This window comes from Coregonus lavaretus (genome assembly GCF_964263955.1).
Source record: "Coregonus lavaretus genome assembly, chromosome: 1".
Classification (NCBI taxonomy): Eukaryota; Metazoa; Chordata; class Actinopteri; order Salmoniformes; family Salmonidae; genus Coregonus; species Coregonus lavaretus.
Genome location: NC_139988.1, coordinates 68,346,527 through 68,399,227, shown reverse-complemented (window position 1 = coordinate 68,399,227; position 52,701 = coordinate 68,346,527). Strand labels below are relative to the sequence as shown.

At 45.0% G+C, this 52,701-nt stretch overlaps 1 protein-coding gene across 1 annotated transcript; it reads left to right on the top strand.

Moving 5' to 3' along the window:
- The first annotated feature begins 519 nt into the window (after positions 1–519).
- LOC311125472 (large ribosomal subunit protein eL19) lies at positions 520–12,848 on the top strand. Its single transcript, XM_084158407.1, has 6 exons — positions 520–581; positions 9,000–9,106; positions 10,911–11,033; positions 11,469–11,589; positions 12,301–12,411; positions 12,663–12,848. Exons 1-6 carry the CDS (start codon positions 577–579, stop codon positions 12,787–12,789), a joined length of 594 nt encoding a protein of 197 aa, XP_084014533.1. The 5' UTR covers positions 520–576; the 3' UTR covers positions 12,790–12,848.
- The last annotated feature ends 39,853 nt before the right edge of the window (positions 12,849–52,701 follow it).

Sequence of the window (52,701 nt, the reverse complement as noted above, 5' to 3'; positions counted from 1 at the left end):
AAAGAAATGTGAGATAACGTCTAGATGCTTTTTATAGTGGAGATCAAGTTTTATTGCTCATTTTAGACCATTCCATTGGTCTGTAAGTGAAATTTCAACCCGCCATGTAAAACGAACTCGACCATCATTAACATCCAAAATAACAACTTTTTGTGCTTGTGTCATATTCTGTAAAATCTTAGGGTTTATTTAATTAGTTGAGTTTACTGGAAAACGTAGTTTGTGACTGAGAAAGCACATAGAGAACGGCACAGAGATGTTGAAATGTTGACGCTGAACCAAAAGTGATAAACAGTGCCATCTGGTGGTGTGTTCCCTCTAGTACGCTTATCCCATAATGCAATTTGTATTATTTGGAAAGTACCACTGTGACTAAGGATAGGGATACTGTACTTAATCATATTATTGTATAATCGTAAAACAGGATTCAATATGTTTAACCATGTAGAAACGCTCCTTTAAATTCTACTAGACGCGTATTGTTTGCTTAACATGAATTAAGTTAAGCCCCGTGCACATCTCCGTTATAATGGTAGGGCCCCATACCCCATTACTTTCTCTCTAATATTCGCAGTTATGAGGTAAGAGTCTTGATGTTTGTCATGACTTTACTCGTTAAAAATTATAAGTGTAGTTCTGTTTTTGGGTAACATGAAGCCAATGACTGTGGCACAAATGCATTGAACTCATCACATGATAGCTAGCTAAAACAGTTGATGTTGCTGTACGCTGACTTGTAGACGGTCGGAAATGTACAAGTCATCTAACATGTCGAGACATGTCTCGTTCTCGAGCCTAGCCATGCAAAGTTGATAGCTAATGCAATGGTCAGCTAGATTCGTGGATATCTAGCCAACCAGCGTAGTTTAATAGTTATGTAGACTTATTCGTGTAGTGCGCAAGAAAAATGTACCACTGTCTTTTTAACAGTTTTTAGTAGTGTTAACTCATTTGCTAGCCAGCAGGTTACTAGCGTTACGGGGGGCAGTATGAAAATGTATGCACTCACTATAAAACTGCAAGTCGCTCTGGATAAGAGCGTCTGCTAAATGACTAAAATGTAAATGTTATCTCTAGATAGCTATCCTCATGCTTCATTTGTGGCAACTCATACTTGTGGTTGGCTAGCTAGCTACTCACTGACATTAGCAATTTGCCCACGAGCACACTGCACTTGCCAATATGTCTGTAATGTCACATTAAAAGAGAAAGAGAGTGTAATCTTATGGTTGATCAAAGCCCAACCTGGTCTCAAAGCATTTTAGTGATTTTAGTGAGTGCATACATTTTTCATACATTTATTATATGTAATGTTTAATGTGGTATGCATTAACAATGTCCATCCATTTAGTATGATATGTTACGAATTACAATACAATTAGTACGATATTTTACGAATTACAGTTAATACAATATGTTGTGAATGCAATTCGTACGATATTGTACAAATTACAATTTGTGGTTGCTAATGTTAGCTAGGTGGCTAACGTTAGCTAGGCTAGGGTTTAGGGGAAGGGTTAGCTAACATGGTAAGTAGTTGCAAAGTAGCTAAAATTAGTAAGTAGTTGCTATGATGAGATTCGAACACGCAACCTTTGGGTTGCTAGACGTTTGCGTTATATGTCCACCCATCATCCACCGTGACCAACCAGCCCCGTTTAGTTTTTGCCTTAAATTAAGTAATCGTCTGTCTTATGTAACCATACCAAACGTAACATATATTAATTTGAGTGTAGCGGATTTACATTTACTATGTTACAAACATGTCTATGAGACCAGGCTACAAAGCCAGCTAGCTGGTTAAGGAAAGGGGAGACCTAGTCAGTTTCAACCAACCAACCAAAATGGGTCTAACCTATTTAACCCAACCCCTCTGAATCAGTTAGTTGTTATTGTACTGTAAAACGATTAGTTACCGGAGTGTAACTCCAGTTCTATGAGTGGAGCGGAGCCCCATAGGGGAGCTCTGCTCCTAGTGGTTTACCCTCTGCCCTAAGGCAGCAACAGCCTGAAGCAAAATTATGCACACACCTGCAGCCAATGGGAGCACAGGTGTCCCTATAAGAGGGGACGTTTCCCCTCAATCAGCCTCCCGAGATATTATCTTCAGCGAGACTAGAGAGGGTCGGCAGGGCCTTAAGTCCTATGGGGCTCCGCTCCACTCATAGAACTGGAGTTACACTCCGGTAACTAATCGTTCTATATCGTGGAGCTCCGCCCCATAGGGGAGCTCTGCTCCTAGTGGTTTAAGGCGGAGCGTAGCGCTCCAAAATGTACTCCCTACCGAGCCTAACACTTCCCATTAAAAAATGAAAAGGTCAAGCCTAGCAATGGCCGCAACCAATTCCTGCAGTACTGCAACTAAAAACCCCTCCGGGCGTCACAATATACCGCGTCATCGGTTAAAGACCCGCCCCACCTAGTTCAATGCCAATGACTAGTGGGCAGATCACCAGAATAGAAGCTACACTAATCTGTACTAGCAGATAGATGTGCCTCAATATCCTGTGAAAACACTACCGCCCACTAATGGAATGACACCAAGTGTCACTCTACATTATGTACACAGTAGACCACCTCACTCACTCAATGGAATCCCAGAGATTAGTAGGCAGGAACAAAATATAAGTCATACTAAACTGAACACTCAGATAGATGACCTCACATTCTGTCAATTCAATACATGTCTCTACTATACTGACCCTGTCAATCAAGAGACATGCCACAAGATATGCTTTCCATCCAAAGCGGACCTGATAGAAACCTGTGTCCATCGTCCTGCTCTTCTCTCTTCTAGCTCAAGATTCCCCTTCAGCTATGCTGAGTACAATCGAGCCATAGAGATAGAAAGCCGATCTATCAAAAAACATGTTTTCCTAACCAAAGCGGACCTGATGGGAACCTGCCCATAGTCCTGCTTTATCCTCTCTTCCTGGCTCAAAATCCCCTTTCAGCTTTGCTGAGTACAGACCGAGCCAAAGAGTTAGAAAACATATCTATCCAGAATATGTCTTCCTAACCAAAGCGGACCTGATGAACACCCATGTCCACAGTCCTGCTTCTTTCCTCTCTTTCTTGCTCAAGATCTCCTTTCAGCCACGCTGAGTACAGATCGAGCCAAAGAGTTAGAAGGCATATCTCATAAATAGAAACAGAATATGTCTTCCTGACCAAAGCGGACTTGATGGACACCCATGTCCACAGTCCTGCTTTTTTTCCCTCTTTCTTGCTCAAGATCTCCCTTCAGCCACGCTGAGTACAGATCGAGCCAAAGAGTTAGAAGACATATCTAATAGATAGAAACGGATAAATGGAGACGGTGTCGACCATGACACTGCTCTACAAATATCCTCTACCCCTGTTCCTCTGAAGAGGGCAGTAGAAGCTGCTACTCCACGAGTGGAGTGAGCTCTGATACCCTGAGGCAGTTGTCGCCCCGCTGCCTCGTAAGCTGTCTCAATACCTTCACAAAGCCAATGAGACAATCGCTGTTTTGAAAGTGGTCTACCTAATGCAGCCGCACCGTGACACACAAACAGCTGAGGCGATGACCTAATCGCTGCTGTGCGCTCAACGTAACACGCCAAAGCGCGCACTGGGCACAGACAATGAAGCTTTTCCTCACTCCTCTCCCCATGAGGAGGGGGAGAAAAAGCCCACAACTCCACGGTCTGTGATCTATATGCACTGTTAATAGCCTTCGGCACAAACTCCGGGTTAGGACGTAACACCGCTCTGCTCAGATCGCCATTAATGGCAAGGCAGTCGGGTCTCGTCGACAGGGCACACAAATCACTGACACGCTTAGCGGTAGTCAAGGCGAGCAACAGCGCCGTCTTGATAGACAGCATCTTGAGGGGTATTTGATTCAATGGCTCGAACGGCGACTTACATAGCGCTTCGAGTACCAAGGCCAAATCCCACTGGGGCAGCGTGGCTCTAGGCATTGGCCTAAGCCGCCGCGTTCCCAATAAGAAACGTTTCACTAAAGGATGGCTGAACACGTTCGTTCCGCCAAACCCCTCATGACCAGCTGAAATTGCCGCTGCAAACACTTTAATGGTGGAGGGCGATTTCTGCTTATCAAACATAAACTGCAGAAAAGAGAGCACACTCTCAACCTGACAGTTCATGGGGTCCACACCTTGTGTGTCACACCATCGTGAAAAAACGTTCCATCTGCTGGTATACATCCTAGAAGTGGAACCGGCTCGTGCACCTTGTATGGTTCTGATCACTGCATCAGATAACCCACGGCGCCTCAACCTGTCCCATTCAGGAACCAAGCCTTCAGTGGTTGGCCGATTATGGGCCACTGCCCTATCGAGCCTCCCGCCTGGGTCAACGCGTCCCGTCGATGTGGAATTGGCCAAGGTGGCGCAATCAACATCTGACTCATCTCCGCAAACCACGGAGCCCCCGGGCGATCGGGCGCTATCACTATCACTGACAGCCCCTCTGACCTCACCCTGGCTAGCAGTGGGAGAATGCAAGACAGCGGAGGGAATGCATACAGGAGAACTTTTGGCCATGGGTAGTGCGCGAATGCGTCTCTTCCCAGTGGTGGCTCGTCCTGTTCCCTCAGAGAAAACCATAGGGGACATTGCGCGTTCACGCGTGACGCGAACAGATCCACCTCGGCTCTCCCGAACTGTTCCCAAATTTGGAGAACAATGTCCGGATGCAGACACCACTCGTCGTCTCGAGGACCCCCTCTTGACATGAGGTCTGCTCCTACGTTCAAGTAGCCCGGAATGTGTGCTGCTCTCAACGAGCGAAGGTGCTCGTGAGCCCACAGCCACAATTCCTCTGCCGCCCTGTGGAGGGCAGGTGACCTGACCCCCCCCTGGCGATTTATGTGAGCTACTGTGGTCCGGTTGTCTGACCAGACCAGCACATCGCGACCCCGAAGGGTAGGCGCGAAGTGGGTCAGAACCAGTCGAACCGTTTCCAACTCCAAGAGGTTTATGTGACGACCTGATTGAGGCCATGCACCTCCTATCGCTTGAGTCTGACATGTCCCTCCCCATCCAGTCAGAGAAGCATCTGTAAATACTGGAATGTAGGATGACACTTTGCCCATCGGGACTCCGTGCGTGAGAACGCTCGGATTCCTCCAATAGTCCAGGTCTGCTCTTAGCGAGAGAGGAACCACCACCAACCGATGACGTTGACGCACTGGGTCTAGTCTTAGTTGGGCGAACCATCGCTGTATTCTGCGCATGTGCAGAAGTCCCAGCGGGACCACAGAGTGGGCTGACGACATGAGACCCAAAAGTGACATGATCGACAGCGCCGTCACTGTGTGATTCGGACGACACTTCCTCAGGGCTAGCAACAATGCTACCCTTTGAGGGTCCGAAATTCGAGCCCTCATCATTACAGTGTCTATCTGTAGCCCCAGGTAGCCAATATGATGACTGGGCCAGGGTGCGCTCTTTTTCCAATTCACAGCGAACCCCAGACGCGTGAGATGAATCACTGTCTGTTGTGTGAGTGAACGCCAGCTCTGCTGACGGGGCGAGAACCAGCAGGTCGTCTAGGTAGGCTAATAGCCTTATCCCTTGACGACGCAGCGGCTCCAATGCCACCTCCACACATTTGGAAAACGTTCGAGGTGCCAGGGCGTACCCGAATGGCATCCTCGTGAACTCGTACGCCACCCCTTGAAAGGCGAACCGCAGAAACTTCCTGTGACGCGATTGTATCGGCACATGGAAGTACGCGTCCTTTAGGTCTATGCTTGTACAAAAGTCTCCTTTCTGGACACATTCCAGTAGACGTTTTGTCGTCAGCATTCGGAAGGGTCGTTTGGTTATGCTCTCGTTGAGAGTGCGTAAATCCAAAATCGGCCTCACTCCCCCCGTCTTTTTGGGCACTAGGAAATAAGGCGAATATAGCCCTTTGTTCCTTTGCTCCCGGGGAACTACTGTGACCGCCTCCTTCACCAAAAGTTCCGTAATCTCTGACATCAGAGCGGCCACTTTGTCCGGCGTTTTCATCACCGTCTCCACCACTCCCCTGAACGGGGGTGGGGTTCGATGGAATTGGAGGGCATAACCCTTCTGCAACGTCTGTTCTAGCCAGCGTGAGAGGGTACAGCTTCGTTGCCACTGCCAGCAATGCAGAGAAAGCGGGCGCGCACGAAGCTGTGGTGCATCCAGTAGGAAGGACCTGTATTCCTCTATGGCCCTCGCCGCCGCTATTCCCCAGCACTGGGTTGGTGGAATAGCCCAAGGCGGGCCCCCCTCGAAAGGGAGAGGAAACATAAGCTCGTTCTGAGAGAATCGGAGGCCTTGATACGTCAGTTACGTCTGTAACTCTAGTATTCCGGCCCTCCGTGAACGCAGCACGGTTTTGAGCTGCACTGACTGAGGTATTAACCTGAGACAGAGCGCCCTCCCCGGATAGCGATTGCGTCATCATGTCATTGTCTGACTGAGACTGCTGCTTGCCATGAGATCCGTCCACTGCAGTACTCAACAGAGTCTGGAAAGTGTGGTCTCTAACTGGTACCACAAGGTGGCGCCACAATACCTCTTTTTTACTGGTCTCATGAGGCTGCTCAACAGCACACTCTGGGTGTGGTGAGCTGCACTCAGAGTAGTGGGCATTGTTACGTTCTGAATTAACCGGGGGCGCCCATACATTGGTTACACCTGTAACTCTAGTATTCCGGCCCTCCGTGAACGTCGCACGGGTCTGAACTGCGCTGGCTGAGGCGTTAGCCTGAAGCAAGGCGTCATTCCCAGTTAGCGGCTGCGTCTTCATGTCATATTTAGACTGAGACAGCTGCCTGCTATGTGAGACCTTTACTACAGAGCTCATAGGAGTCTGTAGTAAAATATCTTTATTAGGTGAGCTAAGGCTACGCCTTGCTACCTTTTTCTCTTTCCTCTCCTGAGTGTATTCAACTACGCACCCTTGGTGGGTTGAGCTACACTCAGGATGGTGAGAGAAATTCATAGGACGTGAAGTACTCTGCAATGTGTCATGGAAGACAGGCCCTTTTGTGACAATGTCAGTGAGAGCCAGCTCTTTATTCACACAACAACAATAAACATTTCCCTCCATGCCCTGAACAGTAGGGTGGGGGGGAACAGTGGGCTCTGTCGCGTCTTGCGCCGAGCCGTCATCCGTCCTCTCCCCCTCGTCCCGTCATTGACGCCGTCGTTTCTGGCTGACCTTCTGGTGTTGCCAGGACGGTTTTGTGACGACCTCTCTCGCCGGCGGAATCGTCGCCACCACCGTCGTCGCTGGAGGGGCCGAGCCCGCTCGCCTGCTGTCGGTGGTAGGCGCCTGTCGCCTGGCCCGTCGCCTCCCTGTAGTTCTACTGGGGGCGTTGGAGGTTGACGGGTTATTTGAGGCCCTGCTAAACTTGTGTTTAGCCAGGTGCTTTCTCTCCTCGTCCAGCTTACCAAAGCGTTCCGTCGCCTCCTTAACGGCGACCCCAAAGAGGCCCTCGCTAGAGACGGGAGCGTTTAGTAGCGAGGCTCTGTCCGTCTCCTTCATGGCGAGGTGACGTTCCATAACCACCGAGGTGGCCATGGACCGGCCTGCGCATATCGCTGACGCCTGTGTCAAATGAAGAATAGCGCCAGAAATCCTGGACGCCTCTTCAATCTCCTCGCTGGTCAACTCAGACCTACCCGTTGTTAGACGGGATAGGGAGGCCGCGAGGAGGGCAATGTTGTTAGCCGCTGACATAGCCTGGGCTCCCAGCGTAAAAGACTTCTCAGCCAGCTGTGCTGTGAGTCTGTCTTTTTGTGCTGGCAAGGTGGCTTTCTTGGAGGCCGCCCAGGGACTCGAACCCGGCACGATACGCCGCCATGGCGCTCTCGAGCCTAGGGATTCCCTTAGCAGCCCACTCACGTCCAGCCACTCTCGTGAATGGGGTGTACACCTTGGCCGGCGAACGCGCCGCCAGGGGTGTATCCCACGAGCCCTCGACATATTTCCCGAGGGAAGGCATAGCAGGAGCCATCGGCTCAGCTGCCTTCCTCGGTCTAGAGTAGGGGCCGCCCTCCATCATGTCGACCTCCACAGGGGGGGGAGCAGGGGGCAGCGCTATCTCTAGTCGGTTGGCGGCTCTCTCAATGAGTTCGGGGAAGTCCGAACGCAGAGAGGCCGCTGCGAAGGACAGGGCTGCTGACGTAACAGAGCCCGTGTCGTCATCGCACAAGGAGCCTTCAGATCTCACACTCCCCATAGGGAAGGGGGTCTTGAAGGTTGTCGCCAGAGGGTCGGATTGTTCCATTGGAACATCCATCTCTGCGTCTCTCTCCTTGTCCTCCCCTGAGTCAGCACTGTCCGTCGACGCCTCTGAAGCAGAGGCGAGAAGAGACAGTACATCCTCTAGGGGGATATCCTCCCTAAAAAACGCCCAACGCTGCTTCCTCTCCTTCATAGGAAGGAGGGCGCAGGAGGCGCAATTAGGGGGATTGCCGGTCCCTTCCTTGGCATGCTGCGGCCCCAAACACACGAAACAAAGGTCGTGGGGGTCCGCAGATGCCATGGAGGAGCATCGGCACTGAGCCCTGAAAAGGGCTTTTGGGGGTGGAAAATTTCCTGGCGTGCTCATTTAGAAGACGTCGATGGCTGGCTCATCGACGGCGATTTCTTCCTGAGTCTTCTTACTTCTTGGCTTCTTCAGTCTAGTCGTCCAGTCGCTGAAGATAATGGGAGGCTGATTGAGGGGAATCGTCCCCTCTTATAGGGACACCTGTGCTCCCATTGGCTGCAGGTGTGTGCATAATTTTGCTTCAGGCTGTTGCTGCCTTAGGGCAGAGGGTAAACCACTAGGAGCAGAGCTCCCCTATGGGGCGGAGCTCCACGATATAGAACTAGCAAATACATCAGGGTATGAAGCCTGGCTGTGTTGCAAACTATACATTGCAAACTACCAATTGCTATTAGTTAGTAGTGCAATGCTTATTTATGTCTGGAATTGAAGGCTATTAATTTGGATGGTAATCTTTTTTTTTTTTTGCTTTACCCAGCATGCTCAGGCTTCAGAAGCGATTGGCGTCCAGCGTCTTGCGCTGTGGCAAGAAGAAGGTATGGCTGGACCCCAATGAAACCAATGAGATTGCCAACGCCAACTCCCGTAAGACACTCCTCTTTACACCTCCATGCTAGGGAGACTAGCCCAATAATGGACTAAAGGTACAAATAGTTCCAAGGTACCAATAGTTGTGTTCTTGTAAGATACAGTTGAAGTCAGAAGTTTACATACACTTAGGTTGGAGTCATTAAAACTTGTTTTTCAACCACTCCACAAATTTCTTGTTAACAAAATATAGTTTTGGCAAATCGGTTAGGACATCTGCTTTGTGCATGACACAAGTCATTTTTCCAAAGATTGTTTACAGACAGATTATTTCACTTATAATTCACTGTATCACAATTCCAGTGGGTCAGAAGTTTACATACACTAAGTTGACTGTGCCTTTAAACAGCTTGGAAAATTCCAGTTAATGATATCATGGCTTTAGAAGCTTCTGATAGGCTAATTGACATCATTTGAGTCAATTGGAGGTGTACCTGTGGATGTATTTCAAGGCCTACCTTCAAACTCAGTGCCTCTTTGCTTGACATCATGGGAAAATAAATCAGCCAAGACCTCAGAAAAAAATGGTAGACCTCCACAAGTCTGGTTCATCCTTGAGAGCAATTTCCAAATGCCTGAATGTACCACGTTCATCTGTACAAACAATAGTACGCAAGTATAAACACTATGGGACCACGCAGCCATCATACCGCTCAGGAAGGAGATGCGTTCTGTCTCCTAGAGATGAACGTACTTTGGTGCGAAAAGTGCAAATCAATCCCAGAACAACAGCAAAGGACCTTGTGAAGATGCTGGAGGAAACAGGTACAAAAGTATCTATATCCACAGTAAAACGAGTCCTATATCAACATAACCTGAAAGGCCGCTCAGCAAGGAAGAAGCCACTGCTCCAAAACCGCCATAAGAAAGCCAGACTATGGTTTGCAATTGCACATGGGGACAAAGATCGTACTTTTTGGAGAAATGTCCTCTGGTCTGATGAAACAAAAATAGAACTGTTTGGCCATAATGACCATCGTTATGTTTGGAGGAAAAAGGGGTTTGCTTGCAAGCCGAAGAACATCATCCCAACAGTGAAGCACGGGGGTGGCAGCATCATGCTGTGGGGGTGCTTTGCTGCAGGAGGGACTGGTGCACTTCACAAAATAGATGGCATCATGAGGAAGGACAATTATGTGGATATATTGAAGCAACATCTCAAGACATCAATCAGGAAGTTAAAGCAAATGGGTCTTCCAAATGGACAATGACCCCAAGCATACTTCCAAAGTTGTGGCAAAATGGCTTAAGGACAACAAAGTCAAGGTATTGGAGTGGCCTTCACAAAGCTCTGACCTCAATCCTATAGAACATTTGTGGGCAGAACTGAAAAAGCATGTGCGAGCAAGGAGGCCTACAAACCTGACTCAGTTACACCAGCTCTGTCAGGAGGAATGGGACAAAATTCACCCAAGCTTGTGGAAGGCTACCCGAAACGTTTGACACAAGTTAAACATTTAAAGGCAATGCTACCAAATACTAATTGAGTGTATGTAAACTTCTGACCCACTGGAAATGTGATGAAAGAAAAAAAGCTGAAATAAATCATTCTCTCTACTATTATTCTGACATATCACATTCTTAAAATAAAGTGGTGATCCTAACTGACCTAAGACAGGGAATTTTTACTAGGATGAAATGTCAGGAATTGTGAAAAACTGAGTTGAAATGTATTTGGCTAAGGTGTATGTAAACTTCAGACTTCAACTGTACATACACTGTGAAATAGACCATGGGACAAGGATGGCCACATACAAGTTAATCAACCTGTCTACCAATCGCTCTCCCCGCCCCCCCGCAGGCCAGCAGATTCGCAAACTGGTGAAGGATGGTCTGATCATCAGGAAGCCTGTGACGGTGCATTCCCGTGCCCGCTGCCGCAAGAACACGCTGGCACGCCGCAAGGGACGCCACACGGGCATAGGTGGGTACAGAGAGGTTCACAACACTGTCATCCCATCATACAGCCAACATCATGGCCATGATAACATTGTTCAAAGTGGCTCCCTGTCCACTCTCCCTCATTTGCACTGAGAAGGTGCGTTTGTTTTAGCTCGCCAGGTGGGTGTTTGCACATTCAAGATCATTCCATTGGTCGTAAAGTTCAATCTACACCCAACTGGTGCGCCGGGCTAGCTAAAACAAACACACTTATTGAAAAATCTGGACAGTTGAAAGAAAATGTCTGGGTCCTGTAGACCTCTTGTATATTATTTTCATATATCACCAGTGCTAAAAAGGAGAGAGAATCAGAAATCTATAAATCCAATGATGACTAGGAGTTAACAAATGATCTGTTCAGGGTGTTGACCTATTACTGGGCTGTGTTAATATTTGATGATGATTCCCCCCTGCCCAGGTAAGAGGAAGGGTACAGCCAACGCCCGTATGCCAGAGAAGCTCTCATGGATGCGACGCATGAGGATCCTGCGGCGCCTACTGCGGCGTTACAGGGAGTCCAAGAAAATCGACAGGCACATGTGAGTCTACACTTAGATGTCTGAATCATCTGGTTGCAATTGTGGAAGAATGTTATCCTGGAAAAGACTGGGAAATTTGATAGTTTTGAACAAATGTATCGCTTTGTAATGAAATGCGGTGCAAAATACCACAATGACCCTGAAATTAGTATTCAAACCACAAGAGTATCTTGAAAAGTCAAGATTGTAGTGAAGTCCATTATCTGTTTATTAAAGTGATACTTGTAATCGGTGAACCAAAGTTTTGTCCTTGTAAACATTCTGTGTAACCCTGGTGAAGTGTTGAACGTCTAAGGAACCATCTCAATAGGACATACTGATTTTGTAAAACGCACAGAATTTGTGTGTCTGGAATGTGTGTGATTTGAGTGGGAACCTTTCCTTGTCCTCAACTCATTTACATTTTACATGTACATCATTTAGCAGACGCTCTTATCCAGAGCGACTTACAGTTAGTGAGTGCATACATTATTATTATTATTATATTCTTTTATTTTTTATTTATTTCATACTGGCCCCCCGTGGGAATCGAACCCACAACCCTGGCGTTGCAAACGCCATGCTCTACCAACTGAGCTACATCCCTGCCGGCCATTCCCTCCCCTACCCTGGACGACGCTGGGCCAATTGTGCGCCGCCCCATTGGTCTCCCGGTCGCGGCCGGCTACGACAGAGCCTGGATATAACTCCCAGTACACTCTCTCTCTCCAGGTACCACAGCCTCTACTTGAAAGTGAAGGGTAATGTCTTCAAGAACAAGCGCATCCTAATGGAACACATTCACAAGCTGAAGGCAGACAAGGCTCGCAAGAAGCTCCTGTCGTAAGTCGACACTACAACTCCCATCACCTAGCCAAAACGAATGATCATTTGGCTGTCATAATTCCTGGACTATGGTTAAATTTCACTTCAGATGTGTAAACCAAGGTTTATCAATGAAATCAAATGTTTAGTTCTTGACAAACTAACCCAGATTTAAACCTAGCCCTGGATTAATTGAATCGGAGTCCTTTAGAACCTGGGCTGTAATTTGTTTGCGTTCTGTAACCTCTCATCTGTCTCTCGCTCACCAGTGACCAGGCCGAGGCTCGTCGCTCGAAGACCAAGGAGGCCCGCAAGCGCAGAGAGGAGCGCATAGCGGCCAAGAAGGAAGAGCTCATCAAGACCTTGTCAAAGGAGGAGGAGACAACCAAGAAATGAGTCGCCCCTCCACCCCCGTTCCTCCTTTTCAATGTTAATAAAAATAATTGACCCAAAACAGACAAGGCTCAGTCTCCGTCTGTGATATTATACTATATGCTGGAGTTTTTTGCTATTGCCACCAATACCAAGGGCTGCATTTATAAATATTCCATTGAAAAAATACCACAACTTGTTCAGTGCCTTCAGAAAGTATTCTTACATCCCTTGACTTTTTCCACCTTTTGTTGTCATACAGCAGGGTTCTTCAATTCCGGTCCTGGAGAGCAGAAACACTTCTGTTTTTTATTTCTACCTGGTAGATAATTGCACTCACCTGGTGTCCCAGGTCTGAATTAGCCCCTGATTAGAAGGAGAGGATGAAAAACAGAGGTGTTTCGGCCCTCCAGGACCGGAATTGAAGAACCCTGTCATACAGGTTGAATTAAATATTTATTAAATAGAGATTGTTACTGGCCTACAAAAAATACCCCATAATGTCAAAGTAGAACTGTTTTTAGACATTTGTACAAATTAATAAACAAAAAGCTGAAGGGTTTTGAGTCAATGAGTGCTCAATCCCTTTGTTATGGCAAGCCTAAATAAGTTTTGGAGTAACAGTTTAGTCATATAAGTTGCATGGACTCACTGTGTGCAATGATAGTTTTTAACATGAGTTTTGAATGACTACCTCATCTCTGTACCCCACACATACAATTATCATTAAGGGCCCTCAGTTGAACTGTGAATTTCAAACACAGATTCAACCACAAAGACCAGGGAGGTTTTTCAATGCCTCGCGAAGAAGGGCACCTATTGGTAGATGGGTAAAAAACAAACAGACATTGAATATCCCTTTTGAAATTAGTGAAGTTATTAATTACACTTTGGATGGTGTATTAATACACCCAGTCACTACAAAGATACAGGCATCCTGCCTAACTCAGTTGCTGGATAGGAAGGAAACCGGTCAGGGATTTCACCAGGAGGCCAATGGTGACATTAAACAGTTACAAAGAAGGAAGCCTGTACAGAATACAAATATTCCAAAACATGCATCCTGTTTGCGACAAGGTACAAAAGTAATACTGCAAAAAATGTGGCAAAGCAATTAACCTTTTGCCCTGAATACAAAGTGTTATGATTGGGGCAAATCCAATACAGCATATTACTGAGTACCACTCCATATTTTCAAGCATGGTGGTGGCTGCATCATGTTATGGGCATGCTTGTAATCGTTAAGGACTGGGGAGTTTTTCAGGATAAAAAAATTAACTGAATGGCGCTAAGAACAGGCAAAATCCTAAGGGAAACCTGGTTCAGTCTGCTTTCCACCAGACACTGGGAGATTAATTCACCTTTCAGCAGGACAATAACCTAAAACACAAGGCCAAATATACACTGGAGTTGCTTACCAAGACGACATTGAATGTTCCTGAGTGGCTTAGTTACAGCTTTGACTTAAATCGGCTTGAAAATCCATGGCAAGACTTGAAAATGGCTGTCTAGCAATGATCAACAATTAACTTGACAGAGCTTGAAGAATCTAAAAAAGAATAATGTGCAAATATTGTACAATCCAGGTGTGCAAAGCTCTTTGACACTTATCCAGAAAGACTCAGCTGTAATTGCTGCCAAAGCTGATTCTAACATGTATTGACTCAGGGGTGTGAATACTTATATATACTGAACAAAAATATAAACGGAAAATGCAACAATTTCAACGATTTTACAGTTCATATCAGGAAATCAGTCAATTGAAATAATTTAATTAGGCCCTAATCTATGGATTTCACATGACTGGGCAGGGGCGCAGCCATGGGTGGACCTGGGAGGGCATAGGCCCACCCACTTGGGAGCCAGGACCTGCCAATAAGAATGAGTTTTTCCCCACAAAAGGGCTTTATTGCAGGCCGAAATACTCCTCAGTTTCATCAGCTGTCCGGGTGGCTGATCTCAGACGATCCCGTGGGTGAAGAAGCAGGATGTGGAGGTCCTGGGCTGGCGTGGTTACACTTGGTCTGTGGTTGTGAGGCCGGTTGGACGTACTGCCAAATTCTCTAAAATGACGTTGGAGGCGGCTTATGGTAGAGACATGAATATTCAATTATCTGGCAACAGTTCTGGTGGACATTCCTGCAGTCAGCATGCCAACTGCACGCTCCCTCAAAACTTGAGACAAATGTGGCATTGTGTTGTGTGACAAAATTGCACATTTTAGAGTGGACTTTTATTGTCCCCAGCACAAGGTGCACCTGTGTAATGATCATGCTGTTTAATCAGCTTCTTGATATGCCACACCTTTCAGGTGGATGGATTATCTTGTCAAAGGAGAAATGCTCACTAACAGGGATGTAAACAAATTTGTGCACAACATTTGAGAAAAATAAGCTTTTTGTGCATATGGAACATTTCTGGGATATTTTATTTGTTCAGTGTAAATTAGATATTTCTGTATTTCATTTTCAATACATTTGGAGAAAGAAATCTAAAAACATGTTTTCACTTTGTCATTATGGGGTATTGTGTGTAGATGGGTGAGTAAAAATATATTTTAACCATTTTGAATTCAGGCTGTAACACAACAAAATGTGGAATAAGTCAAGGGGTATGTATACTTACTGAAGGCACTGTATATGCAGCTTTTCACACAAGAATGGAAGGTTGTGTTTATTACACTAGTTAATTCCTTAAATCCATGAGGGGGAGTGAACAAATACACAGTTTGGGGAGAAGGGTATAGTGTTGGACTGCAGTCTTGAACGACCTGAGAAGTTATTCTTCAATGCTCGCTTCGAGGCAAGCAACACTGAACCATACATGAGAGCACCAGCTGTTCCGGATGACAGTGTGATCTCTCCCTAGCCGATGTGAGTAAGACCTTTAAACAGGTTAACATTCACAAGGACGCAGGGCCAGACGGATTACCAGGTAGCGTACTCCAATCATGCGCTGACCAGCTGGCAAGTGTCTTCACTGACATTTTCATTCTCTCCCTGACCCAGTCTGTAATACCTACATGTTTCAAGCAGATCACCATAGTACCTGTGCCCAAGAATGCCAAGGTAACCTGTCTAAATGACTATTGCACCGTAGCACTTACATCTGTAGCCATAAAATGCTTTGAAAGGCTGGTCATGGCTCACATCAACACCATCATCCCAGACACCCTGGACCCACTCCAATTTGCATACTGCTCCAACAGATCCACAGATGATGCAATCTCTATTGCACTCCACACTGCCCTCTCCCACCTGCACAAGAGGAACACCTATGTGACAATGCTGTTCATCGTCTACAGCTCAGCGTTCAACACCATAATGCCCTCCAAGCTGTTCATCATCTACAGCTCAGCGTTCAACACCATAATGCCCTCCAAGCTCATCACTAAGCTCAGGACCCTGGGACTGAACACCTCCCTCTGCAACTGGATCCTGGACTTCCTGATGGGCCACCCACAGGTGGTGAGGGTAGGCAACAACGCATCCGCCAAGCTGACCCTCAACATGGGGGCCCTTCAGGGACAGCCTATAGGGAGGAGGAAGTCAGTGACCTGGAGATGTGGTGCCAGGACAACAACCACTCCCTCAATGTCAGCAAGACGAAGGAACTGATCGTGGACTACAGGAAACGTGGCTGTAGTGAAGGGGGTCGAAAGCTTCAAGTTCCTCGGTGTCCACATCACTAAGGAATTAACACGGTCCACACACACCAACAAACACAGTTGTGAAGGCACGATAACGCCTCTTCCCCCTCAGGAGGCTGAAAAGATTTGTCATGGGCCATCAGAGGCTCAAAAAGTTATACAGCTGCACCATTGAGAGCATCTTGACTGGCCGCATCACCGCTTAGTATGGCAACTGCTTGGCATCCAACCACAAGGCACTACAGAGGGTAGTGCGTAAGGCCCAGTACATCACTAGGGCCAAGCTCCCTGCCATCTAGGACCTCTATACCACGCGGTGTCAGAGGAAGGCCCTAAAAATTGTTAAAGACTTCAGCCACCCAAGTCATAGACTGTTCTCTCTGCGACCGCACGTCAAGCGATACTGTAGTGTGGCAATATTTGATACATATGATGTTAGAAATACCTCACAAATGCGACCAGTAATAAGACTAAGCAATTAGCCCATTAAAGGAATTATCTGACTCCATAAGATAAATAGCAATATGCAAGAACACTATAGTTGAGTTACAGTAATAGGCAATCAAGAAATGTCTGAGAATGGAATTCTAAATACAAGTGTATTTAATGACTTTGTAAAATGAATGGATTCACATACAAGGCATACAGCTTAAGTTACAAGGCAATACTGACATTAACAAAGCATTATTCTAAGCATGATCAGAGAGAAAAGGAAACAAAGAAGCCATGGCTTGTACCATGGCCCATAGCTCATGGGAGAGGGAAAGAGAAAGATATCTCACCAGCGCAGGTAAGGAACATAAGAGAAAGAGACAATTCATCTAACCCTTTTTAACATCTGAGTTGTTTGGATTCAAAATCTGAGTTGTTGACCAATAGTATTATTGTAAAGTTAACCTCCAATCAGATATCAGACCTACAGACCTGTAAAGACAACAGAGCCTCTGCTTCTCAGAGGTGAGACAATAGGGGTTGGTAAGATAAAGGTGGCATTCCTAAGACAACACAGAGGAAATTCTTGCGTACAGTTGATAAGAAAAGGTCACTTCGGGGCTGGGTCGCCCTACAGTACCGATGCAGCAAGTCTGGAACCAACAGGACCCTGAATAGCTACCCCCAAGCTATAAGACTGCTAAATAGTTAACCAAATAGCTACCCGGACTATCTGCATTGGCCTCTTTTGACTCGTCACATACGCTGCTGCTGTTTATTATCTATTCTGTTGCCTAGTCACTTTACCCCTACCGATATGTACATATCTACCTCAATTACCTCTTACCCCTGCACATCGACTAAGTATGGTACCCCATGTATATAGCCAAGTTATCGTTACTCATTGTCTATTCCTCGTTATTTTTGTATATTTTTTTTCTATTTTTTTCTCTGCATTGTTGGGAAGGGCCCGTAAGTAAGCGTTTCACTGTTAGTCTACACATGTTTACGAAGCATATGACAAATAACATTTGATTGATTTGATTTATTAAACTTCACCGGACTACACAGTACACTACTTCTAACTACAATAAACCTAATTTGACTCTTCTGGGCTCTTATGTATGTATGGTTGTCTGATTGCTGAATAATTTGACTGTGTCGAAAACAGTCAAAGGTCATTTCCATGTATTTGATAGTAAAGTGTTGAACATTGTGATAGGGAGCATAGTGACATGTCATGTTGTATAAATATACCCAGGCAAGACAGCAAAACCATCAACTGCTTTTTAGTTTATAAGCTGTCAGGCCTGTAAGCTGTCAGGCATATGTTTCATTTTTAAGCATCAGTAAAAAAGTATAATGTTGCTCAATGATACTGATTTGTAAGACATTTATGCCAGGTATTTCCTAGGTAGAAACCATGGATTGTTGGAATCATATTTTGATACACTAAAGCATAGTAGCTAAGCATACATGAGTATTTTTGTGGGTATGAGTTCCTTCATAAACTTTTCTTTGGCGTCAGCTGTACAAAATAAAGTTGGTTTCTTGATTGACAGGCTGACCAATCAACAAATCCAAGGGCTCCATTTCATAGCAACTGTTGCTAACTACCTGTCCCTCCCACAGGCTAGGTTGAAGATGACCTAGCCCACAGGCAGCTAGCTGTCTGTCAGTCTGACTGAGTCAAGGCAAGAGCACGTTTAAAATTAAAATAGCTAGCATGGCTTTGCTTAATGTTTTTTTTTGTGACATGAAATGAAAATAAATGCCTCTAAATATGTTTTCCAATGAGATTAACTTGTCATGTTAACGCTGACGAGACACACTGGAGGCAGTGAATGTGAAAAGGTTACCGTAGCTAGCTGTTCCCCAATGCTGGAAAAAAAATTTTTTTGCGAACCCCTGGCCTAACTCATAAACTTCAGCTGTACTGTCTGTCACTAGCCTACTCACAGCTAGCTCTTGTTCCATTACATTACACATAAGTCATTGGACGAAGGCGTCTTCTGTAGGGGGGAGTTTTGTTAAGATTCCCGACCCTCAGTCTGAACATTAACATGCATCGCTTGCGGTACAGTTTTGGAAGCATAAGGATCTTATCTTTCAAATCAGCAATAAATAATTTTAGGTTAAATTGATACAGACCATGATTGGGTAAGGGTTAGTGTTCCCACACGGCCATATCTCCATGTTACAGCGCTTGTTTACGGAAAACAGATGTAAGACAAGAGGTGACCACCTATGCTAATTAGCTATTAAATTGCTACAGTAGGTGTATATTTTTTATTTTAGGATTCTTTCTCGCTGATGAAAGATAAGGGCCATATGTTTCGAAAGCCGTATCGCAAGCAATGATTATTGACGTTTCTAAACGTTAAAACACAGTGTCGGGATTGTAGTTCACATGAGGCAGTCGTGGGTGAAGCTAATAGCTGAGAACTGTAGGGAGAAGCCAGAATGCCGGCTAGAGTTTGAGAGCTAACTCACAGCCTCCTACAGCCTTGTATTTTTATTTTATCTCCTGCATTCATTGCCATGCCATACGTGTCCACCTACTCTGTTATGCATCTTATTTGACATTAGGGGCATGACTCAGAGAGTCCATCCAAGACTAGCCCAACTCTACTGATTTTGATAGAAAGAATATGTATTCAACTGACGGACGGTTCAGCTCCTTGCCCTCAGGGTCCAGTCGTTTACCGGTCAACCGGGTTTCTATATCTCTACACACTTCTTTTGCAAGGTAGTTGTTGTAAATAAGATGTTTTTCTGTAATTGACGTACCTGGTTAAATAGCCTAAATAAAACAATTACAATAATAAAGTCTATCTGTAAGCTGTTAGTGATTGACTGTATTGAATGCAAGGATAGACGTATATTTATACCCAGAAGTGAAAGGATTAGGGTACTATCAGTGCATTATGTCTAACTTCACAGGTCTCAGCTGGCCAAGACGTGTGAAGGGCCCTCCAGGATTGTTGTGACCCAGGCCAACATTCCGTTGTGGTCAAACGTCACTTATGACGGCGACAAGAAAAAGCTCCTGGTCACCTCAAAGCTGTTCAACATGTTTGTCCAGGTAACCAACAGACTGTGGTATGAATCATAATGAGTTTGGTGTCATATGTACCCATGATTTATGTGTGTAATTAATGAATGAATGTAGGGCCTATCATGGCTTATGAATTGTCAGCACATGCTTACTTATCATTTGCAGAGTGTTTTGTGTCCAAGATATGAAAGTGGTTTGTATCCGCAGGTGGCTACCTCACCGGGGAATATAGAATAGAAATTCAATTAGTATTCATTATTTGTTTCTAAACCGGTATTTGTTTGTTCTCAATTATTTTATAACATTCATTACTGAGAAACATTTCGCAATGCGTAGGTTCAAAGATGTTCGTTTCTTTTGAGCTCATCTGTTTGATGGCGCTGTTCACGTCAGTGAATGGGAGAATACTGTGTGCAGGTGCAGCCCTTTCCAAATCTGACCGCAATGGAGGGTTTCTGACCAGCAGCAGTTGTGGACCGGAGATAGACTCCACCCATTTTGTCATTAGGTACATCACTTCTGTTTGGTATTGGGGAGACCCAACAACTGGTCTCTCTGGACAGACGAGTTACTTCCCACAATGTACTGTTGGATTCTAGCTTTAAATATACTTATTTATGTTACCAGACTAGAACTTATTACTGTACATGTATAAGGAATGTACAGTGGGGAAAAAAAGTATTTAGTCAGCCACCAATTGTGCAAGTTCTCCCACTTAAAAAGATGAGAGAGGCCTGTAATTTTCATCATAGGTACACGTCAACTATGACAGACAAATTGAGAAAAAAAATCCTGAAAATCACATTGTAGGATTTTTAATGAATTTATTTGCAAATTATGGTGGAAAATAAGTATTTGGTCACCTACAAACAAGCAAGATTTCTGGCTCTCACAGACCTGTAACTTCTTCTTTAAGAGGCTCCTCTGTCCTCCACTCGTTACCCGTATTAATGGAAGCCATGTTTGAACTTGTTATCAGTATAAAAGACACCTCTCCACAACCTCAAACAGTCACACTCCAAACTCCACTATGGCCAAGACCAAAGAGCGTCAAAGGACACCAGAAACAACATTGTAGACCTGCACCAGGCTGGGAAGACTGAATCTGCAATAGGTAAGCAGCTTGGTTTGAAGAAATCAACTGTGGGAGCAATTATTAGGAAATGGAAGACATACAAGACCACTGATAATCTCCCTCGATCTGGGGCTCCACGCAAGATCTCACCCCGTGGGGTAAAAATGATCACAAGAACGGTGAGCAAAAATCCCAGAACCACACGGGGGGACCTAGTGAATGACCAGCAGAGAGCTGGGACCAAAGTAACAAAGCCTACCATTAGTAACACACTACGCCGCCAGGGACTCAAATCCTGCAGTGCAAGACGTGTCCCCCTGCTTAAGCCAGTACATGTCCAGGCCCGTCTGAAGTTTGCTAGAGTGCATTTGGATGATCCAGAAGAGGATTGGGAGAATGTCATATGGTCAGCTGAAACCAAAATAGAACTTTTTGGTAAAAACTCAACTCGTCGTGTTTGGAGGACAAAGAATGCTGAGTTGCATCCAAAGAACACCATACCTACTGTGAAGCATGGGGGTGGAAACATCATGCTTTGGGGCTGTTTTTCTGCAAAGGGAACAGGACGACTGATCCGTGTAAAGGAAATAATGAATGGGGCCATGTATCGTGAGATTTTGAGTGAAAACCTCCTTCCATCAGCAAGGGCATTGAAGATGAAACGTGGCTGGGTCTTTCAGCATGACAATGATCCCAAACACACCGCCCGGGCAACGAAGGAGTGGCTTCGTAAGAAGCATTTCAAGGTCCTGGAGTGGCCTAGCCAGTCTCCAGATCTCATCCCCATAGAAAATCTTTGGAGGGAGTTGAAAGTCCGTGTTGCCCAGCGACACCCCCAAAACATCACTGCTCTAGAGGAGATCTGCATGGAGGAATGGGCCAAAATACCAGCAACAGTGTGTGAAAACCTTGTGAAGACTTACAGAAAACGTTTGACCTGTGTCATTGCCAACAAAGGGTATATAACAAAGTATTGAGAAACTTTAGTTATTGACCAAATACTTATTTTCCACCATAATTTGCAAATAAATTCATTAAAAATCCTACAATGTGATTTTCTGGATTTTTTTTCCTCATTTTGTCTGTCATAGTTGACGTGTACCTATGATGAAAATTACAGGCCTCTCTTATCTTTTTAAGTGGGAGAACTTGCACAATTGGTGGCTGACTAAATACTTTTTTTCCCCACTGTATATGTTGGGGTTAATGGAGGGTGGATAAGAACTAGGTGTATGGAAAGTTATTGACTGAGACAAGAGGGTGTGCAGAAAGTTTACATTCTGTCAAACATGTTATTGTTAAATACCATGGATCTTAAGGAGGGAGGCAAAAGGCAACAGTCTGGTTTCAGTCAGTGATAAGGTAGGACAGTCGTGGATTAGGGAGGAGCGAGGAATTCGGCCCGAGCTCAGGTCAGATGAAGTGAGAAGGAACAGTCCCAATACACACATATACAGTGGGGAAAAAAGTATTTAGTCAGCCACCAATTGTGCAAGTTCTCCCACTTAAAAAGATGAGAGAGGCCTGTAATTTTCATCATAGGTACACGTCAACTATGACAGACAAAATGAGAAAAAAAAAATCCAGAAAATCACATTGTAGGATTTTTAATGAATTTATTTGCAAATTATGGTCGAAAATAAGTATTTGGTCAATAACAAAAGTTTCTCAATACTTTGTTATATACCCTTTGTTGGCAATGACACAGGTCAAACGTTTTCTGTAAGTCTTCACAAGGTTTTCACACACTGTTGCTGGTATTTTGGCCCATTCCTCCATGCAGATCTCCTCTAGAGCAGTGATGTTTTGGGGCTGTCGCTGGGCAACACAGACTTTCAACTCCCTCCAAAGATTTTCTATGGGGTTGAGATCTGGAGACTGGCTAGTCCACTCCAGGACCTTGAAATACTTCTTACGAAGCCACTCCTTCGTTGCCCGGGCGGTGTGTTTGGGATCATTGTCATGCTGAAAGACCCAGCCACGTTTCATCTTCAATGCCCTTGCTGATGGAAGGAGGTTTTCACTCAAAATCTCATGATACATGGCCCCATTCATTCTTACCTTTACAATGATCAGTCGTCCTGGTCCCTTTGCAGAAAAACAGCCCCAAAGTATGATGTTTCCACCCCCATGCTTCACAGTAGGTATGGTGTTCTTTGGATGCAACTCAGCATTCTTTGTCCTCCAAACACGACGAGTTGCGTTTTTACCAAAAAGTTATATTTTGGTTTCATCTGACCATATGACATTCTCCCAATCCTCTTCTGGATCATCAAAATGCACTCTAGCAAACTTCAGACGGTCCTGGACATGTACTGGCTTAAGCAGGGGGACACGTCTGGCACTGCAGGATTTGAGTCCCTGGCGGCGTAGTGTGTTACTAATGGTAGGCTTTGTTACTTTGGTCCCAGCTCTCTGCAGGTCATTCACTAGGTCCCCCCGTGTGGTTCTGGGATTTTTGCTCACCGTTCTTGTGATCATTTTGACCCCACGGGGTGAGATCTTGCGTGGAGCCCCAGATCGAGGGAGATTATCAGTGGTCTTGTATGTCTTCCATTTCCTAATAATTGCTCCCACAGTTGATTTCTTCAAACCAAGCTGCTTACCTATTGCAGATTCAGTCTTCCCAGCCTGGTGCAGGTCTACAATTTTGTTTCTGGTGTCCTTTGACAGCTTTTTGGTCTTGGCCATAGCGGAGTTTGGAGTGTGACTGTTTGAGGTTGTGGACAGGTGTCTTTTATACTGATAACAAGTTCAAACAGGTGCCATTAATACAGGTAACGAGTGGAGGACAGAGGAGCCTCTTAAAGAAGAAGTTACAGGTCTGTGAGAGCCAGAAATCTTGCTTGTTTGAAGGTGACCAAATACTTATTTTCCACCATAATTTGCAAATAAATTCATTACAAATCCTACAATGTGAATTTCTGGAGAAAAAAAATCTCAATTTGTCTGTCATAGTTGACGTGTACCTATGATGAAAATTACAGGCCTCTCTCATCTTTTTAAGTGGGAGAACTTGCACAATTGGTGGCTGACTAAATACTTTTTTTCCCCACTGTACATCCACGCCCACGAAGGTTCTAGCATCAGGCAGGGCCATGACTACACCAGTGAGAGGAACCAATTAAGTTCCTGACTAGCAACAGAGATGTGTTGGCTGTCTAGATGTGCAAGGAATTGACTCCTCCTAGTAGGAGGGTATACATATAGGTGCTTGTGTAAACATGTCTTTGTCTTTGCAGCTGTATGACCCAGTGGGTGAATAAACTTGGTTTGAGCTTTTTCTAGTTGTCCGTGAGTTTTTACTCTGTTTGTTCAGAACCTAACAGTACCATTGTTCCAGCTTACACGTCTGTACGTATACAGTGGCTTGCGAAAGTATTCACCCCCCTTGGCATTTTTCCTATTTTGTTGCCTTACAACCTGTAATTAAAATTGATTTTTTTGGGGTTTGTAACATTTGATTTACACAACATGCCTACCACTTTGAAGATGCAAAATATTTTTTGGGGTGAAACAAACAAGAAATAAGACACAAAAACAGAAAACTTGAGCTTGCATAACTATTCAAAGTCAATACTTTGTAGAGCCACCTTTTGCAGCAATTACAGCTGCAAGTCTTTTGGGGTATGTCTCTATAAGCTTGGCACATCTAGCTACTGGGATTTTTGCCCATTCTTCAAGGCAAAACTGCTCCAGCTCCTTCAAGTTGGATGGGTTCCGCTGCCATACAGCAATCTTTAAGTCATACCACAGATTCTCAATTGGATTGAGGTCTGGGCTTTGACTAGGCCATTCCAAGACATTTAAATGTTTCCCATTAAACCACTCGAGTGTTGCTTTAGTAGTATGCTTAGGGTCATTGTCCTGCTGGAAGGTGAACCTCTGTCCCAGTCTCAAATCTCTGGAAGACTGAAACAGGTTTCCCTCAAGAATTTCCCTATATTTAGCGCCATCCATAATTCCTTCAATTCTGACCAGTTTCCCAGTCCCTGCCGATGAAAAACATCCCTACATTATGATGCTGCCACCACCATGCTTCACTGTGGGGATGGTGTTCTCGGGGTGATGAGAGGTGTTGGGTTTGCGCCAGACATAGCATTTTCCTTGATGGCCAAAAAGCTCAATTTTAGACTCATCTGACCAGAGTACCTTCTTCCATATGTTTGAGGAGTCTCCCACATGGCTTTTGGCGAACACCAAATGTGTTTGCTTATTTTATTCTTTAAGCAATGGCTTTTTTCTGGACACTCGTCCGTGAAGCCCAGCTTGTGGAGTGTACGGCTTAAAGTGGTCCTATGGACAGATACTCCAATCTCCGCTTTGCAGCTCCTTCAGGGTTATCTTTTGTCTCTTTGTTGCCTCTCTGATTAATGCCCTCCTTGCCTGGTCCGTGAGTTTTGGTGGGCAGCCCTCTCTTCGCAGGTTTGTTGTGGTGCCATATTCTTTCCATTTTTTAAATAATGGATTTAATGGTGCTCTGTGGGATGTTCAAAGTTTCAGATATTTTTTTATAACCCAACCCTGATCTGTACTTCTCCACAACTTTGTCCCTGACCTGTTTGGAGAGCTCCTTGGTCTTCATGGTGCCGCTTGCTTGGTGGTGCCGCTTGCTTAGTGGTGTTGCAGACTCTGAGGCCTTTCAGAACAGGTGAATATATACTGAGATCATGTGACACTTAGATTGCACATAGGTGGACTTTATTTAACTAATTATGTGACTTCTGAAGGTAATTGGTTGCACCAGATCTTATTTAGGGGCTTCATAGCAAAGGGGGTGAATACATATGAACACACCACTTTTCCGTTATTTATTTATTTGAATTTTTTGAAACAACTTATTTTTTTCATTTCACTTCACCAATTTCGAATATGTTGTGTGTGTCCATTACATGAAATCCAAATAAAAATCAATTTAAATTACAGGTTGTAATGCAACAAAATAGGAAAAATGCCAAGGGAGATGAATACTTTCGCAAGCCACTGTATACGTACAGACGTGTAAGCTGGAACATTGGTACTGTTAGGTTCTGAACAAACAGAGTAAGGCACTGTACAACATCAGTTTGGCATAGAGGAAAGGATGGAGTTAGGACAGGCGGCTTTCTTATGTCACGGCCTTATCCACTTGTTGCCCTAGCGTAAATATCCCGCCCGCATTTTAAGCCCCGCCTACCGAAAGTCATGATTTGTTGGTAGAGTTTTCTATCTGAAGAGGATCCTCCCCGGAACAATTTGTTTTCCCTTTTCGAAGTTACCAAGATAATCTGTCATTAATCCCAGACCTAGTGCTGTTGCTGCCCTAGATCTGGGATATCCGATACAACCGCAGCTGTGCATTGACATGCACACATGCTAACATAATAGTGAACTAACAGCAAAGTCCAAAGAGGAATCTTGAACCTGCTTTCACTACCCACTGGGCACAAACTGGTTGAATCAATGTTGTTTCAATGTTTTTTTGTCAACGTACTGTGACGTGGACACTGTGTAAAATACATTGGCTTTTCAAAAAGTAATCTACATAAAATTTTGTTTTGAGGGTGAAGTTTCAATGACAGGATTGTTTCATCATGTTAACCAATTCTCAACATAGACAAACCAAGTATAAAATATGTTGAATTTGTACCTTTGAAACAATGTCCGATCTTCAACGTTATATCCACTATCAGAAAAAAACTATAGGCTGGGCAGCACCTCTTGCTGGTAAGTTGATCTATTTACAGCTTTCCAGTTGGTCTCCCATCCAGGGTTTTAACGAAGCCCAGGTTAGCTTTGATATTTGTCACTGACTATTACCTATGTGCTTGTCACGATCGTCGTATTGAACAGACCAAGGCGCAGCGTGATGAACGAACATGTTTAACTTTATTATCTTTAGTGATAATAGAACACAATCAACAAAACAAGAAACGACTCGTGAAGTCCACGGTAACAATGACCGAACACGGAACAAGAACCCACAACCACAAAGGGAAAATAGACAGTATAAATATGGCTCCCAATCAGAGACAACCAACGACAGCTGACACTCGTTGCCTCTGATTGGGAGTCACTCTAGCCAACATAGAAATAAACACACCAGAATTACCAACATAGAAATAAACACATAGAATGAACACACCCTGGCTCAACATCTAGAGTCCCAGAGCCAGGGTGTGACAGTACCCCCCCCTAAAGGCGCGGACTGCGACCGCGCCTCAACTTGAACAAAACAGGGGAGGGCTGGGCGGGCATACCTCCTCGGCGGCGGTTCTGGCTCCGGCCTTGACCACCACCCTCCAATACACCCCCCATAGCGCCCCTGGTCCAGTCTGGCCCCGCCGGCTGGAGCTGAACTGGACTTAGCAGGAGCGGTTAGCTTCAGCTCCATAGTGGAGCAGTTGACCGGTACCTTACCAGGCACTGGTGACCCAGGCACGGGTTGTGCTGGACTGACGACGCGCACCCCTGGCTTGGTGCGTGGAGGAGGAACGGGCCTTACCAGGCTGACGACGCGCACCCCTGTCTTGGTGCGTGGAGGAGGAACGGGCCTTACCAGGCTGACGACTCGCACCCCTGGCTTAGTGCGTGGAGGAGGAACGGGCCTTACCAGGCTGACGACTCGCACCCCTGGCTTGGTGCGTGGAGGAGGGACGGGCCTTACCAGGCTGACGACGCGCACCCCTGGCTTGGTGCGTGGAGGAGGGACGGGCCTTACCAGGCTGACGTCTCGCACCCCTGGCTTAGTGGCGAGTAGCAGGAACAGGCCTTACCAGGCTGACGTCTCGCACCCCTGGCTTAGTGCGAGTAGCAGGAACAGGCCGGGCCGGGCTGGCGACGCGCACCGTAGACTTGGTGCGAGTGGCAGGAACAGGCCGGGCCGGGCTGGCGACGCGCACCGTAGACTTGGTGCGAGTGGCAGGAACAGGCCGGGCCGGGCTGGCGACGCGCACCGTAGACTTGGTGCGAGTGGCAGGAACAGGCCGGGCCGGGCTGGCGACGCGCACCGTAGACTTGGTGCGAGTGGCAGGAACAGGCCGGGCCGGGCTGGCGACGCGCACCGTAGACTTGGTGCGAGTGGCAGGAACAGGCCGGGCCGGGCGGGCGACGCGCACCGTAGACTTGGTGCGAGTGGCAGGAACAGGCCGGGCCGGGCTGGCGACGCGCACCGTAGACTTGGTGCGAGTGGCAGGAACAGGCCGGGCCGGGCTGGCGACGCACACCGTAGGCTTGGTGCGTGGAGCAGGGACAGGCCGGACTGGGCTGGCGACGCACACCGTAGGCTTGGTGCGTAGAGCAGGGACAGGCCGGACTGGGCTGGCGACGCACACCGTAGGTTTGGTGCGTAGAGCAGGGACAGGCCGGGCTGGGCTGGCGACGCACACCGTAGGCTTGGTGCGTGGAGCAGGGACAGGCCGGACCGGGCTGGCGACGCACACCGTAGGCTTGGTGCGTGGAGCAGAGACTGGCCGGACTGGGCTGGCGACGCACACCGTAGGCTTGGTGCGTGGAGCAGGGACAGGCCGAACCGGGCTGTGGAGACGGATAGGAGACCTGGAGTGAAGAGCGGCCACAACCCGTCCTGGCTGAATGCCTACCCTCACACACTCCGTGTGAGGCATCCGCACAGGACGTACAGGGCGGTGTATCCGTAACCTGGTGGCCTTCTGAATCCGCCCCTTTTTTGCCTCCGTCAGCCCCGTCGTCCATGCCGTGTGCCCCCCCCCTAAAAAATTTCTGGGGTTGCCTCTCGCCTGTCCGACGTTGACCCGTTTGGCGCCGCTGCTCCTCTCTACGGCGCGCCTCCACCGTCTCTTCTCCCGGCGCTTCCTCCCATGTCCAGCCCAAGAGCTGCCCCTGGACACGCTGCTTGGTCGTTGCATGGTGGGTTCTTCTGTCACGATCGTCGTATTGAACAGACCAAGGTGCAGCGTGATGAACGAACATGTTTAACTTTATTATCTTTAGTGATAATAGAACACAATCAACAAAACAAGAAACGACTCGTGAAGTCCACGATAACAATGACCGAACACGGAACAAGAACCCACAACCACAAAGGGAAAATAGACAGTATAAATATGGCTCCCAATCAGAGACAACCAACGACAGCTGACACTCGTTGCCTCTGATTGGGAGTCACTCTAGCCAACATAGAAATAAACACACCAGAATTACCAACATAGAAATAAACACATAGAATGAACACACCCTGGCTCAACATCTAGAGTCCCAGAGCCAGGGTGTGACAGTGCTATCGTGAGAATAATTGCTGAGGGATCTCCACTTTAAAACTAGGTTCACGGTTGGCATTTTTTAAAGTCATTCCAAAGAGTAGGTTTAACAGACCAAATGAAATGTAACCATACTTTATCAATGTAATCATATTTAGTCAATGATGCTATTTAGGCCTATTTAGCATTTGCGAAAAGTCATCAACAGCTATTGTTTCAATTTAACCCAGGATTCAACAAAAAATAAACGATACGTATAGGTTTCAAGCTTTGGTTGATTTCAAGTTAATTATAGAGATGTTGGATTCACATCTCCATCTCAACCAAAAATCTAGGTAAAAAAATAGGACTAAGACAGTGGCATAGATGGAACTAGCCAAGCAGTTAATACTAGCTAAGCAGTAGATCCACTTCAAATGTTGATATTTGGTTGTGTAGACAACCAAACATATCTCACTATTAACTCTGTACTACAGTAAATAGCCTAAAGTGAAGGCTATCTTCTAAACTAATGTAACAGTATTTATTCAACCTTAAATTGAGTAAAACATCCATGGCCACATTTTGGGATTACTGTAACTATAAGTGTCTTGTTATGTAATCATAGAAAGCGTGCATGTTTAAGATAGCATGCAAAGGTTGCAGATCTGTGGAGATCTTCACAATTGGTATAATAATCTGTGCAGAATCTCAAACAGCATTGATCACTTGTAACATGTATTTTTAATGCAATACCAACTGCAATTCAGATAGTTTGGTTGCGATGGTAGATCAAGTACAGTGATGACACATTCAGTTGTATAAATAAATAAAATATCTGACATTGTTTTCCCATTTTAACTTTGTTGTGCTTTTAGATGGTTGAAAGCATAGTGATAACACATTGGGAATTCAACAAACCTTTGGCTGTCTTCGCGTCGACCAAATATTTCCCAACTGTTAATGTTGAAATGATGTGGTGTGCCCAGTGGTCTCTCTCTCTCTCCCCCCGCTTTCTCCCTCTCCTCTCTCTCTTCTCTCTCTCTCTCCCCCATCTCTCTCTCTCTCTCTCTCCCCCGTCTCCCCCCCCCCCTCTCTCCCCCTTTGAACCAATGCTATGAGAGAGATTTTGGCAACAAGACCAACCTTGTGACTGCCAATCCCAGCATCCTTGTGGAGAACTAAGTAGGTTCCTCTGTGTTGAGCGGTCTGAAACTTGGTCACCATTCTGATAGGTTTGCCTCACTGATGGAACTTCGGCGCCCTTTTGTGGAATCTCTTAAACGCTCCTCCTCCCCGCTGTGCAGTTTACACTCTCCAGGAAAACCACGACCTAGTCCGGCCCGTGTTCCTAAACCCGGAATACCAGGGCCTGAAGGTGAACAGGTTTAGTACAGCAAGGTTGTATGCTTGTTGAGTCTGACTTTGGAACTGTGTGCCGAGCGCAAATGTCACGCGTTGTCAGTTAACAGTAGCTAACTACCGTTAACTGCCATTAGCCAGTCTTTGGCAAATGACAGTCTGGGTAGCAGTGGTCGGGAGAGGTTGTGTTTTCTCTAGCAGGAGGTAAGCTTGGCTTCTTATATGGTGTTGAGTAAAGCTTAAACCATGTATTTAGATTGTAGGTAGGTAGTTGTAGTTAGGTATTGTAGGTAGTTTATTTAGGTAGTTATTTAGGTAGTTATTGTAGGTTTCTGTAGGTAATTATTGTAGGTAAGTATTGTTTACGGCGGAGCCCGGCGAAGCACGAGGCTAGCTAGCTAGCGGGTAGCTACTGGTAACGTTTAGCAACGGTGAATAGTTGTCTCCAATGTTATTTCACGCTTAAGAGTACCTGTAATTAAGCCAGCTAGCTACCTACCATTCAGCCGTTTTTCTAACCTCATTATCTGAGGCATCAACGTTAGGTAGTTAGTAGCTACTGTACTTAATTACACCTACTGATTGCAGAAGACAAATGTCAGCTGGCGTCGGGTAAGTTTGGCTTTATACATAGCTTGGGCTTCGTCGAGTAAGGCTTAATTATGTATTTAGATTGTAGTTAGGTATTGTAGGTAGGCCCGCAGCACGAAGCTAGCTAGCTAGCCGTTTTTCAAACAAAGTCAACACAGTAGCCATTGCTAGCTAGCCAACACGACCAGCTAACTGTACTGTAGCAGCTAAATACAATATATTTGTGCTAGCTAGCCAACGTTTAACTTTTGCTGCGTTATGAAAGGAACTAGACACGGACACGAATTATCTGTTTAGTGTGTTAACACACTATTGGTAGTTTGTTGTAACCAAGTATTGGTGCTAAACTGTGTGTTATTGGATGCTAGCATGCTAGTTAGCTATGGCGTCATAGTTAGGCATCGTGGGCTGTTGTGGGTAGTTATTGTAGGTTAGCATTGTTTTCGGCGGTGCCGGGTGTAGCACGAAGCTAGCTAGCTAGCCGTTTTTCAAACTAAGTCAACACAGTAGCCATTGCTAGCTAGCCAACACGACCAGCTAACTGTACTGTAGCAGCTAAATACAATATATTTGTGCTAGCTAGCCAACGTTTAATTATTGCTGCGTTATGAAAGGAATTAGACACGGACACGAATTATCTGTTTAGTGTGTTAACACACTATTGGTAGTTTGTTGTAACCAAGTATTGGTGCTAAACTGTGTGTTATTGGATGCTAGCATGCTAGTTTATGGTGTCATAGTTAGCTAGCTGAATAAAGTAAGTTGAGTCTATTCCTTGAAACATTGAACCGCTGTAGTTCACAACAATTCTAATTTCTAAAAGTGGAAGTTGGGAGAGTTTTTGTTCGGGTGGTTCAGTGAAACAATTATAGTTTCTGAGGTGGAAGTTTTGGTGAGGGAGGCCCTACTCTCTCCTTTCCCAGATGTTTAGTTCATTTCATTACGATCTCCTCTGCATTATTGTAGCCATTTGCTACTGCCTCTGCCTATCCCTGTTCTCTCCTCTCCGCATAGGCTACACAAACGCCTCACACCGCGTGGCTGCTGCCTCTCTAACCTGGTGGTCCCTGCACGCACCCCACACCTGGAGTTCCAGGTCTCAGGCAGCCTCTGGAACTGCCGTTCTGCTGCCAACAAAGCTGACTTCATCCCAGCCTATGCTAACCTCCAGTCCCTCGACTTCCTGGCGCTGACAGAAACATGGATTACCACTGAAAACACTGCTACTCCTACTGCTCTCTCCTCGTCTGACCATGTGTTCTCGCATACCCCGAGAGCATCTGGTCAGAGGGGTGGTGGCACAGGAATCCTCATCTCTCCCAAGTGGACATTCTCAATTTTTCCCCTAACCCATCGGTCTATCTCCTCATTTGAATTCCATGCTGTCACAGTCACTAGCCCATTTAAGCTTAATATCCTTGTCATCTATCGCCCTCCAGGTTCCCTTGGAGAGTTCATCAATGAGCTTGACGCCTTGATAAGTTCCTTTCCTGAGGATGGCTCACCCCTCACAGTTTTGGGGGATTTCAACCTCCCTACGTCTACATTTGACTCATTTCTCTCTGCCTCCTTCTTTCCACTCCTCTCCTCTTTTGACCTCACCCTCTCACCGTCCCCCCCTACTCACAAGGCAGGCAATACGCTTGACCTCATCTTTACTAGATGCTGCTCTTCTACTAATCTCACTGCAACTCCCCTCCATGTCTCCGACCACTACTTTGTTTCCTTTTCTCTCTCGCTCTCCTCCAGCACTACTCACTCTGCCCCTACACAGATGGTAATGCGCCGCCGCAACCTTCGCTCTCTCTCTCCCACTACTCTCTCCTCTTCCATCCTATCATCTCTTCCCTCTGCTCAATCCTTCTCCCTCCAATCTCCTGATTCTGCCTCCTCAACCCTCCTCTCCTCCCTTTCTGCATCCTTTGACTCTCTGTGTCCCCTATCCTCCCGGCCGGCTCGGTCCTCCCCTCCAGCTCCGTGGCTTGATGACTCATTGCGAGCTCACAGAACAGAGCTCTGGGCAGCGGAGCGGAAATGGAAGAAAACTAAACTCCCTGCCGACCTGGTATCTTTTCACTCCCTCCTCTCTACATTTTCTTCATCTGTTTCTGCTGCTAAGGCCACTTTCTACCACTCTAAATTCCAAGCATCTGCCTCTAACCCTAGGAAGCTCTTTGCCACATTCTCCTCCCTGCTGAATCCCCCCCCCCCCCCCCCTCTCTCTGTGGATGACTTCGTCAACCACTTTGAAAAGAAGATTGACGACATCCGATCCTCATTTGTTAAGTCTAATGACACTGCCCTACCCTATGCTTTGACTTCTTTCTCCCCTCTCTCTCCAGATAAAATCCTGCGACTTGTGACTGCAGGCCGCCCAACAACCTGCCCGCTTGACCCCATCCCCTCCTCTCTTCTCCAGACCATCTCCGGTGACCTTCTCCCCTACCTCACCTCGCTGATCAACTCATCCTTGACCGCTGGCTATGTCCCTTCCGTCTTCAAGAGAGCAAGAGTTGCACCCCTTCTCAAAAAACCAACACTCGATCCCACTGATGTCAACAACTACAGACCAGTATCCCTTCTTTCTTTTCTTTCCAAAACTATTGAGCGTGCCGTCTTTAGCCAACTCTCTTGCTATCTCTCTCAGAATGACCTTCTTGATCCAAACCAGTCAGGTTTCAGGACTGGTCATTCAACTGAGACTGCTCTTCTCTGTGTCACGGAGGCTCTCCGCACTGCTAAAGCTAACTCTCTCTCCTCTGCTCTTGTCCTTCTAGACCTGTCTGCTGCCTTTGATACTGTGAACCATCAGATCCTCCTCTCCACCCTCTCCGAGCTGGGCATCTCCGGCGCGGCTCACTCCTGGATTGCGTCCTACCTGACCGGTCGCTCCTACCAAGTGGCATGGCGAGAAGCTGTCTCCGCACCACGTGCTCTCACCACTGGTGTCCCCCAGGGCTCAGTTCTAGGCCCTCTCCTATTCTCCCTATACACCAAGTCACTTGGCTCTGTCATATCCTCACATGGCCTCTCCTATCATTGCTACGCTGACGATACACAACTAATCTTCTCCTTTCCCCCTTCTGATAACCAGGTGGCGAATCGCATCTCTGCATGTCTGGCAGACATATCAGTATGGATGACGGATCACCACCTCAAGCTGAACCCTGGCAAGACGGAGCTGCTCTTCCTCCCGGGGAAGGACTGCCCGTTCCATGATCTCGCCATCACGGTTGACAACTCCGTTGTGTCCTCCTCCCAGAGTGCGAAGAGCCTTGGCGTGACCCTGGACAACACCCTGTCGTTCTCCGCTAACATCAAGGCGGTGACCCGATCCTGCAGGTTCATGCTCTACAACATTCGGAGAGTACGACCCTGCCTTACACAGGAAGCGGCACAGGTCCTAATCCAGGCACTTGTCATCTCCCGTCTGGATTACTGCAACTCGCTGTTGGCTGGCCTCCCTGCCTGTGCCATTAAACCCCTACAACTCATCCAGAATGCCGCAGCCCGTCTGGTGTTCAACCTTCTCAAGTTCTCTCACGTCACCCCCCTCCTCCGCACACTCCACTGGCTTCCAGTTGAAGCTCGCATCCGTTACAAGACCATGGTGCTTGCCTATGGAGCAGTGAGGGGAACGGCACCTCCGTACCTTCAGGCTCTGATCAGTCCCTACACCCAAACGAGGGCATTGCGTTCATCCACCTCTGGCCTGCTGGATCCCCTTCCTCTGCGGAAGCATAGTTCCCGCTCAGCCCAGTCAAAACTGTTCGCTGCTCTGGCACCCCAATGGTGGAACAAGCTCCCTCACGACGCCAGGACAGCGGAGTCACTCACCACCTTCCGGAGACATTTGAAACCCCACCTCTTTAAGGAATATTAATCCTTCTACCCCCCCCCCCAAAAAAAAATTTGTAAAGTGGTTATCCCACTGGCTATAGGGTGAACGCACCAATTTGTAAGTCGCTCTGGATAAGAGCGTCTGCTAAATGACGTAAATGTGCCCTTGAGCAAGGCACTTAACCCTAATTGCTCCTGTAAGTCGCTCTGGATAAGAGCGTCTGCTAAATGACTAAAATGTAAATGTAAATGTAAATGTGCATCTTTACGGGTTCTGGCCCTTCTCTACACGTCCGAAACCTGGCCAGCAGAAACTCATGGGTCGCCAATGGCGAGGGTTGCTGAAGATGTACCTGGATGAGTGCCCTACAGAGCTCAGTACTGATGGATATAATATTTTATTAGATGGTTCAGAAATTACCGGGTATTTATTTAGACATAGTCTCGCGATGCCATCCATCCAAGTCTCTGGAGGAAGCCTGGAAATCTAGGCTAAATGAGACCTTACATGGTAAAAAAAACAAAGAAGTAGTCAAGTCCGCACCCATGCCTGACATTATTTCAAAAGAGCGGCGAGGAGTCCTGGACCATCACATTGAAGGAGAGAAGAGCTCTCATCACTGAACATTTGTTATTAGATGTGATAGGACATATGAATTAATGATGGGCCTTCTCCCTCCCTCCCTTCCAGGAGGTCTCCTTTCTCCCTCTGGCCCCGTCCCAATCTCCATCCGAAGGCACCTTGTGACCCGTGAGCTGGTCCCTACCCTGTCAGTGAGATGAGGACCTGGTTCTCTATAGCCTAGGTGCTGGCCTCACCAGCACCTTTTACTTCCTGATAAAGTTATGTCTGTGTCAAAGCCATATGTGTCTCTATATTTGGCCTGGTATGTGTTCATACAATTCCAGTTGTTGGCATGTACTCTGCATCGCATAGGTAAGCATCTAAGAGACCAAACTATTAAACCAACGTGTATTGTTTGGTTCATCCCTTTTGTATTACAGTTCAATCCTCAATAAATGGGATTGAGGCTTGTTAGGGGTTTGTGGACTTAATATTGCCTATATGACGGAGACAGGACTGTTAAAACAATGCCTTAAAAGTTATTTGTGGACTGTAGGCCATGTTCAGTTGTTTGCTTTTCATTACAATACATGCTTAGTACACAAGAGAGTGTACTCTCACCATTTACAACAGACCAAGGCAGTGGTCATTGTGGCACCAACATTTTCATTCCACTGTTCTCTCTCAATGGTTTAAAGCCAGTCTACATTTCTTACCAACGTACCTTGGAATATTGCACTGAACCTGAGTTGTGTGCAAGCAAATCATTAGTTCAATTACAGTATGGATGTCAGTCAGAAAGCACTGCATGCACATTTAGTCTGTCCCTGTAGTGTATCGTACAGCAATTTCTTGGAGTTGACCGATTTTATGATGTGCTCTTGAGTACTTCCAGACCCGTGACATATGCCTGTGACATATACCTGAAATATGATTTCAGTGGAGGTAATAATTTGGTTGCTCCTGTCATGTCCCCCCAAAAGAAACAGCCTAACATAGATCATATTTTCTTCTACAGTGTCTTTCTGGGGATGGATATGACCGTGATGGACCAGAATGGGCTGTGGGGACGTCATGTCCTTCTGATAATCTATCGGAAGGGTGGGAAGGATGGAAGGCCTCAACTCGATTGCAGCTAAACGAAAAGCACACTGCGGGTTCACTCAAAACGTTTGTGTTTTATTAGTTGTTAACCACATTAAAACTGACATACCCCGAAGGCTCTCTTCTCCAAGACATTGTCATTGAATATGGTTGGAATAGGAAAGGCCAAATTATGCAATTTCAATCTGCCCATAAACTGTCTACTGACAAGAAGGGGGAAATGACATTGCAGTACAGGTGGAATAACTCTAAAATATACTTTATCTCCCCTAATTGTTAATCTAAACCTACCCTAATGTAACCCTAAAGCTATTAGAATAATAATCTACTATGTTGCCAACACCTGCTCTGCATACAATTAATTATTTCAACTCGCCAGATTTTCAATTTCTATTTTCAAAAAACATCAAAAGTAATGGTCTGCCAGCTGCCCAAAGAAAGAGCAGCCCTAATGTATGTGAGAAGCATGACCTGGCAACACTGTGGTCCTGTTTGAATGAGTGCCCCAGAACAATCTGCATATAGTCAGTTACGACAAAATGTATTATGTACTTTATTACAATGCAAGCAAAAACCACGAAGGAGACAGGAACTAGCAGCTACTCAAGGGTCATGTTTTCAAGGCAGGAAACTGAAGAATAAAGTATGCAGAGTGAAATGGGGAGGTACCATCTGACCTTGTTCAATAAGAAATCCTAGTTCTAATTTACCGTTGCAAAACTTTTTGCTATGGTGTGCCCTGATGAACACGATCCAGGCTCCAACAAAATGTCATTTCATTAGAGATTTCTCTCTCAACCACCCGCCCAAAGGCAGACTTAGTGATTTGGAGGCCCTAAGCGCATGCAAAAAAAAATGTTCATGGGTTTTATAGTAAATAAATAATTTAACTGTGAAACTGTATTACCTTTTAATGTGCCATGAACACAATCAGTCAAGATGTTTTCATCTGATTGCCAAACAAATCACTTCAAAAAGTAGGTTACCTTCGCACGTTCATCCAAAATAATTCCAGCATCCGAACAATGCACTGTGCACCTGCCAAATGTCCTTTAATTTGCAAGTGGCTGAAATTGTCTCACCGAACAAAGCATCCGAGTGAGCGAAACAGCGCCCCTCTGTCTTACTGTACACTGAGTGTACAAAACATTAAGAACACCTGCTCTTTCCATGACATAGACTGACCAGGTGAATCCAGGTGAAAACAATGATGCCTTATTGATGTCACTTGTTAAATCCACTTTAATCAGTGTAGATGAAGGGGAGGAGACAGGTTAAATAAGGTTTTTTAAGCCTTGAGTCCATTCAGAAGGTGAATCGGCAAGACAAAATATTTAAGTGCCTTTGAACGGGGTATGGTAGTAGGTGCCAGGCACACCGGTTTGTATCAATAACTGCAACACTGCTGGGTTTTTTACGCTCAACAGTTTCCCATGTGTATCAAGAATGGTCCACTACCCAACGGACATTCAGCCAACTTGACACAACTGTGGGAAGCATTGGGAGTGAACTCAATATTAAGATGGTGTTCTTAATGTTTTGTACACTCAGTGTATGTACCCCATGTATCTGATGCTGTCTGGCCCAAAAAATTGTATGAAACGCCATACTCTTTTTGGCCAGACAGCATCAGATACATGGGCTACACATACATGTCCTCTGCCTCTGTCTCGACGACGATGGGAGTATTACCATCAGCACCTGTCTTTTTACTAAAGAAATGCGTATTCTATCTAGAGTCTAAGGGCCCGGGGATGGGTTTCTACTAAGCTAGCCTCATCGAGAACCAGGCTTCCCTAGAACGGGTAAGCGTGGGGAAGTTCATGGCAGAAAAATAGCTAAATAGGGGTGGGGATCAGTGATGCCTCGCTACACGTCAAACCAATCAAATGCCTTGCTTGGGAGGAGCTCCAATAATGCTCACTAGATTAGTGTCGTGGTGCAACAGTGTGTGACGATTCTTTTTACAGTCTATGGTGAGGATGGCTGGGAAATCACCGATTTAAAACCCCATCAAAATATGTTGATGTATGTTGATTTTGTGTATTGAGCACACTTCTGACAAAACAGAATCAAGATTTTCCTCCAGGAACCACTCTCTGCAAAAGGTGTCCTTCTGAAAACAGTGACAAATATAACAAGTAGCACCAACGGGCATGTGGGGGAGGATTCTTGAAATGTAGCATCCAATCAAAATCTTGCCAATGGGAGACAGCGGACCTCCTCCACCAAACTTTACAGTTGGCACTATGCATTCGGGCAGGTAGCGTTTTCCTGGCATCCGCCAAACTCAGATTAGTCCGTCGGACTACCAGATGGTGAAGCGTGATTCATCACTCCAGAGAACGCATTTCTACTGTTCCAGTGTCCAGTTGACCAAGGCAGCTCTAGCAGGGCAGAAATTTGACGAACGGTTGCTACCTACCTGGGATATGGAGATAAGGAACCAGTCACACTCCACCACCCATCACACACATGTCCAACCTTGATCTGCAACCCCTGGTATCCTATAAGAATGGACATGGACCTGTGGAAGGAGGAGGGAGGGAGAGTAAATGGAATGTTAACCTGGCTCCTCTGTATTCAGTTGATATGCAGCCTGGAACTGAGACTGGTTCTGGATTCGTGCCAAGACAACAATTAACAGGGGAATAGACATTGTTAGATCAAAAGTTTAAAAAATAAATGCAAGCATTACCAGTTGAATGTGGTTTTATAGCCGTATTGAGTGAATCTGGCCTACTATATGTAATTGAATGATGAAAAACATGTATTGAAGTGCATCAATCTTCACATTCTCTTCAGTTTGAGCTACAATAACCCCAGTCCAGGAACAACGTAAAAAGCGTGCACAGTGGTACACTAACACCAGTCCAGGAACAACGTAAAAAGCGTGCACAGTGGTACACTAACACCAGTCCAGGAACAACGTAAAAAGCGTGCACAGTGGTACACTAACACCAGTCCAGGAACAACGTAAAAAGCGTGCACAGTGGTACACTAACACCAGTCCAGGAACAACGTAAAAAGTGTGCACAGTGGTACACTAACCCCAGTCCAGGAACAACGTAAAAAGTGTGCACAGTGGTACACTAACACCAGTCCAGGAACAACGTAAAAAGTGTGCACAGCGGCTAGGCATCCATCTGCATCTTTTATGAAGCACTTTTACAAAGCTGAATCCTGCATTAAAAATAACCAAGGGTCATTGACTCGCTCTGGGTAAAGTTTCTAAGTGAACTGAACTTGCTGTCCACCTAGACAGAATTTATTTTAGGCCCACTCGTTTATTAAAGCTCAAAAAGCGCTCCTGCATTCTGCCTCCTGGCATGGGATTTTTGAGCGTTAAGAGCAGATGTTTTTTTTGACGTAGTCGTGTTTCTCAAAAGCCGATTTGTTTCGACTTGCAACTCATGTCAGAGCTTTTGAGTGAGGCTTGGTAGTAAACAAAGTCAGAGAGCTGCCACTGAACTCAAACTAACTACCTCTGAGTAAGCAGAGCCAGATAATATGTCTCACTCCTCTGAATAGCAACTGTTCCAATGCATGTGTAACAGACATCATGCTGCTTGCTTAGCGAGTTCCGCTTCCTCCTCCACACCATGGCTCAAACCCAGGACCTCTGCCTTGCTAGCACACATGACCACTCTCCCGAAGCATCTTACCAGTCAGCGCCACCGAAAAGCTAGCTATTTGGCGATAAGACATCCGCATATGCTACACATGAAAGTAATGGACTTGGGACGTCAAAATGATGTATTTTTCTGGTTGTGAACTGGTTGTTTAGTTGAACTGACGTAATCAGATTATAGCCAGGTAAAGACATATTTTTCGGCTCACAAAAACATATTTTGTACAACGTCCAGTGTACAACCTGACCCATGATGTCACAGAAGATGTCAGACTGACGGGATTGTAGCAGGTTTTCCCCACTGTGTTGCGTTTTATTTTATTGCCCAAACCTAGTTGTTCATCAACTCATGCATGAGCAAATGTCCCAGTCACAGAACATGTCACGTGTATCAGTATGCGTGTCCACGCTGCTTCTCATCCTTGACTGATCAATTTATCCACCAAGCTGGGTGAGCAATAATTTGGCCTGGTGCCTGTCAATTTCAATTATTGTCTGGTTGTGTGTGTTTAGCTCAAATCTCTGGAGAGAGTGATGGAACAGTTAGGTAGGGATTCAAAGATGAAGGGTACTTTTTGCCGTCTATTACTTATTTCAGATCATCTCTCCCTACCACCCAGTGGGCAAAACCGGTTGTAAACTGTTTGCAGTGATGCCAACTGATCAGCTTTGCCTGCTAGGCATAGGCTTAAATCTAACCATTATGGCCAGTTATGGGACGTGTACACAATTGTGACTTGTATGTTGCATTTGCTCCTGGAGTAAATGCCTAAAGGGTTTATTTCAGAGAGTTAACAGTCTTGTTGTGGCATGCAGGAGACCTGGGTTCAACCTCTCTGTCTCATCTCCATGAACTACATCAGAAAGAGACTCCTCACGCTCACAGACAGACAGACAGACAGACAGACAGACAGACAGACAGACAGACAGACAGATGTTATATTTCTAGCCTGTCAGCGGCTGCTTTATGACTCTTATTACCTTTGTTGTTTTCCTTCTCCACAAACCGTCCTGGAGGGAGGCGATGAAGTCACAGCCGCCTTCACAGAGTCTGACGGCTGAATCACAACTGGCATCGTCAATGGGGGCCGCCGCAATCATCCTCCCAGCTCTCCTCGCTATAGGTTTTGTCACCCAAATTAAACCTTGGGCGTGCCAGCCAGTCTAAGGATGCCATCTTTTGTCTAAGGATGCCATCTTTTGTCTAAGGATGCCATCTTTTATGGGTCCTGTGCTGAGAGGGTGTGACTGAATGTGTTTGCAGACAAGTCTGTTGCTAGACAGGAGAGGCAGGGCAATGTGTGTGTTTGATTCTACTAAAATAGCCTCCCTGTAAATGTATAGAATTGTATAGAGTGGTTTGGATGGGTGTAATGGCATAATGTACTACAGTGCATTCGGAAAGTATTCAGACCCCTTGACTTTTTCCAAATGTTGTTACGTTACAGCCTTGTTCTAAAAATGTTTTTTTATTTTTATTCCCTCATCAATCTACACACAATACCCCATAATGACAAGCAAAAAAATTGAAATATTACATTTACATAAGTATTCAGACCCTTTACTCAGTACTTTCTTGAAGCACCCTTGGCAGCGATTACAGCCTCAAGTCTTCTTGAGTCTTCAGGGTGGTCCTCTGTAGCTCAGCTGGTAGAGCACAGCGCTTGTAACGCCAAGGTAGTGGGTTCGATCCCCGGGACCACCCATACACAAAAATGTATGCACGCATGACTGTAAGTCGCTTTGGATAAAAGCGTCTGCTAAATGGCATATTATTATTATTTATTATTATTATTGGGTATGACGCTACACGCTTGGCACACCTGTATTTGGGGTGTTTCTCCCATTTTTCTCTGCAGGTCCTCTCAAGCTCTGTCAGGTTGGATGGGAAGCGTCGCTGCACAGCAATTTTCAGGTCTCTCCAGAGATGTTCAATCGGGTTCAAGTCCGGGCTCTGGCTGGGTCACTCAAGGACATTCAGAGACTTGTCCTGAAGCTACTCCTGCATTGTCTTGGCTGTGTGCTTAGGGTCGTTGTCCTGTTGGAAGGTGAACCTTCGCCCCAGTCTGAGGTTCTGAGCGCTCTGCAGTAGGTTTTCATCAAGGATCTCTCTGTACTTTGCTCCATTCATCTTTCCCTCGATCCTGAATAGTCTCCCAGTCCCTGCCGCTGAAAAACATCCCCACAGCATGATGCTGCCACCACCATGCTTCACCGTAGGGATGGTGCCAGGTTTCCTCCACGCGTGACGCTTGGCATTCGGGCCAAAGAGTTCAATCTTGGTTTCATCAGACCAAAGAATCTTGTTTCTCATGGTCTGAGAGTCCTTTAGGTGCCTTTTACTTAGGAGTGGCTTCCGTCTGGCCACTACCATAAAGGCCTGATTGGTGGAGTGCTGCAGAGATGGCTGTCCTTCTGGAAGGTTCTCCCATCTCCACAGAGAAACTCTGGAGCTCTGTCAGAGTAACCATTGAGTTCTTGTTCACCTCCCTGACCAAGGCCCTTCTCCCCCGATTGCTCAGTTTGGCCGGGCAGACAGCTCTAGGAAGAGTCTTGGTGGTTCCAAACCTCTTCCATTTAAGAAAATGGAGGCCACTGTGTTCTTGGAGACCTTCAATGCTGCAGAAATGTTTTGGTACACTTCCCCAGATCTGTGCCTCGACACAATCCTGTCTCGGAGCTCTACAGACAATTCCTTCGACCTCATGGCTTGGTTTTTGCTCTGACATGTACTGTCAACTGTGGGACATTATATAGTCAGTTGTGTGCCTTTCCAAATCATGTCCAATCAATTGAATTTACCACAGGTGGACTCCAATCAAGCTGTAGAAACAACTCAAGGTTGATCAATGGAAACAGGATGCACCTGAGCTCAATTTCGAGTCTCATAGCAAAGGGTCTGAATACTTATGTAAATAAGGTATTTCTGTTTTTTTATTTTTTATAAATTTGCAAAAATGTCTGAAAACCTGTTTTCGCTTTGTCATTCTGGGGTATTGTGTGTAGATTGATGAGGGAAAATTTTTGAATAAGGCTACAACGTAACAAAATGTGGAAAAAGGTAAGGGGTCTGAATACTTTCCAAATGCACTGTATATCACTCTTGGAAGGCATATGCAATAGATTACTGTTTATTTCATCACTACCAAATGGATCCACAATACGCAATATATGGAATATCATGCCATATGGATAGCGTTTGGGGGAAGGATTATCTATTGAGAGACGTCATAGGGATTACTACTGTGAGAGAGAATGTGGGCATTGTGTGATGCACCTACTTAACTCGATTAATTAATTTCTTCATTACCAGGAGGCAGCCACTCTTATTTCCTGAAGTGTGTGATTTACTCCATGAAGGCCGAGACTTAATGGGATTGGAATTATTGGATGGGTGGGGGGGAGAAGAAGGCGAGTGTGATGCTGGAGAAATGAAGCATTCTCCATGACATCTTGATGTTGCTGTGAAAAAAGACGTCTTTACCTGGTTGTAATCTGGTTATATAACGTCTCCTCCATCAGAAAACCAGTTTTCAACCAGAAAATTACATCATTTTGACGTTATGTGCCAAATGTTGCCCACATCAGGCTTGTTCTCCAACACTATCATCTCTCATTGAACCCTGATAAAATCCACCTGTAATCCCTAGTTTGGCCTTTGACCCCCAAATTGCCTGAGACAGTGACGTTTGACCTCACCTCACCTGCCTCGATCTACCCCTTCTTACCCCTCCCACGCAATCCAAATACCTCATCCCTCTCTCTGTTCTCTGCCCTTCTTCTCTCCTCCTCTCTCTTGCTCTACTAAATACGTTTGTGAGAGAATGAGAGATCTTATCATGTGAAAGCGTGGAGAGGATTGAGGGATTTATTTTGATCTCTTTTGTTTCTTTCTTGGAGAGATCAGGCGAGGGATTAATTGTGCATAGAGTCACGGATCAGTAGGGTTGGCAGTCACATCTGAACTCCAGATACACCAGTGTTTCTCGATGATAACAGAGCTGTATCCATCCAACTGCACCAGTTGTTGACTCCAGTGCACCTGTGTCCTCACACTTTGGAGGGCATTGCCCTCTAAGATGGAAGGTTACGAAATACAGGTAGTCATTCATTTTCAATGGATGGAGAGTGACTTGAGGCGAAGCGAGCTATATGTCAGTGTTGGCAATTTAATTCCAGTGATTGGGACGAGGCAAAATAGTTCAGAAATATGAACTTTATGCAAATATATCTGTGATGCGGCAGTGTGACAACCAATCGAGGAAGGCAAGGTCTCGCTGGCTCGCTTTGACATTGTGCAGGAATGGCTCAAATCAATTCACTATCAAACATGTTATGAGCATGCTGTTGACCACCAGAGCAATGCCAGGAGACAAAATTGCTGCCGGTGGGCATAGACTATTAGAATAAATACTGTTAAATAACCATCCCTAATCCTAACATTGACCACAATAGGATTTAGGCTAGTCATGCCCACGCACACGCCTTCGAGCTCATGTTAGGTCCTGTAACCGGAACCCTTGAACTTTGTCCCATATGCAGGCAATCAAACCATGCATATAAAGAGGTCCTTGTGGGCTTATTTTGATCAAAACAAAAAGGTTGACATGTAAATTCACTCAAATAAGTTATCTGAAACATAGTATAAAGACAATACATAAAAAAATATATACTTTAGTGCTTCCAAATCATGCCTCTTATTTCTACTGTACCATGACCTCTGTCAGCTACCATACATTCTAATCTCCATTAATAACTGTATGTGTCACTTTTGTTGGCTACCTTGTTGCCTTGATCATCCATGAACCATGTAAATCCATTGCCACAGTAGCTCTGCTGTTTAAAGTTTCTATTAGGGAAAGAAGACAAAAGCTTTTCTCAGCGGGAGCTTTCCTCATTTATTGTCATCACTATCACCACACATCCTGCTTTGGAGATTGGATTTCCCAGGCAGGTGGTCCACACAGGGAAGAGCAAAGCATTGTAGGACATTAGAATTTGGCAACAAGTGAGGTGGGAGAGAGACGGCCATGAGAATGATTGGGACATTGTTCCTATTGGCAGAGAAAACTCAAAGATATTGAATCCATGTTTTGTACCGAGTGAGAAATGCCTCTTGCATGTGTGTATATCTTTGTTTTGGTTGCACTGTGACGCGCTGTCATCTACTTCTGCACGTGGCCGCGTCGCAGAGAAACGACTAGTTCCTGCAAAGATGCAGGGAAATGCTAGATGTGCGGCAGCTAAAATGGTGAGGAACCTCCTCGTGCGGTACAAAACATGGATTTAATATAATTCTGAGTTTTCTCTGGTTTTTGTAGAACCACATGCAACTGGATACATACATTTTTAAGATGCCTTTTTCCGCGAATTTAGAATGAAGACAGTATCGCCAAGAGCAGGTTAGTTGAGAAATATAGGGTGGCGTTTTGTATAAGCTAACCTGTAAGACCCAGTAATGGAAACATAGTTATCACATATCTGGCATACAAACTGTAGCTAGGTGCAATCCTCCCCTTTCCACTCCTCTCTCTTCTGAGGTAATTTGATCAAAGTATGAAATTGCTTTCTCATTAAAAATTGATTTTGCACACAGGACATGTTGATGCACACAATAAACTGCCAATATAATGGTCAAATACAATTAGAAGTTTATAGGTTGGGCCTCTACACCATAAAGCATTATGAACAATACAATTCTAAAGATGTGTGTCAGTATTGAACAATGTTTGTCTTGAATGTTGTACATGTCATTTTCCTTTTTCTGGTTAGCTGATTTGATTTAATTACACATGTTTGTGTTCTCAGGTATAAGAAACTCATCCATAATAGGAATCAGATGACTTCAAACTATAAATGCCCTTGTACCTGGATTTACTTTTCACTTCAGTGCCCATTTGAGCTAAAATAAATCTTAACAAGGCCTACTTCTAGAATTGGCCTAAAGCCAATGGACAATCAATAGCCCATTTAATTTTGTTTCAGGTGTTAATTAACATTTCCAGTCATTGGAATAATGCTCAGAGTGAAAGAGGTGTGAAGTCTCCTGTAATGGCTTACGTCTACTACAACCTTTCGCATTGTGTTTGTAAGCACCACAGCATTTTCAGTAACCAATGTTTGAAAAGTACTCATACATGTCATACATACAGAGCAGTGGGATAGGGTTTGGCACAGAGGCTGGAACCAAAATAATTTTCCAATCATTTAGTTCTGAACAGAAGCATTATTTTTTTCATTCCATTCCACTCTTCTGACTAGCAAAATAAAGTTCTGAACCAGTTCAAACCAAAAAAAAGTACTGGTTTATATCATTCCTTTCTGTTCCTTTATAAACCTCTGAAATATATATTTTTTTACATTTAGCTTGACATTAAATTAGATAGAGCGGATAGAGCAGCTTGCTGTGGAGCGGGTAAGCAATTTAATCTGTATAGGAAAGTCGTTAAGAGCTAATTGAATTTTGCCGTAACAGCATGGTTTAATCATAATGAAAGACAAACACACACACACACACACACTGTGCTGCCAGTCACAGTGTAGGGTTCGAGATGCAACTTCAATTTTGAGGGTAAGGAGAGTGCTGGAGAGGATTGAGGAAGCTTGCCTTGAAGCACTGGGCATCTTATGACATGCATTGTCTGAATTAGGCCCACAGAGTTATACCTACGAAGCAGCGGCTTCTATGGAGGAACTTTGAACGTCTGAACTTCAGAGTTGGTTTAATGTTGGACCAGAGCAAATGTTACCTAGCTAGCTAACACGCTTGTGTGTGCAGAGCAGCACTATAATTAAAAACACGTCTTACCTTTCTGCAGTTAATGATACCAATGTGAAACGTGATAACTAGGCTATAGAATCCTTAACTAGCATTGAAAAAAATCCATTCTTCTCTAATTAAACATCTCTCCCTAATTTCTGAATTACGCTTGTAACGTCATCAGAAGGCTACAGTAACCTATGCTTCAGAGGGGAGGGGCAGGTAGCTTACACACACACACCCACTGGCAAAGATTTCCAGCTGGCAGGCAGACGCTGGAATTCGTTAGAGTGACAGAGGGCTTTGCATAGGTGATTGGTAGCAATTTTTGTGGGGAAAAAATACCCGGAAGGTAAAAGAACGTTATTCTTTCCCATGCTTTTAAAATAACGGTTTTGTTCTGGAGCAGTATAGATCACTTTTGTTTTCGGTTCCTCAAATAATTTTGTTCATTTCAGGTTCTGGGGGTTCCAAACCTTAGTATGGCATGCACATGGGAGGACCCGGAGGGTCTATTTAGGAATATAATCATATCTAGTTACTTCCATGCCATATATAGTGCTGTGAAAAAGTATACTCAACAAAAATATAAATGCAACATGTAAAGTGTTGATCCCATGTTTCATGAGCTGAAATAAAAGATCCCAGAAATGTTCCATAAGCACAAAAAGCTTATTTTTACATCCTTGTTAGTGACCATTTCTCCTTTGCCAAGATAATCCATCCATCTAACAGGTGTGGCATATCAAGAAGCTGATTAAACAGCATGATCATTACACAGGTGCACTTTCTGCTGGGGATAATAAAAGCCCACAATAAAATGTGCAGTTTTGTCAAACAACACAGTGCCACAGATGTCTCAAGTTTTGAGGGAGCGTGCAGTTTGCATGCTGACTGGAGGAATGTCCATCAGAGCTGTTGCCAGAGAAATGAATGTTAATTTCTCTACCATAAGCTGCCTCCATCTAAACTCTGCACGTGCGCGTGCTCGCAGTAACCCCGAGAATGTTGCGCAGCTCCCCCAGGACTGCCACGCAGAAATATCAGCCCACAGAGAGAACCACGAGATTGAACTTCCCTCAACTACGTGGTCCTCTGTAGCTCAGCTGGTAGAGCACGGCGCATGTAACGCGAAGGTAGTGGGTTCGATCCCCGGGACCACCCATACACAAAAAAAAAACAAAAAAAATGTATGCACGCATGACTGTAAGTCGCTTTGGATAAAAGCGTCTGCTAAATGGCATATTATTATTATATTATAACTTTCTAGAGCAGTGGTCATTTACATTTGAGTCATCTAGCAGACGCTCTTATCCAGTACGACTTACAGGAGCAGTTAGGGTTAAGTGCCTTGCTCAAGGGCACATCAACAGATTTTTCACCTAGTCGGCTCGGGGATTAGAACCAGCGACATTTCGGTTACTGGCACAACGCTCTTAACCACTAAGCTACCTGCCGGTCACCAACTGGTCGATCAGCGGTCCTAGTCGATTGCCAAGCATTTCTGTAAAAAACACAACTATAAAGCTTTGTGTTCATATATTTTGTATTCGTCTCGGACTGTTGAAGGTAGTTGCACCCGATTCAGCTGCCCTGTGTGCCGGGTAGGCAAACTGTTGCCATTTTGAACCATTTCATGTGTCTGAAGGTACAAACTCTGCCTTCCCAGCGGTCCCAGAGAGCAAATCAAGTGCACTATGGCCAATTGGATGGCTCAATTGGATGGCTCAGATTACTGTGGCCCGAACAACAATGCATTGGCAGGGCAATTCAAGCAAAGCCTATATGTGGTGATAATGTATTGGGCCTATAGCTTACTGCACAATCCTCATTGCTACTGTACTGTTTTTAATTGGTTAATGTTGCATAGGCTTATGTTTTTTAAGTCATGTAAAAAAAAAATCAGAGCGATAGATCTCGGTTTGCATTTTGACTCAGAAAGTGATCTTGACTCAGAAAAGGTTGGTGACCACTGTTCTAGAGTTTTCCCTGTTAACACTATCAATGTTTCCATTTACTGTGGCAATTGTGATCGAATCAACCCAATATTAGCCAATTTCAATGTCACATACTGAAACAAAATGATCTATGCAAGAGATTTTGTTGTAGGCAGAACGCATCGGAGTAGGATTCTATTGCATTGACACGCACGACTTAGCCCGTACTCTACACAGACCGGTGCGGCAAAAACAATCAGAGCTGCAGTAGGCCTATATGCAAATAGACCATTGCCATATATGGATCTGTGCCATTTACTTTGAACTGGACTGTGTTTACAGCATGAGCGGTCGTAAGTAGATGCGCTTGTTTTGAGATCAAAGCGAGAGCTGCATGTAGCCAAGTGTGCACATTTTGTTCATAACCTTTGCTAGTTAGTGAGTTATTACCCCAGTTATAGATCATTTGTAGTCAGCAATAGGGGAGTGATTGCTTCCTACAAGAGCACAAAACGTGTACATTTCTAGGCATCAATGAAAAGCGAGTCAGGTAAAGAGCTTTTTTTTGTCTTAAAGGGACAGTGTTGTATTTTGAGACAGGTTTGAATAAGCTAAGTAGCCAATAGGCAGAGGGTAGCATAATTTGTCTGATTCTCTGTAATAATGGTATGGGAATAATACTGCATTTTATTTTGTAAAGTCATTTCTCGCATCAAACAACACAACAACATTTTCAGTCACCACCTTGTCTGAAGGACAGTTAATAAACAGGTTAATGTCAAGCGCTGCATGTTTTTTTTTTTCAAAAGTCTCATGGAATGTAGGCCTACATTGAACACCACACATTGGCTTCCACTGTAGCCTGAATGATAGAACAGCTATTTCCATGTTAAAATGTTTCTCCATTGTGTTTGATAGTAGGCCACTCTGGTAGGCCTACATTATGATCAAATAACCACAGCAGCCTACATGGCCACTGTTAAAACTGTAACTTAAAGTGGGTACATCCTCAGTGTTCACAGTAAACGCGCGCTGGAAGTTGCACAAATTTTCACAAGTTTGCGGTCAGCAGACCTAAAATTTGTCAGTGGCCCCCAAAAATTGAGGGAACATTGCATAGGAGCGCAATAAATATCACTGCTAACATAAACTTCAGTTTGGTCTTTATTTTAGAACAGTGAGGAGAAACTCAGCCTGAGGCTCTCCTTCCACAATGAGCCCAAACCAGTTACTGGGTCCTGATTGTGGCAGTGGAGCAGTGAAGCCCAGATGGCATCAGTCAAGCACCGGGGCTAAATGTCAACATCAAAGATGAAGAGGAGGAGGAGAAGATTGGAAAATCTGTTTATGATTGGAAGAGAGATGGTTAGACTTCCATAAGTCATGCTCTCTTTCCCTTTCAATTATGAGTCCAAAATTGTTCTTTAGTACTGTTCCCTAATTTTGAAGTGTTGTTTTTTCCCATTTGTCATGTGCAGCCTACGTAGATTCACTTGTATGTGTACTACACTAACTGACTTGCTTGTCTGTCTTTCACACAGGAAAGAGTCATAACCAAGTTTTGACATTTTCTACATCTGGAGAGCAACTGCAGGAAGATCCCAAAGCTAAGAGGTCTCACCCCTGCTCACATTATTTGATGAGCTTCCCATTTCCTTCAAGACTCCAAAGTCACCTAAGAACATACATGGTAGAGAAACCTTACTCCTGTTCTGACCATGGGGAGCGTTTTTATAATATAATAATAGTATGCCATTTAGCAGACGCTTTTATCCAAAGCGACTTACAGTCATGCGTGCATACATTTTTTGTGTATGGGTGGTCCCGGGGATGGAACCCACTACCTTGGTGTTACAAGCACCGTGCTCTACCAGCTGAGCTACAAGGCACTTAGCCATAGCTCTTGCTATGACTGTGGGAACTGCTTTATTACAGCAGCAAAACAAACCATTCATCAGAGAGTTCACACAGGAGATACCGTACTCCTGCTCTGACTGTGGGAAGCGTTTCTCTGAACTGGAGATCTTAAAACATCACCAAGAAATACACACATGAAAGAAACCTTACGCCAGTTCTGACTCCGGAAAGTTATTTACAACATCAAGTAATCTAACAAAGCATCAGATAATGCACACTTAGTGGCCTGAAATCTCACCAGCGAATTCATACAGGAGAGAAGCCTTACTCCTGCCCTGAGTGTGGGAAGTGCTTCATTCAATCAAGTCAACTAACAGTTCATTAGAGTTCACACAGGAGAAAAGCCTTACCGCTGCTCTGAGTGTGGAGAGAATCTTTCTCAAATATGCATCTTAAAATCACACCAACAGATACTTACAGGAGATCCAACCAGATATCTGATGTAGATTCAACCAGAAAACCAGACATGTCCTTTGGAAATCCAAAATAATGAATATTAAGTTTTCACTGTGAAAATTGATTTAATCATTGGTGTTATGATAGGGCTTTCATTTAATTAATGCATGCTTTTGTTGATTGGATTACATTTGTCAGAAGTGAATCATTTTGTCTTGAATGCTGATACATTACTTTTTATTTTACTATTTAATGCTTAGCCTACTTTATTTAGTTTTAAACGTTTGTTTTCACAGGTGACAATACTCATTATTGTAGGAATAATCAGAGGACTTCATTTAGGATGGTTATTTGAACAATCTTATGCAACTATGCTGTATTTTAATTTTGGGAAGTGAAAGTACTGGGTAGAGCAGGGGTAGGCCTGGAAGACCAGGAAAACCAGGTGTGTTAAATTTAGGCAATCACAGAACTGATAAATTAGTTCAGTTGGTCAAGTGTGGTGCTAGCCTGAGTACCAGTGACTTTAGTTAACATTCACCTCCTTGCCACTCCTTGTCATTGCCAAAGAGACTGGCCTTTCGTCAATCTCAAGATTCAATATGCAGGCGGATTTACGGAGCATTTTGCTGATTGGTAGTTGGAAAATACATACTGTAAATATTTTCCATGACAACGTTATGGAACATGGCGTGTGCGCAAATTTGGCGCAATATATAATTAAAATGTTAAGAACAACAACAACAACAACAAATAATACCGCTACGACCTGTTGCAGTAATTCCCTGTGGCTAGAGAGGACTCCGTAATGAGAGAGAAATAATGATACGGAAAAATATTAGCCTGAAATATTAAATCGAGCTGGTTTTGCTTCAGTTGCATCCCATTAATTAGAGGAAGGAAATGCAAAATGACCTGTCGTCATTCCTTGCACATATCCTGATCATCATGACTTTCTTACAGTTTTACAATTTGTTATGCTCATTTCAGTTATATTGTTGGTTCCTCTTCTCATATTAAGAGATGAAGAACAGGCTGTTTTAGGAAACTTTCTGAATGGACATAGAGATAATTATCGAACACACACACACTAATTTAGCTATAATATTCCCCAACAATTATCATTGTGGTGCGTTGCAGACCATAAATGAGAGCTCAGCAGGTGACAACAACAGTGGCACCTCAGAGACCAACGACCAGGTAGAGACCTCCTGCTTGTTCAAGTTCAAGTTATAGCCACGGGAAGTCTGTTTTAACTGTTTATGGGGGACTGGCTTACTGCCTGTGTGTGTGTATGTAGGCGTGTCTGTGTGTGTGTGTGTGTGTGTAGGTGTGTGTAGCCTAAAATGACCAATCAATCAAAGCCAACAACCCACCTCAGACACACACAAATCACATTTCTCCTTTCCTAAAAACATATTCAA

Coding starts and splice junctions, on each gene's coding strand:
- LOC311125472 (XM_084158407.1), top strand. Junction 9,107..10,910: donor GATTGCCAACGCCAACTCCC/GTAAGACACTCC, acceptor GCCCCCCCGCAG/GCCAGCAGATTCGCAAACTG. Junction 11,034..11,468: donor GGGACGCCACACGGGCATAG/GTGGGTACAGAG, acceptor CCCCCTGCCCAG/GTAAGAGGAAGGGTACAGCC.